Source organism: Meriones unguiculatus, chromosome 2 (genome assembly GCF_030254825.1).
Source record: "Meriones unguiculatus strain TT.TT164.6M chromosome 2, Bangor_MerUng_6.1, whole genome shotgun sequence".
In the NCBI taxonomy this organism is placed as follows: Eukaryota; Metazoa; Chordata; class Mammalia; order Rodentia; family Muridae; genus Meriones; species Meriones unguiculatus.
Window position 1 is genome coordinate 184,377,167 of NC_083350.1, and position 72,089 is coordinate 184,449,255.

Here is a 72,089-nt window from a genome sequence, read left to right on the forward strand (position 1 = left end):
TTTTGGCATATTGCTAACCTCCTTTTTCAATAATCTCTCTATATATTTTCTTCAACTAATATTGATTTTAATGGATGTCATTGGAAATAATTTTAAACATTCTGTAAAGATTTCAAGAAGAAACACAATAATGAGAAAGCAGTTAGACCAAAGATATGCTTCACTGCAAGTCTGTTTTACCAGAGTTTGGGAAACCTGTGATTTCCTTAGTTTGAAACCTCTGCAGATTTCCTTAGAGTTTTTTTTTTCAGACAGTTTCTTGAAGGGCAGTTGGTCAGTCAATCCCTTCTTAATTTCATCAATAGTCTTTTCTGCCTTTACCACAAAGATGTGTTTTCTGTCTTGATTATATTTCATCCTAAAGTCTAAGCCACATGTCTTTTTCCTTAACATTTATATTTTATTATATGCAATATTTATCATGTTTTATGTAGCATGTAGTATATATGTTGAAAATTAAAATCTGTAACAAAAGCTCTTTTGTAAGCAGAACGAATTTGAACCATCTAGTTTAATGTGGTGGATGCCACATTTAAATATTAGACTGGTTACCTTCATAGTTTCTGCTGGTATGCACGTCTATAGTCATCCAAGCCTCTGTCGTTGTATCTGGAAACCCAGGCACTGGAAACAGGGTCCTCTGAACAGTTTCCCTGCACTGGCTGTGCTGGCTGCAGCAAATGGCTGAATGGTGCTGTTTGCATATAAGAAATTTACCAGTAGCACACTGAGTAGTCGATAAGTACATTATACATACAACAGCCTTTGCCAACTACTGTATGATCTCTTAGTTCTAGTATCTGAGGTGCTATTATCCAGGTTTCCTTTTACAAATCAAGCTAATTCAGGGTGATTTGGACAAAAGTCCCTGCCAGCTATTGATTTTGATGAAAATTTTTGTCAGTAGACTAGTCTTTGCCACCAAGATGCCTGTTTCCTTTGTTAGAGAAATGCCAACTTGCTCTTGGGAGAGGAGTGGATTTTGCAAGGTCACTTTATAAATTTTTCTGAACAGAATGACCAAATCCATAGGGATAAATTACAGTTGTTACTCTCACATGTTGACAACCTCAATAATAATCTGTTGCGGTGACTCAGTAGCCTCGGGTCAATGTAGAATGATTAAAGAGTTTCCTAAGAAGTGTTGAGGAACTTAAAAGGTCAAAAATGTACACAGTAGATCATAGTCATAAGTGCTTCTTTGAAATAAGATATGCTGTCTCTGGAAGAATAGCAGTATTCTTTAAATCAATTCAAGACTTGCAAGGAGCCTCCTTCCATGCCCCATAATTATTTTTAAAACTTAGGTCACTAATTCTGAGGACACTTATAAGCACAGAAAACAATCATTACATGTGTGGAAAATGTGCATTCTTTTGCTGTTTAGAAAATGCTACTTATATTTAGAACTGCTTTTTCAGCAAAATTTAATGCTCTGGCTATAGGCATTTATTATATATTTGAATAAATAGATATTAATGTCAGTGTGTGGGTGTATGTTCTTTTTATTCCCAGTGGCGATGTTTTAAAGTTTTAAAATATATCGGTTGAAACTATAGAACAAAATTTACAACAATTTTAACTGGGTTAAAAACAGGTAGTTGAGAGCAATAATGATTTTCAGTTTCAAGAAAAGGAAATACTTAAATAATATGAGGTTGTGCTATTACTTAGATACAGAAACCAGTGTCCTGAAAGCTCAGCATTTATTTATATAGAGTTTGACAGAGAGACAGGGTTATTGCACACAGCTGAACAAGGTGGTGGGTTTGGTACAGAGCTTATTGCACTCGGCTGCATCTGGGAGACAGCTTTTCCTTACCTCAGTAGGAGCAGTCTCTGCAAGGCCGTAATCATGCAGGGGAGAAAGCTCTGTGGAGATTTTCTGCACATACAGCCAACACCATACATGGACCAAAAGGGAAGGGTTTGTCATTCACTTCTGATCCTCACTCCTGGGAAGGATTTTTTTTTCCACTTTCTCTATAGGTCTGAGGCTCTGTGGTCTGCAACACTGTGGTCTCATGTCAACAGCACACATTTACTCAGGACTGAACTCGCTCAGAGCTTCCTTCAGTCCCCACAGAGGGATGTTTTCACCCATCACATACACTGTCACATAAGGGAAGAATTCTGTTTAAGCCAATCAGGTTTTGTCCCCTTTATACTAATCCTCACAGTTTCTCTGTAAGGTCACAAAGGGAAGTACTACTCTCTGGACTGTTGGAAAATACTGCAAGGCTACCTAAAGTTCTCAAAGCTTGTGATTGCAAAAACAAAACAAGCAAACTACCATATACTGAAAGAATCGTGGTTGGAGATGTATGTTTATGGGCCAGGGTTGTGCTTAAATAGCAAGCAGTTGAGGTTATCATGTAGCTTCCTCAAAGTGTCCATGGAGTGTTCTCAATGGCTGATAACTGGGATTAAGGAAGTCTGATGAGAGTAGGGTATTGAAGTTAACCATATTTTGTTAGACACTACAATGGCTATGCTTGTTTGTTTATTAGTTATATTTCCTTAGAATAAATTTTTGTATCCTTTTATCCTATAGCAAAATCGATCATTGATCCTGAGGTGTGCTTAGTAGCATGCACCTTTACTCAAGAGCCATCTCACAGGCTCTTGATTTTTGTTAGTTTGTTTGTTTGTTATGTCGTTAAGTTATTTGGTAGTACTAGGGAATGAACATGGGTTGTCACACGTGCTAGGTAAAAAGTTCTACCACTTAGCTATAGTCCCAAGCCCAAATAATCTTTGACACTGGTCTTTGCTCATTGTTTTTGCCCTTGGTTTTCTTTTTTCTTTTCTTTTCATTGTTTAAAAATTTATTCACTTTGTATCCCCACTGTACTTTTCACACCGTCATCTCCCACTTTGCTTGAACTCATCGTGAGAACTACTGCTGCCTTTTATTGCCTTTATCCTACCACTGTGTTAACGTCATTTGTTAGACTAGTTCTTCCCCTGAACTGTTAAGTAGATCGACTATAGAGACTGTTCTGGATTATTGTCCTGTTCTATCCCAAACTATTTCAATTAATTCATGTTGTAGCTGCTAAATAAACATTTGATCATTTAGTAGTTAGGATTGTCATTTGATAATTGTACTCTGGGAATAAGCCTTGCTATGGTATTGAGAAAGGTATTCTGCTCTGTCTACATTCACAATTCTTGAGGTTGGCTGACCATTAGAGACCAAGACCAATATTGTAATTGTTAGCTTCTTAGATATAAGGGTTTTAAACGGTTCAGTGTGATCCCAGTGACACATCTTTATTGAGACCCTTAACAAAATAGCATATTTTCTTTGTTCAATTTAGAAGAGTTTTCTTTTAACCTTCTAGCCCCAAATCCCTCTCCTTGTGTGATGTTTTATTAGAGTCAAATGAGTAATAAGTGTTTAAAAGACTGGGCAGGAGATATACATATTGTCATCATGTGTGAGGTCACAGATGGTCCTGATTAAACACTAGCACTGTTAAAAAGCATTGTGACATACTTTAGGTTATTAACCAATTTTCTGATAGTTCCGTGTTTCTTTATTAGCTGACAGTCCTCACAAGTGACTTTTTGTTTCCATTTGTAACCTAGATGAGCTAAGAACAACTGTTTCTATGGAGTTTTATTTAGCTACAGAATTAGGTTGTTAGGATCTCAGTCCTTGGATGCCCTGGCTTACATTTGGGTCATGGTTAAAAACAACCTCCAGAGGGTAATGAATTTGAAATTTTATGCAAAAGTTTGAGTATTGCTTACATCAGGAATTCTCAGTTAAAGCTCAGTCACTGAAGTTTGTTACTGTGTTATTGGCATTTCTCAAGTTCAAATTAATGATTTTAAAAACCAATCCAGGTTTTTGAATTTCAGTTTCTATTGCATTCAAATATTACATGCATTTATATGTTTTCAATAAAATAAAGACAGCACAGGGAAACATATGGTTTCTCATTTTCAGTCTCATGGTCAGTGAAGAATAATGTCATAAAGGTCACCAGCCTATTAATTACGATTATAATAATATTCAACAACATGTAAATGTATTTTGGTGATTTTGCTATAAAAGGGTCTCATAAAATGATCTAAGCCAAGTTTGAATGCTGTGTGCTTGAAGGTTTACCTCCTTCAAAGAGATGTGTTCACCTCAAAGGGAAGATTGAAGCTGAGCAATCTCAGAGCATGCAAAGATGTAGTGTCTCACCTGTAGTGGTGAGACCCCATGGAAGAACATCTTTAGAGGTAACAAAGGTCAATACTCTATGAACAGTTTATTAACTGATAATTATGAATACTTCTAGTTAATTCAAAGTACAACTAAGGTTACGGCGACACACACAAACCTCATTAAATGTGACAATCAAAAGTTCCGGTTGGCATTTAGACTATGTGGTTGGGTAAAGGGGCATTTGAAAGAGAGGGTGGGATTGTCAGCTCACATATATAAAATTCACATGAAGCAAAGTTAGTTGACTTCAAATTGTCCACTCTGAGTGAAATTTTATATAAAATATGTAAGGTAAAATACATGCCCTGCAATGTTCTCATGTTTTAAAGCTAAAAGATAGGTACAAGGTAACATAATAGTCAGATCCTATTTTCCTTAAATGTTATTAGAATTATTGTGAAGAGTTTTGTCTCTACAAAACTCTGATCTAATTCAAACTGAGTGCACATACTTAGTCTCTGAATGTTAAATTACAAGCTCCTTTTAACATGCATAGTTGTTTTCTTTTCTTTTTGTAAAAATGAAAACTCATGAAGTATGTTTCAAAAAGTATTTATATGAAGAACATTTATTTCCTTATTAGCATTGTATCTGTGTATCTTTTAAATATGTGTTGTTTTGTTTTTTTAGGTTCTTCTGTTTTTTAAGCATGTTGCATCCTTCTGCCTTTTTCATTCTCAGTCTTATGATTATCCTAGTACTTCTGTGTGTAGAAGGCTTATCCAGTTGCTATATGAATTTGAATTGATAAAGTGATGATAATTTAGTAAGACAGATTAAAATTAGGTAGGAGTCAAATGATTTTGTTAGTAAAAAAGAAAAAGATAATTGGAAACAATTTGCTGTATCAGGTATCAGCAAAGAAATACAACTGAACTTGAGGAACAGCAGAAATGGGCGTGTGGTCCGACTCCACAGCAAAGGATGCTGCACAGTGAATGGTGTTGGGTTTTCTCTTCTTGTTTTTGTTTGGTTTGTTTTCCTTAACCTTTTAAATGTATATTCTGACTCTTACAGTCTGCTCAAGAGAAGGCATACATTTTCTCAGTTTAGCTACTATAAAAACAATATTTGATCAAGATTATAAAATCCTGAAGAACCAGCCCATTTTGAGTTATACTTTGAGGAAAGCTCAAAACTCACTCACCAGAAAAGCAGCAGGCTGTTTCTGACAGCACCACTTTCCAAGGATCTATAGTTATTCATTTCCGAGTGCGTGTTTTTACATTAATTTAGCTGGAAACAGCAATTTGTGACTCACCTGACATGCAGCAAAGAGACTGGCAAAATGAGCACTGAACCTTGGTCTTTCTCAGTATGTATTGTCCTGACTCATTTTCCAAAACAAGTACACACACCAGCAAGGTCTTCACACAATTGTGTTCCTAGCCTAGAGAAGCGGAAACATCATCAGAATCACCAGAATCATCTTATTCATTTTCACATTTTACAAACTCTCCATTTACCCCGTTGTCTGTTTTTAAGCCTCTAAAATATTTAACTTTCTGCCTTTAAATTTTTAACCTATCTTTTTCTTTCTTTCTTTCTTTCTTTCTTTCTTTCTTTCTTTCTTTCTTTCTTTCTTTCTTTCTTTCTTTTGCTTTTTTGTTTTTATTGGAGGCCAGGTTCTGCCATTCAACACCTAAACCCATAAACTTCTGCCTCAGCTCCTAAAGTTTGGGTTTAGAGGCATATTCTATCACTACATTTGGTCTCTCTCTAAAAAATTTAATGTGTATGTGATGTTTAATTATGGTTTTTGTTTGTTTGTTTTGTTTTTATAAACTTAATATAAGCCAAAATAATCTGGGAAGAGGGAATTTCAATAGGGAAAATGTCCCAATTAGATTGGCCTGTGAGCAAGTCTACAGGGACTGAGTCTTGATAATAAATAGATATATAAGGACTCAGTCCACTGTGGAAAGTGTCATCCATGGGAAGGTGGTGGTTGGGTAGATAAGAAAGCAAACTGAACCCCCAAGGTGGAGCAAGGCAGTGAGCAGTCATCATCTGAGGCTTCTACTTTAGTTCTCGCCTACAGGTTCCTGCTCTGAGTTCCTGCCCTGACTTACCTCACCCACCAACTGTGATATAAAACTTCAATCTTTCCCCCCAAATTGCTTTTGGCCCATGATGTTTTAGCCCAGCAAACAGAAAACATAACTATGACAGTATAAAATAGAAATTATCAAATGTCTTTTGGGAGAAGTGATCACAATACTATTTAAAGATAATAGTTACAAATATTTATTAGATATTCTAGAATTTTGTATGACTATTAATGGTAGGATATAAAATCATAATTGGTTATTTCAATAGGGATAATTTTTATAGTTTATGTGTCATACTAATATGTGTTGGAAGGAATAACACTTACTCTTATGAAAAAGAATCTGGAGTTTGCATTTTAAATACTGTAATACTTTTCTGTTTCGTTGAGCATAGTGAAGAAGCCAGGATGGAAGATGACAGATGATTCCCATTCTCCAACATGTGCCTCATGTAACTGAACCTTTGTATGCCAGTTTTGTCAATTTTATTTAGAATCTTTTCTTACTTCTTGAATTTTAAGAAATGTATATAAATAAGATTTAGGTTCATTTTTCTTCCTTTCCTTTTCTTTTTTCTTCTTTTGCTTTTCTCTTTTTTGTGCTAAGTATTGATCCCACAGTCTTGCGCATGATGAACACATAACATTTCTGTGAAGGTATATCTCTAGGTCTACTTTTCTTTTTGCCATCAAATTTTTTACATGCATAAATAATAGTCATGTGTATTTGACTATAGAAAGGGGACATCCAAATATGTATTATGAATACTATTTCAACCTCCGGTGTGTATGGAGAGATATGCTACAATTAGGAGATGATTCTGGTAAGCTCTTGGTATAACATTTTCAGAAAATCACAATTTCATAAGAGGAAAGATTAATGTAGGGCCTGTTTAATCTAGAAATTAATTTTAAATTATGAGTGTAGAAGAATTTTAATCCAGCATCATGGCTGTTCTGGTAAGGGATCACATCCAAAGAGCTTGGTCTCTGTGAAGCAGCTGAAATACAGACTCACCAGTAGTGCACACCTTTAATTCTTCTGTTTGGAATACACATTATTTTTTAAAATTTTTTAATTATACTTTATTCACATTGTATCCCCCTATATCTCCTTACCTCCTCCCCTCCCAATCCTTCCCTTCCTCCCTCTTTTCTATGCATGCTCCTCCCCAAGTCCACTGGTATGGAAGGCCTTCCTTTCCTTCCTTCTGATCCTGGTCAATTAGGTCTCATCAGGAGTGGCCGCATTGTCTCCCTCTGTGGCCTAGTAAGGTAGCTCCCTCCTTAGGGGGAGGTGATCAAAGAGAAGACCAATCAGTTCACATCAGAGACAGTCCCTGTTCCCCTTACTATGGAACCCACTTGGACACTGAACTGCCATGAGCTACATCTGTGTAGGGGTTCTAGCTTATCTCCATGCATGGTATTTGGTTGGAGTATGAGTCTCAGGAAAGACACCTGTGCTCAGATTTTTTGGTTCTGTTGCTCTCCTTGTGGAGTTCCTGTCCTCTCCAGATCTTACTATTTCCCACTTCTTTCATAAGATTCCCTACACTCTGCCCAAAGGTTGGCCATAAGTCTCAGCATCTGCTTTGATAGTTTGCAAGGCAGAACCTTTCAGGGGCCCTCTGTGGCAGGCTCCTGACTTATTCTGTTTTCTCTTTCTTCTGATATCAATGCTCATTGCCTTTCTGGATGGGAATTGAGCATTTTAGCCAGAGTCCTCCCTCTTGATGAGTGTTTTTAGGTGTACAGATTTTAGTAGGTTTATCCTATATTATATGTCTATATGAGTGAATATATACTGTGTGTATTTTTCTGCTTCTCGGATACATGAGACAACTTCCTGAACAGAATACCAACAGCACAGGCTCTAAGAGCAACAATCAATAAATGGGACCTCATGAAACTGAAAAGCTTCTGTAAAGCAAAGGACATTGTTGCCAGAACAAAAAGACTGGAAAAGGATCTTTACCAACCCTATATCTAACAGAGGGCTGATATCCAGTACATATAAGGAATTAAGAAGTTAAAAAGCAACAAATCAAGTAATCCCATTAAAAAATGGAGTTCGGGAGCTAAACAGAGAATTCTCAATAGAGGAATATCGAATGGCAGAGAAACACTTAAAGAAATGCTGAGTGTCATTAGTCATCAGGGAAATGCAAATCAAAATGACCCTGGGATTTCACCTTACACCCATCAGAATGGCTAAGATAAAAAACTCAAGTGACAACACATGCTGGAGAGGTTGTGGAGAAAGGGGAACCCTCCTCCATGCTGGTGGGAATGTGAACTTTTACAACCACTCTGGAAATCAATCTGGTGCTTTCTCAGACAACCAGGAATAGCGCTTCCTCAAGATCCAGCTATACCACTCCTAGGCATATATACAAAAGAGGCTCAAGTACACAATAAGGACATTTGCTCAACCATGTTTGTAGCAGCTTTATTTGTAATAGCCAGAACCTGAAAACAAGCCAGATGCCCCTCAACTGAAGAATGGATACAGAAATTGTGGTACATCTACACAATGGAATATTACTCTGCAATGAAAAATAAGGAAATCATGAAATTCACAGGTAAATGGTGGGAACTGGAAAAGGAATACACATACTTAATTGCTCTGGTTGGAATTCAAACATGATACAACTTTAATCTCTCTGTCTGAAATTTAGTACATACCATTAATCCCAAACAATGACTTTTAATTGAAGGATAGACAAAGTGATAAATCAGAGAAAGATTTGACAGAGATTGGACATGGCCAATATTCAGAAAAATAGATAGGAAAGAGCAGGAGAGAGAGTGAGTCAGGGAGTTTGTGGAGATAGTACAATAGAATTCAGGAGTACAGTACAATTTGGTGCAGTTCAGTTAAGTACAGCTGTGTGTGGATTTCAGAGGCAGGTTTTCATGTAGAGCAATTCAGTGAGAAGTAGAGAGAAGTCAGTTTAAATCAGTCATCTTAGAGAAAGGTTTGAGCCAGAAACAACTGAGATTAAACAGACAGCCAGAATTCAGAAAGAATGAGAAAAGGTGAGTTTATTCAGCAGTGAGTCTAGGAGGCTAAAAACATTCTAGGACAAGGTTAGCAGATGGAGGCTGGAAGCTGAAGCCTTCAAGGTCTGGGCTTACAGAAAACTTAGATTGTATGGGCCTTGAAGCTTCCCGGCCTAGACCCATCCAGGGAAATAAAAACACATTTACATACGGGTGTTCTTCAAATATTTTTTTTTTTGTGAAAAGTCTTGTTTTAAAATATATGTAGTCTTGAAAATGTTAATTATAGGAAAGAATAAAATCATGATATTTAAGTTCTTATTATTTCTAGGTCTATTTTCTAAGTCTTTACCTTTGGTGAAAATGTTTTTATATATGTGTTTATTTACTAAATATTCACTGTCATTTGACTTGGCATTTTAAAGCTTACAAGTACCACTAAATAAATAGATATATTGCAGAAACTATAATGAAATAGTTTTCAATTTTGACAGTGGATGTTTAAATCTAAAATAAGATGTACATAAACTAAATTTTTTATGTTTCTAAGCCATAATTATGTGGTTTCTTTTCACCAAGAAAGCCTGAGATATTTGCATATCAATATAGGTAATTCAAAGCAGTAAAAATAATTAAAAAAATTAAAAAGCTGATGCATTTATTCAGTGTCCACAGAAATAACAAAGAATTCAGTGTGCTGAGGTAAAGCATAAATAGTGATTTCCTTATGTACTTTATGCTCTGTGCTTAAATTCAATTGCTTTAGTTTATTCTGTTTGCTTCTTAGTTTCCCTTGATTAATGTCGACCAAAAATGCCGTGGTAGTACAGTATAGAAAAACTAGTCTATGTGGGCACTGTAACTGTCATTATGATTATTTTCTAAGTGCCATGAGCAGCAAAAGAACTCTTCAAGTCTGCCTTTACCATCACAGTATCTTTCTCTAGCCACAGTTCCACTTTCTATGGTTTCAGTTATTTTTGTTATGCTTTGAAAATATTAAACAGAAATTTTCATCAGTGAGTAATTCATGACTTTTTAACTGAATGTTGTTCTAGATGGCATTGTGAAAATTTTCAGTATTTTGCTTCATCCCATGTGGAGTATGAGTTTCCCGTTCATCCAGTTCATCCACACTTTGATGGAAGCTGGTCATTGACCACTCCTCACCTTTCTTGATCATCAGATCTACTTTTGTCCTATCGTGAATCTTGTTTTCAAGTATCCTTTCAAACTGGCTGTCACTATGTTGCAATGCCTGTTTATGAGCCCTCCTAATCTCATCATCTAATTTGTCTCATCAATACTACAAGAGTGAGTACCACACAGCTATTGTGAGGAAGAACATTGGCGTAACTCTTATCACAGCATATTTTAAGGGTTGTCTTTTTTTAATCACTTTCAGTATCTTGCTGTAGTTCATTCACAAGCTGAACTTTATCATAGAAAGGCACATACTGGAAAAAAATGACACTAGATAAAGAGCTGGAACTATTGATGGTCTTCACATCCTCTGAGACCTTAAAACACCTTTCTCATGGGGAAGGGAGTGACTCAAATTGAGTGGAAACTTCATCTCTGAAAAGTTATGATCAGTGTTTGAAAGGTCGTCATATCAGACAGCCTGGGCCCTGCTATGGGCCAGTGAGCTCATGCTCCGTCTAGCAGAAGCAGAGGCCAGCATAGAGCTCATTGTGGTTTTGATAATAAAGATATTTTTATGATTAATGGAAACTGAAGTGTCTTGCTTGTGGTAAATGCTTACTATCTTGTCATTCTTTTATGATTAGCCTTGCCAATAGTCCCCTTTTAGGGAGAATAGTTACTGCTTGGATTATCTGATGTTGGGCTTCTCATAAGTAGTTTGCTGGAGTTTACCTATTTATACTATTATTCCTCTAAATTCTTACATCTATAAATGCCTGAAGGAAATGACACTGGCCAACAGCATCAGGTAGAAGGCAGGAAGTCTTCTCAAACCTGTTCATAAATAAACAGCAGGAGAAGAAAACAGTTGCAGTCTTTTCTTGACTTCTTTTTCTTTTATTTATTTATTTATTTATTTATTTATTTATTTATTCATTCATTAATTCATTCATTCATTTTTACCTTCCAATCCCTTTGCAAATGGAAATTAGAGCTAGTTCTAGAAGTTCAAACTTTACAGCAAAAAGAAAGTCACAGTTGTTTTTGTGGAATTCTTCCTGTGGACAATGACTTTTGCTAAGTGATTGAAATTATGGCATCACTTGATATATATGTTTTTGATATTATTATTTTCAAAATTATTTCTTTTACCCTGAACACAATAAAGAAAATGATGTGATTTTGAGTGAGATGGTGGCTTTTCCTAAATCAATGTATAATCATTTGTAGGAAAAAAAATTAAGATAAATATCTGTTCCTCTGACATAGAGCAGCAATCTGATTTCACCATGATGAGATTCACTGGATCATTTGAGGGCACTTGTTCAGAGCACCAGGCTTCTTGTTGGTATTTCTAAGCTCTTGCAACTGGTTCCAAAAGAGGAAGCAGATATAAAAATTGTTCATTTCCCCTGTGTTCCATGTTTTGTCTCAGGTTTTTCTGACCTTGGCAATGGCTGATGGCCAGCTCGGGTTATTTATTATCACTCTAATAATTATCTCTGTGGATATGAATATGTTATTTTGTGCTAATTTTAAGTGAAAAACCGCCAGAATGTACTTTAGTAAATTTTTATAAATATTCATGCAGAAATCTTGCCTTTTCATAGATATGTGGATATACCAAAACTCTTGGTTCCTAACAAATCATTGGCTGTGGTCTTCAAGTAGGTCAAATTAGCGCATCACACATGCAGAACTTTCTATAATGATATGCAATGAATTTTCAAGTCAGTTTCTTGGCTCAGTCAAGATTTTGGATAAAGCAAAAGTAAATTTGATACTCTTAGAAGAGTCAGTTCTTAAAAGAAGACAGTTGGGAAGTGAATTGAATCCCTGTGAAATCCTGACACTGTTTATTTGTGTTACAGAAGCTCACTCATTAAAATTATGGAAGTGACACTGGGAATTCAGTGGATTTTGACATCTGGTATAGTGCAATGAGAAAATATTACAGAACAGAATGTCTGAACCATCATTCCCAAATGCGACTTTCATATTGTAAAAGTGACATATGAAAGATCAGAAAAGAAAATAATTAAATTTTCCTCATGAAAAAAGAAAACAAAGTATAATTTGTCATTTTTTTCCTCCAATGCATTTCTTAGAGTCAAACCTTGCATTCATTAGAGTGATTAGTATTTGCAGCTAATAAAATAAGGGCCCTGACTCTGAAGAAATTATACTCTCAACAGCTTATTTCTCTCATTGGAAAAATATAAAGTTTAAGATGAGATATTAACTTCAGATCTGATAATACTTCCCAAACTGATAATCCAGATGTACGGAATATTCTAAGGATGTGTGTTTTGGATATACAGGATTCCATTGTTGGCAGTGGCAACTTATGTAATGGCATCAGGCAATACAAAATTGGTTTCAAGGAGAGATACTTAAAGTTGATTGTGATGGCAATTATTCCTTCATCACTTTATAGATTTAAAACTCTTAAAATTTTGGTTAAATCTGTATCATTAAGAAATGAGAAGTTTCAAAGGCTTAGTGGTTGGCTCAGGAACAAAGTACTGGCTGTGCAAGCCTGAGGAACCGGGTTTCCAGCTTCAGTGTCACAAAATCAACTGGGTCTGGTGGCACATTACCCAGTGGCTGGTGAATGGAGGGAGACATGCAGACCTGGAGGATTCACTGGCCAACCAAAATGGCCAAAACTATGACCTGCAGGTTTAGTGAAATTCCCATCTCAGAGAATAAAGTATAGAACATAAAAGGGGACACCAAGTATAAAATTCTATCTTCTATACTTGCACACACAGGTAAACAGAACACACACACATTACAGACACACATACAACACAGACATGTATATACATGCAAAGAATATTAGAAATTTCTGATGTTTTAAAAATAGAGATTTAGTGCTTTCTAAGAAATTTGGCTTGGCCACTAGAGTTCACCTGCAGAATATGTGTAGAGTTTCTTTTAAATATGCATAGATATGACCTATGTAGAAGTACATGAGTTCAAAGTGGCATAAGCTATCTAATAGTCTATTGAAAATATTGTTTTTAAATTGTTTCCTAAATATAAAAATCTCTACATGTGTTTGCATGGACACATTTATACCCTTGCCCCTACTGTATTTCTCTCTCCCTCCCTCCCTCTCTCTTTCTCTCTTTCTCCTTTTTTCTTTGTCTCTCTCTCTCTCTCTCTCTCTCTCTTTCCTCCCTCTCTCTAACTTTCTATGCACATATGCACCTACAAGCACACAGAGACACACTGTCAAATACATGAAAGTATACATAACATACGAGCAAACATTGCTTTTGAGTAAAATTTCCAATAAAACTAAACAGATTTGTTGAATAACAAAGACCACTGAATATGACCATGACATTGTACCCTGTTCAGGCTTTACTTTTACACTATGAGGAACTAATTTAAGCTGAAAGAAACTAAAACAATAATATTAATAGGTCAGAGACCTCAGCAAACGTGAGCTGATTACAATAGAGAAAACATAAAGATATTCTCTTTGACAGCATTTTCGGGTCATAGAAAAGAGAATAAGATCACTAATGCCAATGGGTGAAAAAAGGCGACCCAGAGTGAGTCATAGAAGGCAGCTGGTACTTGAAAACACAATGCAGGTAAGAAGTGGGGAGAACACAACTAAAACTTTGTGCAACATTCTGCTGAAGTCTGTGGCCAAGTTCCTCACTGCAATCACAATGAGATTCTCAGATACAGCTAGAGGAAACACATTATAAGTAGGAAATTAAAGAAAGTTCTGCATTTTGTCAGAAGTTTACGCCTGATAAGCTATGGCTCTTGTCTAGAAGAGAATTTAGGAAAACAGGAACTAAAAGAGACTTTTTTTTTTCTTTTTATTTTATTTTTTATTTTTTTTTATCAGTTACATTTTATTAACTCTGTATCCCAGCCGTGTCCCGATCCCTCATTCCCTCCCAGTCCCTCCCTCCCTCCCTCATCTCCACTGTGCCCCTTTCCAAGTCCACTGATGGGGGGGACCTCCTCCCCATTCATTTGATCCTGTTTTATCAGGTATCTTCAGGAAAGTGGGTTTTAAAGCAAGGTTATACAAGACCTAAGCAAGTTAATTAGTCCTCTGTGGAGGGAGCTATCTTAACTCAGCATCTCTATGGCATGTTATCTGCAGTTTCGGTCTAATGTGGAAATACCACTATACACACAAAAAAGGTGAGAGCTATCAAATAACTGAATTAATCCCTGGAAGCTGATAAAAACTGACCAGACATGTGATAGCAATTGACAATTCTAGCCCCTCTAAATTGAATACCCAAGATGTCATTAAAGGATGAAACTAATTCTATATAAAAAATAAAAAACACTTTAGGGATCCATAAGTCATCTAGAAATTACAATTTGCTTCATAAATAGCTGTTTACTAAGAATTAATAAACTAGAATAAAGATTTATAGGAAAAATAAATGTCAGAACTAACATGGCAGAGAAAAGAAGATAGACAAGAAAATATGTGAAACAGAACTCATCTGTTAAAAATACAGATGGACTTTGAAAACTTTGAAAAAAATTAACTCTTCTTTAACCTACTTTTATATCTGCTTTATTTCTTGTCTCTTCTGGAGAACAGCTGTGTTAACTGTAAAATAATTGCAAATAACTGTAAAATAATTGTAGCTAACAGAGCAATGATATATGGCTGAAACAAGAAAGAAAATGGGAAGAAGAGATAGATGTAAAGAGATTCAGGAAAGTTATTTAAAATCAGATTAAAGCAAGTTTCAGATAGAAGAATTTTAGAACAGCCTGCTGGATCTATTCATTCTCTTTACCATGGTAGTTCTCTATCTGTATCCAAATATATTTGATTTGGAATTATTGCAAGTACATTATACGGCACTTGATATGGTTAATCCATGAAAATATCATTAATATAGAATTTAACAATTGTGCTTCAAAATGGTAATTAAAACTATACATTCTTATATCCTATATACCCACATTAGAAATATATCAGATTAGTGACCCACAATTAATTTGTTCTAGTATGAATACAACACTCTTCTAGTAAAATTCCCATCAATATGAATGCTTTTGTTCAGGTTTCTAACATTTAAGTGGGAATTTTGGTAAATAATATTATTTTACATATTATCAAAGAGTTATTGATGAATTGCATTTTGCATTTTTTTTATTCCACATGAAACCATATACTTGAGACAGACAGACATCCACAATCAAGAGCATGTTGTTTGCTTATTTAACTAGCATTTTCATCTCTTACGTTCTAGGATTAAAACCCAAGGGAATGGCACTGCCCACAGTAGGCTAGATCTTTTATATCAATAAGGCAATAGAGATAGTTCTCCACAGGTGGGCACACAGCCAATCTGATCTTGTCAATGCCCCAGTCAAGACTCCTTTCCCAGGTGATTCTAGATTGTATAAAGCTGAAAATTAAAATCATCTCAACTCTTATAATTATAAAATAAAAAAAATGAAAAATATAGTTGTATGACTTTTGTGGAGCTGCACAATACAACAAAATAACCATTAGCCGTAATAGCTTCTACTGTATACTAGAAATAAATATTTTTAAATTTTCTATCTGCTTGAAGCATGTCAGTATTACCTATAGGTTTTCTGTGCAATGGTCAATATATGATTTTCCCTATGCTAGTTATCATACTGTTAATTCATTTATTACATTATTTTCCATAACACATGACAGAAATATTTTTCTTACAATTTAAGTAATTTTACTGTAAATATTTTTTGAAGTCTCCATTTTATTAAAATCCAGGTTTACACCCTTTAATTCCCTCTGCTGGCTCAAACTTTCCACAGGTGTGACATGAATGGCCCTGCAAGCTACTAATGCGGTGCTTTTGAAATAACTTGTCGGGTAACAACACTGCCACCTTCTCCTTGGTTATATTTACATTTTTACTATCTACTCTTTTACTAAAACATAACTATTGCAAACTTCCAATTATTTCTATTTCATGTAACAGCTTTTGTCCTTTACCTGATAATTTAATTCGTGAATATTTAATGTAAATACCAATTTTCTTGATCTTTCCTGATGCCGGCTCACTGTTTGCTACCTCTCATTTTCTCTATAATTTTTGCATTGTTTTTTTTTTTTTTGTGCTTGTCCTTCTCTATTCATTAGAATATTTTCTTATCATTAGATTTTTAATCTTTCTCTTGAATGGCTTTATAATTTTACAAAGATAAAAATATTCACTAGTCTTCCTTAACATTCACAAATGTTTTTAGTAAATGTTATTTTATACTTTTACTCAATATGGAAGAGATATAGAGTGGACCATATTAATTCAGGTTGTGGCATTTTTATTTAATATTTTAACCATGAAGTTTTATGATTTTTTATTAACATTTATATTTGCTTATATTATTTCTTCTTTCATGATTATTTTTGTAACATTTCCCCTGATTTCTGTTTACACTTTCAATGGCTTTTCTTATGGCTGATAAAATTATCTTGTTATCTTTTTTACGGTTCTTCAGAGTGTGATTCTGTTTTTGCTTTCTGGAACTCACCTTTGATGTGGTATTAGCCTGAGAAATGTTTTATGACAATAGAATTATAATTCTTTTAGACAATTGGAAATTTCATCATCTGAAAGCCCATGTCAAATCCTGTGATTTTCAAAAAGTTAATGTTTAAATCACTTCTGAGTGCTTTAGCTTTTTTCAATTATATTTTTTGCTTTGTTTTGTTTTGTTGTTGATTTGTTAACCTCCAGTATATTTATTTAGTATATCTTCAGAGTAAAGATTTTTATTTCTTTTTCCTCTCGGGATTATGGAGCTTGTTAGTTCTTGTAGCTTGGCAAACTGCATTAGATTATTTTATTGTGTGATTATAGCTTCAGTTTTTCTGCCATAGCCTCTCTCTTCTGGGAGAAATTCTCACATACATAGCTTCTTGTTATCTTTTGTGTTTTATTTATCTTGTTCCCTTATATAAATTTTCACAGCATCTTCTGACTCATGTATTATTTGTTAAGCTCACTAAGTTTGTAAATTATCAAAAGTATATATAATATTTTGTATGTTTCCATTCTGATGTTCTATTCAATTATTTTTAACTGAAAGATACAATATATCTTTTATTTCCTTGCTAAGAGAGAATTGTGAATATAATTTTTACCCATGAGTCTTCAGTTATTCATGATCATTCTGTTGTCTGGAGGTAGGATAGTTAGGTGCTGCTACCCATTATGGCTCTGGTTGTCCTTCATGTCAGCTGTATAACCACATGCCTAGACGATTGCTGATTTGGTTTTAGACCTTTGGTTTAAAGCTAGTTATTTAAAAATGAAAACATCCGAGGCCTAGCCCGATGTTATCTTCCTCTTAAGTGAAGGTTTACTTTGGTTTACTCTCTCAAGGAATAGTTACTCTCTTTCCTGTAGTAGGCATCAACTCATCCACCTCATGTTTTGAGATAGATTCCACTCTGAGCCTGAACTCAATGTTTTAGCTAAGCAAGCTCACCGCTCCGAGGACACACAGACTTGCCTCTCCATACCCAGAGACTGAACTCATTCTTGATTTCATACCTTAATCACTCCAGGTTCCAGAGAAAAACATTAGTACTCATATCAAAATAATGAATTTTGGATGTTAAGACATAAATCAATTACAACTGATAACATGCAGGAGCTAAATTAAGTGATATTTGAAGAGTAAACTTTCTTACTGTTTCTTTTTCATTTGGTTCATTTCACTAAACTTTGACGGTCTTTTTTGTTTAGTAAATATTTAGTTAAATTAGACAAAATAAGTAACAACTCAATCATTATTTCAAACAACTAGTAATAAATTAAAATATTATATTATAAAAATCTCACATTGAAATAAAAATACTCCTGAAGGGACATGAAATAATCACAATTAAAGGTGGCTTTAATGAAACCTTAAGAGATTAAAATCACATCTTGTCATATGAAATGTGAAAAACGGGAAAATTTTCATGCTGAGGATTTTTCTTTAGTATTTTTATTACACACTGAGTATTTTGAAGTTGCTGTATGTCTTCCTTCTCAACACAATGAGTATGCTGGTTGTCTTGTGATAGACTGTCTCTTCAGTATCTGCGCTAAGGAAATCAGCATTCTTTGTTAGAGCTCAAGGCCCACTTTGCTATAATAGTTAAATGAACAAACAAGAACAGGAACATTACCGGAATGATAATCAGGGAAATGTATTCACCCATTTCTCTTTCATTGTGCACTTACAGAAAGTCCTGAAGCTGCATGTTGTTTTGGATAAGTTAGCTTATGAGCCTGGGGACCAGCAAAGTCTTCTACAATCCAATCTGACCCACTTACCTTGGAAACTGAGCGCGAATATGTGTACATTCCTCATCTGTCTTCCTGTCTTCACTGCCAGCACGTAAGAGCAGCCTTTGGTAAGTAAGGACGTAGGAATGGTGATAGGAACTGCTTTGCCCAGACTGTGGACAATCAAAAGGAAACAAACGAAAGCATATTAAAATTAACCAAAATCAACCTAACAACATTGGCAAGTCTATACAATTTTAATTAGATAATTTTTAGTTCAAAATGTTTTATCAGGTTAAGTCCTAAACCATTGCTGTAATTATATAGTGATTTAATAATGTGTCTAAATTTTAAGGCAACTGATTTTTATATTTTATTCTTAAGCTGAAAATGAAGTATATGTTTATGTTAGAGAACTTTCACGTGCAGCTTTGGCTTCTGGTTGACAGGCAGGTTGGCATGTGTGGTGTTTAGGGACAAAGGACTGTAATGCACTTTAACTAAGTGGCTTTGAGTTCTAGAAGGTTTTGAATTTCATAAGGTGTCCAAGCTTACTTCGGACATCTGCACATTCCCTTTTGCTCAGGCCTCGGCTGAAGCCCAGGTCTGTAGTGCTTTGAGTTTCACAATTAGGTATTTCTTCTCTTTTGTCTTGTGGAAGCTAGATTTTTTTTTTTTTAATCTTGAAAAACACTTGAAATACTTGAAAGCATTCTCCAAATATTACTTGTAGCTGTTATATATTTTTTAAACAACTACATACAAGTTAAGTTAAATGATTTAATTTTCTCCATATTTGCTTATAACTGGAAACAAGTAAAATAAGGATGATTCTTAGACCAGAAGATAGACTCTATATACAGGAAATAGAAGTACTTTTTGGTGAAGTTAAGTTGTTGTTGTAAATGGAATCTCTCTTCTTCTCAACTTTTGTGCATTTAGGGGAAGAAAAACACACAGAAAATTTTAAACTTTTTTTTTTTATATTTAAGGTACTCCTAAATATTCTTAAATAAATTTTTCTGGGAAACTTTATTTTATTATCATTTTCACTTTTGACCCAGATTCTTACAATAGATATATATTGGATGCTTTTTATTCATTACCTCTGTAAAATCCTCTCCTAATCTTAGAACTAATTGTTCTGAGGGAATTTATTTTATTGAAAGCTCACAGAAGTATTTTTTATTAACATAATTATTAGCAAGCCCTTTTTTAAATCAGTGCTACCCACTTTACTCCCACAAATTATAATGATTTTTCAAGTTCATGAGTTGAGCATTAGTGAAACTCTCTGATAGTTGGTTAGCAGACTGGGTAATGACAGTAAATAGAAGACTAGGGTTCAAAGACACTGGGAATAAAATAATTCAAGTGCCAACATTTAAAAGTTTTAAAATCTTTTAAGAGGAAAAAAAATCACACTGTTATAAAGAAAGAACATTGTCTGATATGCTTCTAAACCTTGCTCAAAGGGATTGACCTTTGTGAGTAAGGAAAGCCTTCATGATAGGAACTATTTTAATTGCTTCATTTGCATTATCCTCTTTAATCCTTATTAACAGTCTTATAAAGTGGGGAAGTTCCTACCTTTATCTTATGGAACAAATGAAGATGTGAGATATAAGGTGAGGAACTTTCCCTAGGTAACCTTCTTCCCTGTAGTGGATGAGAATTAGGTCAGCCTGACTCCAGAGTTGAGAATGTTTCACATTCATTCTGCCTTAAGTAGACCGCGAAGGTTAACTCCTACCATTTTTCCTTGGCAACCCATCAGCGACAGAAATTTAGTTTGTTGTTATTTGTGTTACAGATATATATCAAAGGGAAATTTAGTTTGTTGTTATTTGTGTTACAGATATATATCAAAGGGAAATAGTGATTCTAGACACTGAATTGGAATCTGTAATTAGGTTTTTATGCTTCCAACTGTGACACATTACAATTAGAAGGGCAAGATTTATTGAACTTTGGGGTAGCTGAAGACGATGGTGGTAGTGGCTGAAATCCGGCTCACCTAATAGTTGCTCCAAAATACAAGCCAGATTAAAAAAGAAAAGCAAGTAAAGAAGTGCACTAGAAACTTCAAAACAATTATGATAAGGAAGGAACTTAGGAAGGAAGATAGGAAGGAAAGAAGGAAGGAAGGAAGGAAGGAAGGAAGGAAGGAAGGAAGGAAGGAAGGAAGAGAAGAGACAAGAGTGTACTGAATCCTATTCAAATACCTTTCACATCTGGACCTTGTCATGTACCTTCTCAGAGAATGAGCACAGGAAACATGTAGGGCAGCAGAAGCCAGCTGATGTGACAGAGCTTAAATACCACAGAAGAGAGAAGAGCTTAATCTTGCTTAACAAATGGTAGCCCTAATCAACATATTAAAATCCTCTTTCGGTTTGATAACCATTTAATCAATTACTCAAATTATTATAAAACTTGACTTAAAATAAATGTGAAAGTGATGTATTAGTTATTTTCCTACTATCACTGACATGTGCATCTTAAGGAAGGCTCATTTGGTCCATAGTTCAAGGGTACAATCCAGCATGGTGTTAAAGGCATGACAGCAGGAACTTGGTTGGTCCTATTAGAAACATAGTCAGAAAGCAAATAATGGGTGCTAGGACCCAGCCTGCTTTCTCCAGCGTGTTCCCATAGAATGATGCCACCTACAGGCATGAGTCTGCCCATGTAAATTAACATGATCTAGATATTCTCTCATGGGATTACTCGGATGTTGCTTAGCTACCCCAGGTAATCCCACACAGGGATTGCTAGAGCCTTGTCTTCCAGGTAACTTCGGTTCTTGCCTGCTTCAAAATCAGTTTTAACCACCACAAAAACCAAACAAACAAACAAACAAAAATCAAGTCGTGTCCAAAACAAAAAAACACTCACTGAAAAAAAAAAAAAACAAAAACACTTTTTACAAAGTTATGAGAGAACTTTGGAACACATTATACAAATAAATTTAAATGACATATAAGGAAAAATAAAATACATTGCCTTCTTCTGTGGCCTGGCAAGGCTGCTCCCCTCTCAGGAGGAGGTAATCAAAGAGCCAGCCATTGAGTTCATGTGAGAGACAGTCCCTGTTCCTCTTATTAGGACCCACCTGGAGACTGAGCTGCCATGGGCTACATCTGTGCAGGGATTCCTGATGAGACCTGATAGGCTGGGGTCAGATGGAAGGAGAGGAGCACACCCCCTATCAGTGAACTGGGGAAGGGGCATGAGAAAAGAAGAGGGAGGAAGAGTGGGATTGGAAGGGGACTAAGGGGGAGGCTACAGCTGGGATACAAAATTAATAAATTGTAATTAATAAAAAATAAATTATCTTTAAAAATGCGATTTATCATTTACACAGTAATACTTGCTCCAGGCCAGAACCATCAGAGATTCAGCTTTGTGGTTTAAATGGAAAGGAAACAGGATCTTATAAGGCCTCAGATAATTCCCAAGAACTATATTGTAAGTGCAAAGATGCAGTGTAATGTCACAGCACAGGACCAAAGCACTTCCCAGAAGATGAACATTTACACTAAAATGAAAGTCAGTAAATGTCATTGGTATGATGTTCTTGTCACAGAAACATTTTGTTTATAAACTGTAAGTGAAAGGAAGAATTCTAGAGAGAAAATACATGCAGATGTATAGACAAATAAAATTTTGTAATTCAAAATTCAGTTTTGCTTGGCGAACTGATATTCAATCTACGGAGAAAAGGGTGAAAATATTTAATAAAATGCAGCTTAAAAGAACCTTTTATTAAAAACAGATTTTTTTTTCTCATATGAAATATCTTGATTACAGTTTCCCTTCCCTCTACTCCTCCCAAATCCTTCCCACCTTCTCTTCCATCCAGATCCACTCCCCTTCTGTCTCTCCTTAGAAAAAAAGAGGCAACATGGGGGCGGATCCAAGATGGTGACTAGCACGCACAGTTTCTGAGCTGGAGAAGAGCTGAACACCTGAGTAGGTGAGTGGAAGGACTTCTGAAGCCAGGGAAATGACGGAGAGGCTTTCTAAATGACAGGGAACATCGCACAAGGTGAGAACTTTGGTCTCAGGTCACCTGTGGTGGACTTGTTTGGGGAAGGAGAGAAATGATCCTTTGATCTCCCAGCACTCCCCTTTCTCGGACCTCCCTCCTCCTCAGCACAGCTGGCTCACCGTGATTCTCAGCTCAGTGCTCATGGCCTAGGATCTGCAGCAGCTTAGAAGGAGCTCCTAGCCTCTTAGTAGCCAGCTGTACCGGTCTTGGAGTCCCAGACCCGCGGCACCATCCTTCCAGGGTCCCAAGTCTGCTGGCCACCATACTGGCTCCACAGGGTCTCTTAGCCACTGACTGAACAGCTCTCCCAAATCCCAGCCTCCAGCTGCAGCTGGACTTCCTAACCTGGTGGCTGCAACAGCCCTGAGCTGGCGGAGCATGTCAGTCCTCCTGCAGATCAAGCAGGGCCAAACCTGAGATCAGAGAGCCCAGATACCCCAATCCCTGTTGATTTGAGAGTGAGTGAGCTCTTGAGTGTCTACAGAGCCCCAGATCCAGGGTCCTTCTAAAATAGATGCCAGGCATTGGACCCCTCCCTCTCACATACCCACTGTGGGAAACAGGATCACTTGGGACATTAAAGCCCTGCTCTGTGGGTCCTGAACTGCAGCACCATCCTCCTAGGGTCCTGGGTCTGCTAGCATCCATGCTGGCTCTGCAGGGTCTCAGCCACTGACTGAATGGACTGACCAAACCCTCAGAGACAGATAATTTGCTATATACCCACCAAAGCCCAGCAAACCCAACCCACCATACAAGCTAGGTACACCAGGCGCTGGGCCTCCCAGGCCTGAAGAACACAGTGGAGGGCACCCAAGACTTCCCAGAAAGCATCTGGACTTGCATCCCAGTCTCCAGCTGCAGCTGGACTTTCTAACCTGGCGGCTGCAGCAGCACTGAGCTGGCAGAGCACAACAGTCCTCCTGCAGACCAAGAAGGGCCAAACCAGAAAGCAGAGAGCACAGATACCCCACTCCTTGATGATGTGACCTGCTTAAGAGTGAGTATGCTCTTGAGTGTCTGCAGACCCCAGATCCAGTGTCCTTTTAAAATAGAAGCCAGACATCAGACCCCTCTCACCCACATACCTACTGTGGGAAACAGAGGGTCACTTGAGACATTGAAGCCCCTGCTCTGCATGTTCAACTGAGGAGTTAAGGCAGTTAATGCCAGAAATAGTGTAATGACCATCACCAACGCCTGCTAAATTTACAGTGCATGCACAAATAACCATCTAGAAGCCTGCAAGGCAGAGCTCCTCCCACACACTCAAGAATTCCACATTCTCTATCACTCTGTCCCTAGAGACACACTTAACACACACACACACACACACACACACACACACACACACACACACACAGACACACACACGTGCATAAGTGTGCAAGCTGGCATTTGCCCTTCTGTGCCCTCGTACTTTCCTCCCACAGGTACAGCTAGTACACCAATGTACACGCTGAGGCCACAGGACCTCTCTCAGCTTCCTGAAGAACTCTCCAGATGCCAGAGAGACAGTACCAGTCTGAACTGCAGAATCCAGGAACAAACAGGAAAGGTTTCAAATAAGCCAATGGCCAGGGGAGGCGAAAGAACACATCCAACATAAATCAGGAAATGATGACTCACCAGAAACCCCCAAAATTGATGGATACTCCAATTCATCAGAAGAACAGGAAAATGACTTTAAGGTTATGTTTACCCAATTATTTGAGGCTCATAAAAAGGAAACAAACAGCTCTCTCAGAACAATAACCATGCAAATTCAGTCAGTTAAAGAGGAAATGAACAAATCTTTCAAAGATTTTGGCCAGTCAATTGGAGGCAAAGAAAGAGGAAATGGACAAAATTCTTAAAGAAACACAGGCAAATATGGCCAAACAAATAGAGACACAAGTAGAGATACAATTAGTGGTATATAGAGAGAAAATGAACAAAAAAACATAGAGACCATCATTGAGAGACAGAAATCCACATTCAAACAGATGAAGGAAATGGTGCAAGGCATGAAAACAGAATTAGAAGCAATAAAGAAAACACAAACTGAGAAAACCCTGGAGCTGGAGACCTTGGAGAAAAGATCAGGAAACACAAAGGAAAGCATCACCAACAGAATACAAGAGATGGAAGAGATAATCTCTGGAGCTGAAGATACACTCCCAGAAATTGTTTCTTCTCTCAAAGAAAAAGTAAGATCAAAAAAGTCCCAAACACAAAATATCCAAGAAATCAAGGACGCCATGAAAAGACAATATCTAAGAGTAATAGGAATTGATGAAAAAGAAGAATTCAGGCTCCAAGGCCCAGAAAATATTTTCAAGAAAATCATAGAAGAAAATTTTCCCAACTTAAAGAAAGAGATGTCCACAAATAAACAAGAGCCCTGCAGAACACCAAATAGACTAGACTAGAAAAGAAACACATCACGTCAGTCACATCATAGTCAAAACACTAAATCTACAGAACAAAGAAAAGATATTAAAAGCAGCAAGGGAAAAAGGCCAAGTAACATATGAAGGTAGACCTATCAGAATCACACTGGACTTCTCATCAGAAAATATGAAAGCCAGAAGGTCCTGGACAGGTGTCATGCAGACTCTAAAAGACCACAGATGACAACTGAGACTACTATACCCAGCAAAGCTTTCAATCAGCATAGATGGAGAAAACAAAACATTCCATGACAAAACTAAACTTATGCAATATCTACACAGCAAACCAGCCCTACAGAAGATACTAGAAGGAAAACTCCAATCTAATGAAAAGAAGTTCACCAAAGAAAACATAGCATACAGATAATATCCCAAGACAAATTAAAAGAAAACAAAGAATGGAACAAAGTAAGACGACCAACTCCAATATAAAAGGAATTAACATTCACTGTCATTATTATCTATCAACATCAGTGCACTCAACTCTCCAATAAAAAGACACAGACTAACACAATGGGTGCGGAAACAAGATCCAACATTCTGCTGCATCCAAGAAACACACTTCTGCAACAAAGACAAATATCACCTCAGAGTAAAGGGATAGAAAAATGTTTTTCAAGCAAACAGACCCAGAAAACAAGGTGGGGTAGCTATCCTGATATCTAATAAAATAGACTTTCTACCAAAATTAATCAAAAAAGATGCGGAGGGGCACTACATTCTCATCAAAGGAAAAATCCACCAAGAGAACAACACAATTCTGAACATCTATGCCCCAAATACAAGAGCGCCTACATTCATAAAAGAGACATTATTAAAACTCAAATCACACATCGATCCCAACACCTTAATAGTGGGAGACTTCAACACACCACTTTCACTAAGGGACAGATCATATAGACAGAAGCCTAATAAAGGAATAAAGGCATTTACAGGGGTTCTAAATCAAATGGTCCTAATAGATTTCTACAGAACTTTCCACCCAAACTCAAAAGAGTATGACTTCTTTTCAGCACCTCCTGGAACCTTCTCCAAAATAGACCATATAGTTGGTCACAAAGCAAGCCTCAACAGATACAAGAGGATTGAAATAATCCCCTGTATTCTATCTGACCACTATGGACTAAAGCTGCACCTCAACAACAATGGAATTAGAAAAAAACCTACAAACACATGGAACTGAATAACTTGCTGCTCAATGACAGCTGGGTTAAAGAAGAAATAAAGAAAGAAATTAAAGACTTCCTAGAATTCAATGAAAATGAAGGTACAACTTACCCTAATTTATGGGACACAATGAAAGCAGTGCTTAGAGGAAAATTCATAGCACTAAGAGCCTTCAAGAAGAAATTCGTGACATCTCATACAAACAACTTAATAGCACAACTGAAAGCACTAGAAAAAAAAAAAAGAAGCAAATACACCCAAGAGGAGCAGATGGCAAGAAATAATCAAAGTCAGGGCTGAAATCAATAAATTAGAATCAAATAAAACTATTCAAAGAATCAATGAAACCAAGAGTTGGTTCTTTGAGAAAATCAACAAGATAGACAAACCTTTAGCCAAACTAACTAAAAGGCAGAGAGAAACTATCCCAATCAGCAAAATCAGAAATGAATAGGGGGACATAACTACAGACACTGAGGAAAACCAAACAATCATTGTGTCTTAGTACAAAAGTCTATATGCCACAAAATTCGAAAATCTAAAAGAAATTGACAATTTTCTAGATAGAGTCCATCTAACAAAATTAAGTCAAGATCAGTTAGAAAGATTGAATAGTCTTATATCTCCCAAGGAAATAGAAGCAGTCATCAACAGTCTCCCTTCCAAAAAAAAGTCCTGGGCCAGATGGATTCAGTGCAGAATTCTACCAGACCTTCAAAGAAGTGCTAACTCCAATCCTTTCCAAACTATTCCACAAAATAGAATCAGAAGGAACATTACCGAACTGATTCTATGAAGCCACAATCACCTTGATACCTAAACCACACAAAGACCCAACAAAAAAAGGGAACTTCAGACCTATCTCTCTTATGAACATTGTTGCAAAAATACTCAATAAAATGTTTGCAAACCAAATTCAAGCACACATCAGAGATATCATCCACCATGACCAAGTAGGCTTCATCCCAGGCATGCAAGGGTGGTTCAACATATGGAAATCCATCAATGTAATCCACCACATAAACAAACTGAAGGAGAAAAACCACATGATCATCTCCTTAGATGCCAAAAAAGCATTTGACAAATTCCAACACCCATTCATGTTTAAAGTCTTGGAGAGATCAAGGATACAAGGCACATAACTAAACATAGTAAAGGCAATATACAGCAAACCTATAGCCAACATCAAACTCAATGGAGAGAAACTTAAATCAATCCCACTGAAATCAGTTACAAGACAAGGCTGTCCACTCTCTCCATATCTATTCAACATAGTTCTGGAATGATCTTCACCAACCCTATATCTGACAGAGGCCTGATATCCAGCATATATAAAGAACTAAAATAGTTAAAAAGCAATAAATCAAGTAATCCGATTAAAAAACGGGGTACGGAGCTAAACAGAGAATTCTCTGTAGGGGAATATAGAATGGCAGAGAAACACTTAAAGAGATGCTCAACATCCTTAGCCATCAGGGAGATGCAAATCAAAATGACCCTGAGATTTCACCTTACATCCATCAGAATGGCTAAGATGAGTAACTCAAGTGACAACACATGCTGGAGAGGTTGTGGAGAAAGGGGAACCCTCCTCCATTGCTGGTGGGAATGTAAACTGGTACAACCACTTTGGAAGTCAATCTGGCGCTTTCTCAGACAATTAGGAATAGTGCTTCCTCAAGACCCAGCTATCACTGCTAGGCCTATAGCCACAATTTGCTCAACTACACAACAAGGACATTTGCTCAACCATGTTGTAGCAGCTTTATTTGTAATAGCCAGAACCTGGAAACAACCCAGATGTTCCTCAACAGAGAAATGGATACAGAAGTTGTGGTATTTTTAAACAATGGAATACTACTAAGCAATTAAAAATGAGGGAATCATGAATTTTGCTGGCAAATGGTGGGATCTAGAAAAGATCATTCTGAGTGAAGTATCCCAGAAGGAGAAAGACACACATAGTATATACTCACTCATATAGTCCTATAAGATATGATAAACATAATGAAATCTATATACCTAAAGAAAATAAACAAGAAAGAGGATCCAGAGTAAGATGATCAATCTTCACTTAGAAAGACAAATGGGAGGTGCATTGGACATAAGAGAAAACAAGTAACAGAACAGGAGCCTACTGCAGAGGGCCCCTGAAAGACTCTACCTAAAAGTGTATCAAAGTAAATACTAAGACTCATAACCAAACCTTTGGCAGAGTGCAGGGAACCATATGGAAGAGGGGGGATTTAGTATGACGTGGAAAGGATAGGAGCTCCACAAGGACCAAATATATCTGGGCACAGGGGTCTTTTCTGAGACTGACACTCCACCAAGGACCATGTATGGATATAACCTAGAACCTTTGCTAGGATGAAGCCCGTGGTAGCTCAGTAACCAATTGTTTTCCTATAGTAAGGGGAACAGGGACTATTTCTGACAGGAACTCAATGGCAGGCTCTTTGACCTCCCCACCCACCAAGGGAGGAGCAGTCCTGCTAGGCCATAGAGGAGGACTTTGCAGCCAGTCCTGAAGATACCTGATAAAACAGGGTCAGATGAAAGGGGAGGAGGTCCTCCCCAATCAGTGTACTTAGAATGGGGCAGGGAAGAGATGAGGGAAGGAGGGTGGGGATTGGGAGGGAATGAGGGGGCGGGATACATCTGGGATATAGAGTTAACAAAATGTAACTAATAAAGGAAGGAAGGAAGGAAGGAAGGAAGGAAAGAAAGAAAGAAAGAAAGAAAGAAAGAAAGAAAGAAAGAAAGAAAGAAAGAAATGGTTATAGTGTAGGGGAAGAAGGCAAAAGCAGTTTTGATGTGAAGGTGGTGTCCTTAAATTCATACCCAGAGCCTATTAGCAGTCTTTTAGGTATCTGTGAGAAATTTCTCTTAAAATAATAATTAAAATAAGGTCATAGAACTCACCTGATTATCATTGTATCATCTATACTATCCTATTAACTCTTTCCATTTTGTCTGCATTAATCATCCAGAAATTCTTAATTTTTAAAATGGATAAATCAGGTTCATCTGTTAATAAAGCCTAACATATATGTTTAAAAAAAAAAGAAGAGAGGCCTCTAAGAGACAACAATCACACAAGATAAAATAAAATATTATAAGATACAACAAAACCCACCTTATCTGAGTTGGACAACATAAACCAGCAAATGAAAAACAACCCAAGAGAAGGCACAAGACGAGAGTAATGTGTTCGTACATTCGGAGTCCCATAAATACACTGAACTGGAAGCTGTACTGTATGCTTTGAGGATGTGGTACAGACCTGTGGTGGCTAGCTCAGTCTCCGTGTTTGTATAAAGTTTGCTCAGTTGTTTTAGAGATCCCTGTCCTCCTGGTATACTCCATTCCCTCTGGATCTTACACACTTGGCACTTCCTCTACTATAGGTTTTCCTAGCTCTGAGGGATTTGATAGAGACCTCTCATTTAGAGCTCTGTGTTTCATGCTCCCTCTCACTCTCCTGGTTGTGAGTCTCTGTATTTGTTCTCATCTGCTGTAGGAGGAAGCTTCTCTGATACTTCTCTGATGGCTGAATAAGGCACTGATCTATGAGTGTAACATCATTATGAGGTTTTTTTTATATACTTTAAATCAGGCATTTATTATTTTTAAGTTGATTACTTTTTATTTATTTATTTATTTATATTATTAGTTACATTTTATTAACTCTATATCCCAGCTGTATCCCGCTCCCTCATTCCTTCCCAATTCCACCCTCCCTCCCTCATCTCCTCCCTGCCCCTTTCCAAGTCCACTGATTAGGGAGGACCTCCTCCCCTTCCATCTGACCCTGGTTTATCAGGTATCATATTATTGTTATTTTTTTTCAGACCAGTAAGTGGTATTTGGTTTTACCATAGGTGTCTAGGCTATCCAGTCTCTGAATCTTGGCCAACCAGGCAATGTTAGGTATGAATTCCATCTGGTAGTGTAGGCCTTAAGTCAAATTGGGCAATGGTTGGTTGTTCCCACAAGCTTTGTCCCACCTTTGCCCTAGCATATTTTTCAGGTAGAATAGACTATAGATCAAAGGTTTTGTGGCTGGTGGGCATTTACATTTCTCTTTTAGTGGCCTGCAGAGAACTTTCCCGTTCCAAAGACTCTAGGTCTACATAGGCTTCAGCTTGATGTCTTCATGTTCAATGAGTTTTGTGGGTGTTACCTTCTGCAGTGGAGCCTTGCTGTCAGTTTGCAGAGAGACATTTTTTATTTTTATTTTTAGGGAACAGCCTGGATTGTTTAGGGATTTCTATGGAACCCCTTTGGCCAACAACTCAATTGGATGTAACCCAGTAGTAGCAGAGGCTTCATTTGCTGACAAGAGATGGCCAAGTGGGACTGTGTATCAGCATTCGGAGACTTTATTAGGTTTGACTTCATATATGTTAGGAAGATTCCACTGAACAAGTTTTTCTTATCACCTCTCAAACCACCCTCAAGTCTAGCTGTCTTTGTCATGCCCTTCCTCGACTTCATTTCCCCTCCCCCTCACTACCTAATCCTCTTATTTTCATCTCCCTCTGTACCTAATCGACCCATAAAATCTATTCTAGTTCTAGGGGGAAAGTTTCCCCCTAGTCCCTTCCTCTATACCTAACCTCTCTGGGTCTTGGGACTGTGGCTTGAGTATCCTTTATTAATGTCTAATGTCTACATATAAGTGAGTAATGCCACATTTATTTTTCTTGGTCTGTGTTATCTCTTGAATCAGGTAACAGAGCAAGAAAAAATAAATATGGTATTATTTCATAATGTCATTTTGTTAAAAATATTTGAGTAGTATACACTGTGTGAATTACTGCATTTTCTTTCTCCATTCATTTGTTGGGGACATCTAAATTGTTTCCAATTTCTGGCTATTATGAGCAGAGCAGCAATGAACATGTTTGAGGAAAAGTCTTTGTGGCAGGATGAAGCATCTTTCAGGTATTTGCCTGAGTGTTACATCTGGGTTTTAAAGATCAATTTCCATTAGGGGCCGAATGTTTGGGCTGGTGACTTGACTAACAACAGCTTAGATGATCTGTTATTGTATAGGTATTTTATGCTTTTATTGAATAATTTGTTTGTTTAACATTTAAATATGTCAGTGCATAGTGGTTTTGCCATGAAGTTCAAAGTCTTTAGTTCTTCCCGAAATACTAAATTTTGGGGTAGTGTTTTATTACTCTTGTTTTGCTGATTTGCTCATATAAATTCTGGAGAAATAATGAGTGATTGGGGAGTATAATAAAATGTTTTAGTATCTTTCATATAATGGAAACAACATAAATATAAAAAGGACTATTAATCCTTAATGTGAATTTCAAAAAACAGCATAGAGTACCAAACTCCACAGACAAATTATGCTACTAATTTGTGTAGTAAAAACATCTGAAAATGTGTCTTTTGAAGTAATAATAAAGGTTTGTCTGTAGGTGAGAAATTGTGGCAGGCCAAATTTCAGTGGTTAATTATGCTAGGAAACAGCAGCCCTTCTTTTCCACATACTGACAGGCCACATGCAGGTAGCCAGCCTCATCTCCCACTGTTTCCCTTAAGACTTAAAGGATTTTAAAGCTGTAAAATACAGTGTGTTATTATAGTTGATGTAATTCAAGTCCACATACATAAAATTCACTCATGGGATTTACAAGGACATCACTTGATAAAATTTTGATATTTAATCAAAATTCTTATTGACTTTTTGGGAACCAAGATCTTACAGTAAAAATGCAAGGAACATGAGACAAACTGAGAATATAAAGTTTATCTATGAGGTGAAGCTTTTAAAAATGACAGAATTTAAATCAATATTTATTGTAGAATGGAAAGACAGCCTCCATTTGTGCATCTTTAATCAGTAAAACCACCATGGCAGTCTGTAATACATTAAACATCTTGAGAATGCTCAACACATGAACGTGAGCTAAACATCATCCACTTGCATATTTAAAAGGCAGCGATGTATTATGCTATATAATGTTAATTGTCAACCCAATGGTTTTAGAGAGCTTCTGACATCAGGCAATACATAGCTCTGATGAGGGACCACTGGAGAGGGACCACTTTGTGAAACCAATGCTGCAATAGTGATCCAAGCATGCTGGACATGCCAGAACTATGTGATGTCAGCTGAGAAAAGCTGCATGCATGGAGTGGAGCTAGCTCAAGTTGGAGGAACAAAGCTACCCAAGCTCCTTGGAGCTCATGATTTCATCAAGAGCTCAGGAAGAGGAACATAGAGCTGTAAGATTCTGATTTCCACGTTGGGTTTTTATATTTCTTTGGTTCAGTCTTTTTCTTGCTACGTCTCTACTCTTCCATTTAGGTGTGGGAATGTTTACCCCATGTCATTGTATGCTAGAAGTATGAAGCATGTTTGGGGGATTGTGTAGAAACCCACTGTTAAGAGATTATCTTAGTCTCAAGGCAGACTCTCCACTTCAACCTTTAAATAATGCTGGAACTATTAAAGACCGTACTGAGCATCACAGTAATTTCTGAAGTTAGCCAGGATGCATTCTGGTGTATGAAATGGCAATGAATCTACAGATACAAGGAATAGAAATTAGGGCTTAAAAATGATGACTAGAGGGTATTTAAGCTGTGGGCTGGCTTTCCCCGGGGTCCGAGGATTGTTCAATGTTCCTGAATAAACTGCATTGAAAAAAAAAATGATGACTAGATGCCTTGTTAACAAGAGTGGGATTGCTAATGGTTCATATTGTCAACCTGACAAAACAGAACCATACAGGAAACAAGTGTTTAGGCATCTCTGACAGTGAGTTTCTAGGTTAGATTGACTATAGCAGAAAGGTTTGCTCTGACTGTGGGTGGCATTGTTCAGTGGCTTGGGGTCCTAGAGAGAATAGAAAGGAGAAATTGAGCTAAGCAACACCATTCATTGCTTTGATTGCCAGCCAAAGGCACAATGTAAGCAGTTGCCTCCTGGTTCTCTGCAGAGTGTTCATTTTAACAGAGTCTGCACCCAAATTGTAACCCTTTCTTCCTAACTTGCTTTGTTAGATATTTTGTTGCAGCAGTGAGAAAAACATCTCAGTTACTATGTCAAATACTCAAGTCTAGCACAGGACTGATGCTGAGCTACCAGCACATAGAGATAACAGCCATGTTTTTCTTAGCAAAAACAGGAAAATTTCAACTCCAAACTCTAAGGAAATTATCATTACAACCAAGTATCTTAAAAAAACTGGTATAATTTCATCCCCAAAAGAATATCAAAGCTTTGACTATGTTAAATTGTAAATATGAATTTAAAAGTTGTTAACATGCAAGGTATTTACTTTAAATTGGTTTGAAGGATAATTTTTTAATTATGAAGAAAATTTAGCAATGTTTCAAAACATCTAAATATGATAAGGAAACCGGAAAAAAATTATTTTCATTTTATTATTATAAAATTAGTGTGTGTACATATGTGTGTTGCACTTAGGTGGACATGTGTGGCAAGGCATCATATGTTCTCAAAAGACAATGCTGTGGAGTTGGTTCTCTCTTTCTACCTTTCCATAGGTACAAGAGACAAAATGGCCCTGAGTTCTAATGTATGATGTCACTCATCTGAGTGAGTGTATCCCCAGTATTGCTTTTTTCTTGGCCCAATTGTTGTGCACACATTCTGTTATTAATATGTCTCAGGGTAGACAACCAGTTAGTGATATGTTATTGATACTGTACTTGAGATAAATAGGCATACAGTTACTTCCAAGAGCTGATGAGCTGCCAGCTGCTTACCAGGTAGCCCAAAACCATTTTCATTAGCTCACTATAACTACCATACATTTATCCTGTGTTGTTTAATAAAAGAAGGACATTTACTGGAGACTATTGGGAACCTTGTCATGTACACTGTGGTCTGCCAACCAGCACTACTGGAAACATTTTGGAAAGGCACATCAAGGTGCTCTCTGGATCCTGCCTTGTAACAATATTTGCTCTCATGCACTGACATGTGAAAAAGTGTCTGTCTGTGAGCTGAGAAGGGAAAGGAAATGGTGGACCAAGGAAGGAAAGTTATAGAGGCTCACGCTTTGTGCAGATCTTGTCGCACATTGTTAAGTTCATCCTGATTTTCTCTTTGAAATTTGTATCATGTTTAAAAGACATCACTCTTCTCAGAACTAAAGTTGTGATTGTGTGTAAATTTGTATATAAGGAGTCTTTTCTAGTCCAGTCATGATGGTTACCAAGTTCTCAATGAGAAAAGCTTGTTCCTTTGTTGAATAGTCCAGTATCCCTTATTCACATTCATACTTTTTATATCTAGAAGAGGAGGAGGAAGAGGAGGAGGAGGAATAATCATTCTTTGGCTTCCAAAAGAATAAAGCTTACTCCCATGTGATAATCTTATATTTTGCCTCAAGTGGCTGAATTCATTTTATTCTACAAGTTAGAAATTATGTATTTGATTCATTTGCCAATTAAATTATTATTCAAAGTTCTCTCTTTTGTTAAGATCTTATAGAAATTCAAAAAGGAAAAAAAAATCAAAAGATAAAAACATGGAGAACTCATGAAACACAAGGATTTGAGACTGAGAGGAGGGAAATTTGTTTAAATAACCTAAGTAACAAGTATGTAAGAGCTAAGAAGCTGGGTTGTTTTTAAACTATAGACATCCTAAAATTTAGATATTAATAGATCATTTACACCATCTCTTTTGATTCTCTTTGAACAAATCTCATGATTTCTCTGGCAAAATTCTGGAACTTGAACCAACAACGAACTGGAGCAGAGTAGGATCCCTCTGTGGAGAACAGGAATTCTAGGCCAGCATAGATTATAATGTAGGTCACTAGAAGTTCTCACACCAGAGCAAGTGATAAATAAAGCCAGAGAGAAAGAGTCAAGGCCTCAGAATTCAAAATAATGTCTCTTTCTTTGCTGTGAGTCTTTCTCCATCTATTTTCCCTTTAGGGTGTCAGGTATCCATGCCATCCACCTATGTCTATTTATAGCCCTCTTTTGTTCAACCTACATTCTCTACACACCCCTCACTTTCCCTGCTTCTTCCTACAGCCCTCCCATCTCTTCTCATCTAACTCACAGTGTGTGCCAGCCTCATGCTGCTCTCTGTCCTCCATTCCCTTCTCGTAACGTATTCACTTATAGTAAGAAATATACTTTACAACACCAACAGGGATATGAAAACCCGTGAATGCGCACACACACACACACACACACACACACACATCATTTGAAATACTATGCGGACAATAGTGCCTGCCACAAGGACTAACCTACTCTTGCTTTCTAACTGTGAAAGCTCTATGCAAGGCTAAGTAGAAGGGATAATAGGAAAAGATCACAGCCAATAAAGGTAGAGATCTCAATGTCGGTTGATGGGGAATTACACCTACCTTCTGAGGAAACATAATAAGGCCGGGAAGGTATTAAACAACATTAAATAAGTCGGGTTCTCCAGACATTGTCATATCCCCACATAAAGTGTTACTGAAACTGCAAATGGAATGAAACCTTATTTTCCCTCTTCTCCACGAGATGCTTAAAATAGCAACTTTATTTAAGACAGTGTCTCATTATGTAGATCAGGCTGTCCTCTTACTCACAGAGATTTACCTGTCCCTGCTTCTTAAGTGCTAGGATTAAAGGCATGTGCCATCATGTTTAAATTAAAATAGGTTACTAAAATTATTTTATTTTTAAGTGTGTGTGTGTGAGTGTGTGTGTGTGTGTGTGTGTGTGTGTGCGCGCGCACGCGTGGAAGTGCATATGTGCGAATACTGGCAGTGGCCAGAAGAGAGACTCAGATTTCCAAATCTGGAGAGGTAGGTTGTAAGTGTAAGTTGTCTGAGCGCTCAGAAGAGCTTGACCTCATTGGCACAGGAGACAACTTCCTGAACAGAACACCAAAAGCACAGGCTCTAAGATCAACAACCAATAAGTGGGACCTCATGAAACTGAAAATTTTCTGTAAAGCAAAGGACGGAATAAAATGAGAGCCTATAGACTGGGAAAGGATCTTCACCAACCCTACATCTGACAGAGGGCTAATACCCAGGATATATAAAGAACTCAAGAAATTAAACACCAACAAAGCAAATACTCCAATTAAAACATGGGGTGTGAGTGCTCAGAACTACACTGAATCTTCTGGAAGAACAGTACATGTTCCTAACTGCTGAGTTATCTCTCCAGACACTGCAATAGATTTTTGCTACCTGATGATATATATGAGTTCTATTGTACATTTAGTTTGTATTTGATGATTCAAAGGATCCTCCCATTTTTACAATCTTTGATTCTAAAAGTATTACCAAATAAATCAAAATATTATTGAGTTCTCTTAAAATAACACTTCAGGAACTTAATGTGACAGTTAAGTGTTACTTTGTTGTTTTCTAAGTATTTGAATATATGTGTTTTTTATGAATTTTGGTTCTTAATTTTTTTTATTCAAGACTGTGAAATACATTAAACTATAGATAACATTTATAATTTTTAAAGACAATCTTTTCTTCCATTTTCATTACGACCAAAGTATGATTTCTTTTTTGTTAACAAAACAAAACTTCAATAATTAATTTCTTCTTTCTTGAGGAGCTATGCAGTGGAAAATGACATAAAAATATAGTGTATCATGAGTTATATACACAAAGGAACTGTGAAAACAATGACAGAAAGTGTTAACAGGAGGTGGCATTTATCCCTGGTCTTTCCAAATGGGTGCAGATTTGAGGTCTAAGGATTTCAGAATGTGTTGTTAATTCCACCAAGTGAGAATAAGACCACTATCACAATTTTTAAGCCAAATTAAAAACAGACTTCATTGAATATTGGCGAGGATGATTGACATTGGCCAGATCCATATCCGGAATTTCCAGAGAGGAGCCACAAGTTGCATTACTTAGGTCCTTAAAGGCAAACACCACAAGGTTAAGCACTTTCCTTCTTTGTCCAAATTGGAGGTGGGGTGGGGCAAGCAATCATCTTGATGTACCTTCTGCCTGTCTACCTCCTGCCTATATATGATCGGTGGAGCACATCCTGAGTAGCTGGGGCAACTAACCTTGTTTACACAAGTGGGAGGTCTGTTATCTTACATGAAGAACAGTCCCCAGCATCCCAGGAAGTTAGCTGGCCTTGGACATGTGGGACTTGTAGCTTAGAGGCATTTTTGTTTTATAGATCTCTTAAGTACAGTAATTAGAATTTAAAACATAACTTTATACCTCACAGTCTCAGCAAGACAAAATGTACTGCCAAATATATAAAGCTTAAAATGATACTATCTTTGTAAGGAAAAGATACTTTGTAGTAATGTTTTTATGCACATTCATGAAAGATGTGTTGGGATTTTATTTGAGAATATTACTGAAAATAGAAGACATAATGTCAATTAGTAGGGACTGTTTTACACAGAAAATTAAAAGCTCTATTGAGGAGAGAGAGATGAAGTATGTTTGTTTTATATACCCCAAAGAAAATTCACAAATAAACTGTATTATGTAATATCGGCCTTACAGAAATGAACATTTACAGCATTCCATCTGACAGCTTCTGAATTTGCACAATCATTTTCCAGGATAGACCATGTTACCTACAAAGAAATTAGGAAGGGCAGAGAAATCAAGGAAGGGAGGAAGGAAGAAAGTACACACTACAAAACATTCCAAAGAACTATTCAAACTCGGAATTAGAAGATAGGCACACATTTCCTTGATTATGTGGGCATAGCAAGCCACCCTAGGTGCAAGCAGAATTGCCTTGTGCTTTATGCCAACAGAGCAAGGGCAAATGTAACATACCAGGTCAACACTACCGAAGATAACAAGCTGCCACGGATAAATTATGTATGTGACCTATTATACGAAAAAGAGAAATGGGATGAGGTTGGCCACAAAGACTGTAATTAAGTGAGCATGCAATAAAAAGAACAAGGAAGTAAAAGCACTTGGATTCCTTCAAACCCTCAAGCTATTAATGGCAACCTATAGAATGAATTCATTCTTCCCTTAAGAATGACCAGTAGATATACCACAGGCAAACCAAGGAGACCAACACCAGAAGGCCTGCTAACACTCCCATGCCTGCCCATTCCTTCTGATGATTCATGGCTGCAGCAATCCATGTTGATAATCCTGTGGCTAGTCCTGCGTCCACTCCGGTAGAATTTACTGTGACAATGGCCACTCTCAGCTGCTCCATCGTTGTATCGAATTCTCCAGTCCAATTACCTAAAATATAGCTCGACAATTGTTTAGACAGATTTGCAGCACAGGAAAAATTCTCATGTTGTATGCTAGTGACACAAAGTCCAGCATACTTTCATTGACAGCCAGGTTGAGCGATTTGCCATAGGGTATCAATTTGCTCCTGCAAGAGGTCAATCCTCTGATTGAACACCATCAAGCTTCCTTTTAGTTGAGCATTAATTCCTTTATGTACAACTAAGGCATGAGCTACATTGGCTAAATGATTATTCAGGGTCTGAGAAGTCTGCCCAGTATGACTCATGGCTAATGCCCTGGTGGAGTCTCACAACAGTGTGATGCAGCCATGATCATTCAGGCCTTTACAGCCATTGAAGCAGGACATTCTCCCCAAGCATGGTTGGATACCATAAAAAGCTAAAATGATACGCTCAGGATGCGAGGCTAAGCACTGCACTCAGGGTCAGCCGCTTTGGACCCAGAGAAGAGCATGTCTGATTGCATGCGGGTTGATGCCCCAGGTCCCGTCTCTGAGAAAAAGGTATCGGACGGGTCTGATGCTCTTTGGGTGGATGACACCTAAATGAACATCGGTACAAAGTCCCAATTTATTTCTAATATCAGAGATCAGACCTCTACTCTTGCCTGATGCGTCTAAAACAAAAAGGGGGAACTGTAGAGAGCTGCGGAATGCTATGCCTTAAAGATGGAGCTGGTTTCCGCCTTCCACCTTCCCGATGGTGAGTGCTCTCTGTCATGAACAATTCCACATTTGGCTAAGGCTGAGGATCTGGCTTGCTTCCATGTATGTGGACCTATCTGCATTGCCCCCGTGGCACGCCTGGGTTGGCTACCCAGAGGCTATTTAAGCTGTGGGCTGGCTTTCCCCGGGGTCCGAGGATTATTCAATGTTCCTGAATAAACTGCATTGAAAAAAAAAAAAAAAAAAAGAATGACCAGTAGAAGCCTGGAAGCCTGGAATGGTAGTGCATGACTTTAATCTCAGCATTTGGGAGGCAGAGGCAGGTGGATATCTCTAAGTTCAAGGCCAGCCTGGTGTATAAAGTGAGTCCAGGACAACCAGAGCTACTACACAGAGAGACCCTGTCATGAAAACCAAGAGAGAGAGACAGAGACAGAGACAGAGACAGAGAGACAGAGACAGGGACAGAGACAGAGACAGAGTTTGAATCCTATGTCTAAGATGAGATTCCCTCTACTTTCTTGTTTTTACCAGCAGGGCATGGGGCATCACAGACCTCCATCTCTCTCTCTCTCTCTCTCTCTCTCTCTCTCTCACACACACACACACACACACACACACACATACACACACACACACACATTAGCTCTGCCATTTGTGCCATCTGCCCAGAGTTCATAGGACAAATTTTTTAAAGCCCTTAATGTTTCTTTTCACCTAAGACTCCAAAAGTCCTCAGCATCAGTGGACTAGGAGAAGGGGCATAGGGGGAGAAAAGGGAGGGAGGGTGGGATTGGGAGGAGATGAGGGAGGGGGCCACAGCCAGGATACAAATTGAATAAATTGTAATAAATGATAATAATAAAAAATTTAAAAATATGTAAAAATGAACTAAAAGCCTTCAACATGTAACTGACAATTTGTTTTCAAATAAATTTCTTTTAAAAAAATTTCTATATTGTCATTTTCAGAGGCAGTTTTTGTTTCTTATGTCCCAAGCCTGCAGATCCCTGAGTCCTCTTTCCTGGTTGTCTCTACAATTGGATGTAGCATGACTGGGACACAAGCTAGTTATTTCGAAGACCACAAAAGTGTTTGCCCAGAAGAAATATTGCAAGTTCTGTGGATGGCCATTCTTTTGTTGGTTAGTATTCTATGAGCAAAACCATGTCCATGATTTGAAAGAAGAGAAGGGGTTTGGTCAATACACAAACAACCACCCAGAGAACAGAAAGGGAAGAATAATATGAAAAGTCAAAGTACAAGGATGAGACGCTTTATCTCCAGTAATGTCCTGCTGAGTTTGATCTAGGTTTGCCTGATATAAATTTCAGCACACAGCTCTGACCTTTCCTCATCAGTAAATTTGTGTTGTTATTGCTCTTAAATTACTGTGCATGCCCATGCTTTTTAAAGGTTTAGATGACCTTTTTAGGGTGGTAATATGTTCTTATTGACTGGCTATCATTCTAATTTTATGTTAAAATCACTTTCCAACATGTAGGGCTTATCTAGCTGCTCCTTGGAATGTTTAACCTTTATGCTGTCATTATTCTGGTCATTATAAATTTTGCCCTACAACAATTACCTGCTAGTACAATATTATTTTCACATCTTGTATTAAGATGAATTAAGGCATATTTAAAATAAATACATACCATTGAAATCTTTATATACTGAGTAATGTGATTCTGTACAACCATTGAATAAACAGAAAGACTAGCTCAGGAAAAGAAAACAGGAAAACAAAGTAAAAAATATTAAAGTATAAAACCCTTCTACTGTGTGTGTGTGTGTGTGTGTACAAAGTTGTGAGCATTTCACAGAAAATGTTCCAACACACACACACACACACACACACACACACACACACACACACAGTGATAGCTCCATTTTATTAGCATGTTGTAGCCGCCTAACTGTAAAGGTGTCTGTTATTACTTCATAGCTCCTGTTCTTTCATGCATTGCAATTCAGGAAGAAGCTAGTACTGAAATTCATTTGAAAGAAAGGTGAAAATTAAACGGGAGGAAAAGAAATGAGAGAGATGGTGCTGAGTTCAGGGAGGGACAGACGCATCTCCAGCCTGGGAAATGTGAGCGTGTCACCCAGAGTGTTGGGCGTTTCTCTCTACTTGAGCATCAAACATTTGAAGGGAAGCAGGGTAATATATCTTGAGAAAGTAATTTGTGCCCACATCATAAATATGCAGAGATGAAATCTGTACGTTTCTCCAGAGGTAACTGGAAGTGCTTTTAAGAGTTTGATTACATAAAAAGGAGTCCGTGAAAAAGGATTTAACAGAGAGGAGGGAATGGAAGTCTTTGGATTCTGAAGACTCAGAATGAATATGTGATGCTGGAACACGTGAAATGTAGCCATGATGGTAATGAGCACACGTTTTCAAGGCAGGGACATTTCTGAACAAAGAAAGGGAATGCTATTATACTTGGGTCAGAGGCCATAGGAAATAAAAGCCAAGGATCAGAAAAATCAAGTTTGATTCCAGATTAATACAAATAATGAAGAGGAAAGTATAGTGAGAAGATTCAAAAACTTTAAAAAACATGGGAGCAAAAAGTCTTGGAAAAATGAGTGATTATAGTTACAAATGAAAAGTTATAAAGTATCATCCAAGATCATGATAATAAAATTTTTTTACCAAAAGTAAACTGAATAAATTAAAATATATTCCCTCAGTAGTAAATTATGGCATAAAATATAGGTTTATGCTTAAAAAATTTGCAAATGGAAATATATAGAAAGAAATTGCCTAAAATTGAAAAAAATGGCAAAATAAAGTGAGATCTAATATATTGAGGTATAGATATTTTTAAACACACACATACTCACACACACACACATATGAAAATTATACCGTAGAGGATAAACCCCAGAAGAAAAAAAAGCGTTCGGGTCAAACACATCTTAAATTATCCTAGACTTGTATCATGTCCCCAGAAACAGGGTTTAACCCTCAACCCCAGAGAGGCAACCAAGGGCTGCGTCTATAGCTTATATTGTTTGGAGATTCACTTGGGCTACCCTGACCAGCTATTCAAAGGGAAGTTTCTTAAGCCTGATCCTGGAGTTTTTCTCATGTATGATTCTTGCAGGAAGGATTGTCACTTTGAGTGGTTTAATTTCCATTAATACACAACACACACACACACACACACACACCTATATATACACATGCACATATACATTACATATCATTTTAGGTAAATATATAGTGAAATGATTCATTGAGATTTTACAAAACAACCTCGCTGCCAAGAGAGGGAGGGAATTAAATAAACCTACTCAGATACAATACCTGTGAATCACAACAATGACCAGCAGAGCAAAAAAATGCAGAAAGGTACAATAAATGACACTCATGTGTTGGTGAACCAATAGTTGTGTAAACAGACTTAAGTTTCACTTAGCAATAGGAAAATTATGACTGCTGCTGAAAACCTAGACAGCTTCCTTGGGCTGGTGAGATCAGGACTTTAGGAAAGAATCTATTCACAGAGACTGTGGCAGCCTGCATTGGACCTCACATGTTTAAGATAGACAAGGCCCCAGCACTGAGAGAAAGAAGTGGGCACGGAACCAAGTCCTAACCAATAAGCTATTGCAGTTGATACCTGCTGACAAAGGGTATCAAAGGGAAGGTCAGTTACCCACAATGGAGTGTCACTGGGTGTATCAGTCACACTGCTGAGTAGGCTCCATACCCAGGAGCAGTTGGCCAACACAAAATGAACTCCATGAATGTATTCTCTGTTTGTTTTGATTTTTATTTCTTGTTTCAACTTCTATTTTTTTTCCTTTGGGTGGAGAACAGAAAATTGTGGGGGGGGGGTAGAGAACATGTAGGAGGAGTTGAGAGAGAGGAAACATTATCTAACTGTATAAAAAATAAATTAACAGAAAGGAAAGAATTTACTACTGCCACTTTGAACAGCATAATTTTTAATTATACTCTAAATTTTCTCCTAATACCACAAGGAAGTGTAGCTACTCCCTCTCATCAAATAAGACCGTCAAAAAGACACAACTGAACACAGCACAAGATGGTAGAGAGTCAGACCTAATTAATAAACTGTATCTTTATTCCTGCACCTGTAGGTCAGAAAACACTGAGGAAGAGTAAACAGACAGACTGGAAGTGACAGAATAAGTGATGTGAGGAAACAGAAATGGCTGTACAAACAAGTCCAGAACAGTGACAATATAACTGGACATGTTAGGGTGGAAAGAGGAAATATTGTGGGTCTTTACACCCAGGAAACTAACCAAGGCAAATAATGACCACTGGGAGAAAAATCATCCTCTCCCAAGGAAGAGCTCCCTCATTGGTTGTCCAATGCAGACTGGTCAGAGCTCAAATCACAATCACACAGACATCCCAAACAAACTGAGATGAGTGTATCTATGTATTGGTGCATACACATTCATACATATATACATGTAACCATAATATTCAAAGAAAAGGGTGTCATCAACATGAGAGTTGGGCAACTGAGGGGAGGAAATGGAGAGAGAGTGATTGGTAGAGGCTGGAGGGAGGATGGGGAGTGATATAAGTATTTCAATTAAAAACATACAAAAGAAAAAAAATGTGAGAATCACTGCTAAAAATCACCGGATATGACAGAAGGTGGGGTTGCATGTCCATAATCCCAACATTCAGGAGGCAAAGGCGGGTGGATCTCTGAAAGTTCTAGGCCAGCCTGGTCTACAGGAAAAAATAAAAATTCAGGACAGCCAGTGCTACACAGAGAGACCCTGTCTGGAAAAACAAAACAAAGCTAAACAAACAAAACAAACAAACCCAAAACCAGAACAAAAACCAAAAAAAAAAAAAAAAGAAAAGAAAAAAGAAAAAAATCAGCAGATACATCTTAACAGTCAAGTGTCCATTTGTTATCTTTTTTAAATAACATTTTATCAGCACAAAAGGACAAGGACAAACACCTACCCAACATGGATTTTAATCAATACTGTTGATGATTGAAAAATACATAGGAGAGTTGAAGAACAACCATAATTCCAATGAAATTAACACACTGAACAAAGAAAAGAAATCTAAAGAGCTTTTTAAAGATAGCATTACCTTTTTACCTCCACCCCATTTGTTTTTTTTTTTTTTTTCAATGCAGTTTATTCAGGAACATTGAACAATCCTCGGACCCCGGGGAAAGCCAGCCCACAGCTTAAATAGCCTCTGGGTAGCCAACCCAGGCGTGCCACGGGGGCAATGCAGATAGGTCCACATACATGGAAGCAAGCCAGATCCTCGGCCTTAGCCAAATGTGGAGTTGTTCGTGACAGAGAGCACTCACCATCGGGAAGGTGGAAGGCGGAAACCAGCTCCATCTTTAGGGCATAGCATTCCGCAGCTCTCTACAGTTCCCCCTTTTTGTTTTAGACGCATCAGGCAAGAGTAGAGGTCTGATCTCTGATATTAGAAATAAATTGGGACTTTGTACAGATGTTCATTTAGGTGTCATCCACCCAAAGAGCATCAGACCCGTCCAATACCTTTTTCTCAGAGGCGGGACCTGGGGCATCAACCCGCATGCAATCAGACATGCTCTTCTCTGGGTCCAAAGCGGCTGACCCTGAGTGCAGTGCTTAGCGTCGCATCCTGAGCGTATCGTTTTAGCTTTCTATGGTATCCAACCATGCTTGGGGAGAATGTCCTGCTTCAATGGCTGTAAAGGCCTGAATGATCATGGCTGCATCACACTGTTGTGAGACTCTAATCTTGCATATATACCACAGGCAAACCAAGGAGACCAACACCAGAAGGCCTGCTAACACTCCCATGCCCACCCATTCCTTCAGATGATTCATGGCTGCAGCAATCCATGTTGATAATCCTGTGGCTAGTCCTGCGTCCACTCCGGTAGAATTTACTGTGACAATGGCCACTCTCAGCTGCTCCATCGTTGTATCGAATTCTCCAGTCCAATTACCTAAAATATAGCTCAACAATTGTTTAGACAGATTTGCAGCGCAGGAAAAATTCTCATGTTGTATGCTAGTGACACAAAGTCCAGCATACTTTCATTGACAGCCAGGTTGAGCGATTTGCCATAGGGTATCAATTTGCTCCTGCAAGAGGTCAATCCTCTGATTGAACACCATCAAGCTTCCTTTTAGTTGAGCATTAATTCCTTTATGTACAACTAAGGCATGAGCTACATTGGCTAAATGGTTATTCAGGGTCTGAGCAGTCTGCCCAGTATGACTCATGGCTAATGCCCTGGTGGTAGCTCCAACAGCCGTCAATGAGATGGTAGTAACAATGGTGGCTGTAGTTCCAAGATCCCTTTTCTGTCTGAAGAGAGTCATAGCGTGAGGGGCATCAATGGGCATAGGCACCCAGTGAGGCATGCGAGTAACCAGGGCATACCTAACTTTACTAGCATTCCAGCATTGGGCAAAAAAGCAAGTATCATTACCACAATTACTTGGCTCTATCTGGCTAATAATGAATAAAAATGGGGGATATAGACAAACAGGTGTGGGCTTATAGGAAATATTATGAGAAGCCTTAACCCCTCGTTGGAACATCCTGCGTCAGTTCTAGAACTAGTGGTGGTGGTGTCTGAGGTCTGAGTAGGTTCAGGAGACCATTGCCCCCAGGGGCGAGACGTCCTCCACCCCATTTGTATGAACAAGAGGCAGAGATTAAAACACAAAGCCTGGTTTTGGGATTGCTCAATTTAATCTTAGTCCTAACTTTAATTAGCTGCATATAATGAGCATACCAGTTACTTGAAAAATTTTGTCCTAATTTAGAACATGTGACAGACTTATTGTAAAATGTGTAAATACCAATAATTTAATTAAGACATTAAAATTTAAAATTTCCAGCTAATTTTTAATATAACAAGGATATTACATACGTGAAGTTAAAGTAAACAAAAGCCAAGCAAAAATTTGTATGCAAATTTGATCACTAAAGGTGTGGTCTTCACCTAAGGGAGAATTCATTTGTATTGATATATGTAGTTCATTTTTATTGTCATTGTTTAACTTACTCTTTATGTTTCTAGGTCTCCTAGCCAGCCCGTGGAGGAAAAGGATCCTGCCAGTCCTGATGGAACCTGATAGGCTAGGGTCAGACAGTAGGAGAGGAGGACCTCCCCTATCAGTGGACTGGGGAAGAAGGATAGGGGAGGAAGAGGGCCTGAGGATAGGACTGGGAAGAGACAATGGAGGGGGTTACAACTGGAAACAAAGTGAATAAATTGTAAAAATTAAATAAAAAAATAAAATAAATAAAAATTATGTTTCTGTGGGGTCATGTAGATTGTCAGATTAGACTGTTGGCTACTCACAGCATCTACTACATATGGTCACTGTGTTAACGAGCATAGAACAGTTTACCCATTATGAAATTCGCATGCTTGGTAGACATTTGAGTGGCTTCCAGTTTTGACATTACACACATCCGAGCATTTATCATGAAGGCTTCTGTCTTCCGCACACTGGCAAGTATCTCTTTGGGTTTATAGCCTACTACTGATTTATAAGATATAAAACTCCCTTGTCTTTACTAGGCAATACCAATAAATTCTCTATAATATTTCCATAAATCTACAAAGAAAGAGCAAGCATTTCTTTGAGTCATGTTTTTCTCCTTGCCAGACCTTGAAAACTCAGCAACCACAATTCTAACTGGTACTCAAATATCATTTTAATTTCCAGTTCCCTAGTTTATATGAAGTTTGTGAACTTTCCTTAGCAGCGGCTTGCCAGTTCAATTAATTTTCCTATTCCCTTTTTGTATTTGTTCTTTGATGTGTATAACACACAAATTAACAAATATCTACATAATCACTTTTTCAAAGCATGAAATATTTATCCATCAATGTTTTATACATCCATTTTTATATTTAATCATCAATGCTAAAACAATTTGACTTTTTGAAAACTTATATTTTCAATTTTCTTCCTGGATGATAGAAATGTAACTGAAATTGCTGAGTGTTTTGGTCCAAACTTTCACTAAACAATTTAATCATTCATAATCAGTTCATTCAGATTTTTAACTATAAAATGTGAAAATGACAGTTTTAGTTTTACTTATTTCTCAACATTCTAATATTTAATAAGCACACACCTACAATTAGGCCCAACGTGCTGCACACACTATGACTTTTTTTACCTTCCTAGGACTGTCAGCCAATCCTCCACCTGAGGATTTGCTTCTGTGTTTCTGATTGAGTTTTACCTATAGTACTTAGGTATATTTTTCACATCCTAGACAGGCAAGCGAAGTGTCTGGTTGGGACTTTTGTACTTTTTCTTATTCATATGTATACAGTATCATTATTTATCATTATTTACCCTCTAACGTTTGTTTTCAAGCCCAGTGGTAGAACTACTTTCTTTTGTGGGAGATTTTTAAGCTTCTGATTCCAAATGAACCATGCTCTCCAATTGAACAATGTTCTCCTTTTTTTCCAGATATTTTTATTTACTTAATTTTGATGATGCTCAATGCATGATCATGCACTGAGCATCATCTCGTCACCACTTTTGACTGTGTGGCAGCTCTGTAATATACACTTCACGTTCCTCAGCAACTTTATTTTACCCTCACTTATTTTGTTGCGATGAACCCTGCCAGACATGAAATCATTTCAAGTTGTATTTGAGTGTGACTGATGTGTTCTTCATTATTGCATTTGTATACTTTAATTAGTTAATTATTACAGTTTTATAATTTAATTTTCTTCTCCTTTACTTTCCTATCACTTATTCACTAGTATTTAGTACTCCCTCTCATATGAAACATCCTCATTTCCTTTACTTTCTTTTCCTTTTCATTTATTCTTCTCCCATACATTAATTCCTGGCCTCAGCTTCCCCTCCCTGCACTTTTCCCAATCCCTCACTTCCCCTATTGCTCCGATCCACTTTCCTTTTAGAAAAGAGTCAGCTTCCCAATGATATCAACCAAATACAGCATAACAAGACTAGACTAGGCACAAGACAATAAGACTAGACACAGACTCTAATATCAAGGCTAGGCAGCGCAAAACAGTAAGAGGCAGTTCCAAGAGCAGGCCAAAGAGTGAGAGACGCCCTCCCACTGTTAGGAGGCCTACAAAAATGCCAAGCTACACAACCATAGCCTATATGCAGAGGACAGTGCAGACCCATTCAGGCCCCAAGACTCCCGCCTCAGTCTTTGTGAGCCCCGATGAGCCCTGCTTAGTAGACTGTGTTGGGTGTGTTCTTCTGGTGTATTTGGCACCTCTGGATACTATAATCCTTCCCCTCTCATTTTCTTTAGGGTTCCCTGCTAGCTACACATAATATTTGGCAGTGTGTCTCTGCATCTGCTGCCATCAGCTACCAGAGGAAGCCTCTCTGAAGTTGACTGGGGTAGGCACCAATCTATGAGCACAGTGGAATCATTTCATCACCTTTATTTTGCCATCTGTGTTTGGATCTACCCCAGGTTTCTGTGCTGTCTAGTCTCTGGTTGCTGGCCATCCAGGCAGTGTTGGGCATGGGCTCCCTCTCATGTGGTAAGCCTTATGTTAGATCCATCATTGGTGGACCCCTTCCACAAATTCATAGCCACTGTTGTTTTAGCACATCTTGCAAGCAGGAAGGGTTGTGTGCACAAGGTTTTGTGGTTGGATTAGTGTCCCAGTTCCACCACTGGGAGCCCTGCCTGGTTAAAAAACATAGCCAATTTTAGCTTCTTTTACCTCCATTACTCCATGAACACTGGGTTTCCACATTATCCCCCCATTGCTGCCCCCTAATTCCCCGGCCCAATTCAAGTCTTCTCTCACCTTACTCTCTCTTCCCATCACTCCTTCCCTCACATGATTCTCCTGCTCTCACGTCCACCTGGCTCCAGTTTACCACAAAATCATGTCCACCTGGCTCCAGTGTACCACAAAATCCATTCTATTTCTCCTTCCTAGGGAGGGTCATGCTTCCCCCCCCGCCCCGAAACTCTCCTTGTTGTTTAGCCTCTCTGGCTCTGTGGATTGTAGCATTAATAAATTATCCTTTGATTAACAGCTGATATCCACTTATAAGTGGTTACATACGATGGTTGTTTTCCTATATTTGGGTTACCTCGCTCAGGATGTTTTATTTTTTTCTGATTCCATCTATTTGCCTGGAAATTTTATGAGGTCATGTTTTCTAACAGCTCAGTAATACTTCATAATCTAACTGTACCACATTTTCTATACCAATTCTTCAGGTAAAGGACATCTAGGTTGTATCCAGTTTCTGACAATTATGAGTAAAGCTGCTATGAACATAGCTGAGAAAGCATCATTGTTGTAAGATTGAACATCTTTTGGGTACATGTCCAGTTATAGCTGGGTCTTGAGGTAGAACTAGTCCCAGTTATCTGAGAATCTGCCATATTGACTTCTAAAGTGACTGTGCAAGTTTTCACTCCCACCAACAACGAAGGAGTGTTCCCTTGGAGCACATTCTCGCCAGCATGAACTGTCATTCTGACAGCTGTAAGATGGAATCTCAGAGTTGTTTTCATTTTCATTTCCCTGATGGCTGTAAGCATGCTGACCATTTCTGTGTTTCTAGCCATTTGACTTTCCTCTATTTAGAATTCTTTACTTAGATTTGTAGCCCACTTTTAAACTGGATTTTTTTTTTTTTTTTTTGGTTTTTTGATGTCTAAGTTTTTGAGTTCTTTATATATATTGGATATTAGCTCTCAATCAGATGTGGAGTTGGTTAAAATCTTTTCCCATTCTGTGGAATGCCCCTTTGTCCTATTGATGGTGTCTTTGCCTTACAGAAGCTTTTCAGTTTCATGAGGTCCCATTTATTAATTGCCTTTGCTATCAGTGCTCTGTTTAGGAAGATCTCTCCTATGCTGATATGTTTAAGGATATTCCATCTTCCTTTCTATTCGGTTCAGTGTATCTGGTTTATGTTGAGGTCTTTGATCCAGTTGGACTTGAGTTTTGTGCAGGATGATAAATATAGATCTATTTACATTTTTCTACATATCTATATTCATTTTGACCAACACTAGTTTTTGAAAATGCTTTATTTTTTTTTCCATTGTGTATTTCTCAATTCTTTATAAAAAAATCAGCTGTTCATAGGTATGTTAATTTATGTCTGGGTATTTTGACTCTGTTGATCAGTGCATCTGTGTTTATGCCAAAATCATGCAGGATTTTTAAAAAATCTCTTATTTATTTTATTCTTTTTTGTTGTTTTGTTTTCAATACATCTGCACCATAGTTTCTCCTCCTTCCACTCCTTTCAGTATACCCCCATCTTCTCCTTTCTGCCAAATCCACTCCTCCTTCCATTGGCCTGCAGAAAAGAGCAGGCCTCCCAGGGTTATCAATGGAACATGGCAAAACAGTGGTTTTTATTATTATTATAGCTCTGTAGTATAGCTTGAACTAAGGAAGGTGATACTTCTATTAGTTCTTTTATTGTTCAGGTTTGTTTTCGCTATTGTGGATTTTGTGTAATTCCCTGTGAAGTTGATTACTATCATTCTTTAAAGGTCTGTGAAGAATTGTGTTGGATTTTGATGGGAATTGCATTGGATATGTAAATTGGTTTTGGTAGGATGGCCATTTTATTATGTGAATTCTCCCAAATCTTGAACATGGGTGATCTGTCCATCTTCTAATATCTTCTTCAATTTCTTCATTCAGAGACTTGACATTTTAACTACACAGGTCTTACACTTGCTTGGTTAGGATTACCCCAAAATATTTTCTATTATTTGAAACTACCGTAAAAGATACTATTTCTCACATATCCTTTTTATTATTTATTATTTTAATTTTATTTATTTTACATCTTGACTTCAGTTTCTTCCCTTCCTTTTCTTCCATTTCTCCTATCCCATCTCTCCTCTCACCTTCCCATCCACTCCTCTTCTGTCTCTTCAAAAACAAACAAGCAAACAAACAAACAAAAACAAAAGGGCCACAGATACCAACAGATACCAACCAGCCATGGAATATCAAGTCGCAGAAGGACTAGGCCCGTCCTCTTCTAATCAGGCAAGACAAGTAGGAGTCTCTGAGTAAGGAGAAAGGGTTCCAAAAGCAAGTGTCACAGTCAGAGACAGTTCCTGCTCCCACTGTAATGAACACCACAAAAGACCAAGCTACACAACTGTACCACATGTGAGGAGGGCCTATGTCGGGCCCAACCAGGCTCCCTGGTTAGTGGTCCCGTCTCTATGAGCCCCTGTTAGCCTAGGAGAGTTGACTCTGAGTTTTCTTGTAATGCCATTGACCCCTCTTTCTCCTACAATCCTTCCTCCACCTCTTTAGTGGGATTCCCCAAGCGCAATCTAATGTTTAGCTGTGTGTCTCTGCATGTTTTCATCACTTGCTGAGTGTCTCTGATGACAACTGAGCTAGATGCTAACCTATGAGTATAGCAGAATGTCACAAGGAATCGTTTCATTGACTTTTTTTATTTATGTTTCATTTTATTGCAGGTCTCAGGGCTATCCAGCCTCTGGGTCCTTGCCCTCTGAGCAATGTAAGTGGTGGGTTGCTTCTCATGGCATGGGTCTCAAGCTGGACCAGTCATGGGTTGGCCACTCCCACAATTTCTGCACCACTTTCATCCCAGAACTTCTTATTGTAGGTTGAAGGGTTTGTATATTGGTGTTCCAGTCCCTCCACTGAAGTCTTGCCTGGTTACAGGAGATTGCCTGTTCAGTCTCCATATCCCCCATTGTTAGGGTTCTTATCTGGGTTTACCATCATCAATTCCTAGGACTTTGCATTACCCTGGTTTCTCCATTGTCCCAGAGATAACCCTTTCCAATTTCTGATTCCAACTCACTTCCAGTACTTTCCCCCTGCATTCTTTCCACACCTGATCCCTCCTGTTTCCATCCCCACCCTTCACCTTCAGCCAGTTCCCTCTAGCCATAAAGTTCCCATCCAGCCATAAAGGCTATCCTATTTTTTCTTTCTCAGTAAGATTCAGGGATTTTCCTCCTTGAGGCCTTCTTGTTGCTTAGCTTCTTTGGTATGTGGATTTCAGCATGTCTAGGGTTACTCCAAGATATATTATATTACTTGAGGCTATTGTAAAAGGTGTTGTTTCCTACATTTCCTTTATTGATTCCTTGCCTCATATCCCACATGTGTGCTCTTGAATCGGCTTGTTTAATGAAGAAATTATTTTGATTACAATTATAAGTTCAGTAAGAAAACTTTCCCTATTTCATTTTAGATTAAACAGTATGTAGAGACGTTTTGACTCATTGCTTAATTATCCTGATTGTAATGTTTCTATTACATATCATCTGAAAGAGATTAGTCTTAAAATTGGAGATGTAATATCTTGTGTCATCTTTGTGTAGATCAAAGTATAAATTTCTTTTGATATTTATAAAATCAAACAGCTCATTTATAAGTATGCTACGTAGTCTCCAAATAGTTGAAGATTAAAACAAGCCATGTTTGTTAGTAATATTTAACTTAATTTCAAGTTTAAAAAAACCCATCTCTAAATGTCTCAGACCCTTATGCCTTGTTTTATGACAAAGAATATTCTCTGTCCCTTTGAATGTGTTGCATGCCATTACATTTTTCCAAATACTTCTATCAGTTGCTGCTGGTGAGAATCTTGAGTTTTCAAATTATAACTGTGCCTTCACCTTTTCTTTGAATTCCTTAATGTTAGCCTCAGTTCTTTTGAAACTCATAAATTGCTTGCATCTTCAGGGTCATTGTTTCCTTAAAAATTGACTTTTCCAGAAGTTATCTATTACTACATAACAAATTATTCTCTAATTTAACATTTACACAAAAAAAAATTTATGTCATATATGAATAAATAAAAAACATGAGATCCATTTACCTTGGTTTCTATGACTCAAGGTTCTTCATTATTTCGTATTAAAACCTTAACACACAAGTGATCATAGTATCCTTGGAAGACTTGATTGGCCATGGATCCATTTTCAAACAAACCTACATGATATCCCACAGCATTTGGCCTCTCAACAAATCAGCCTGTCTACAACAATGACTCAGGAAAAAAACAACTTTCCTCCTGAGTGGTGAGCAAGTCAAGTCAAACAGAAATAGCTTTTTAAAAAGCTCTAATTACAAGACACATCACTGACTTGGTAAGTTTTATGGCATAACTCATCCCATACTCAGGGGAAGTAATTACAAAAAGTGTGAAAAACAGGTGGTAAGAATGAATAGCAGCCACAGTAGGGACTGCAGACTCAATTGATCTTTGACTTGATCCTAGCATTGATGATGCCATTAGGGAAGAAAGCAGGCAGTGGACACCTGCTCATCACAGAATGCCTCCTTTCTCATTAAAATTTAAATTTATCTTGGCTTTCTCTTTTCTCCAGATTTTTGATATATATGTAGAAAACATACTGTTTGCAATGTGTCTGTTTTAAGTTTGAAAAGAAAATGATAATCAGACATAGCCTGCTGCTTCCCATACCTAATAATACAGCTTAGCTAGTACACACTTTATTTCCATTCAAAATGTTTGTATATATTTATGGCCTCTTTTATTCAATGGTATTTTTAGTTCATATGTCTTTCTCATCTTGGAGGGAGGAGGGGCAGTTTCTAATATGTGGACTGAATGCAGTGCTTGGCTCAGGCAAAGCAGAGTCTAAAATTATGCTACTTTCCAGCTCTCATTTCCACCCATTCCTAAAAAAATATATTTGAAAAATTCTGCTGATGGTATCTTCTAAGAGTGTTGGGTAAAAATTCTACTGACGGTGCCTTCTAAGAGTGTTGTGTAAAATATATATGCATAAATTCACATATGTACAGTGTTTCACTGTGCAAAATAAAAGCAAATCCTTAACAATTGAATAAAAATTGAAAGCAGAAATCTACAAGTACATAGAAATGATAGTGCCTTTTCCTTAAAATAGTGGTCACAACTTATATTTTAATAAATTTCTCAATTCCGTTCATCATAATAAGAGAAATCATACTAATAAAATGTGTGACAAGTGGACTAAGAGGGGAACTTTTGGCACAAACACAAGCATATATATTCAGCAATATAAAATTCAGAATGTTCCCCATGCCAGTTCCCATTCTCATTTTCCACAGAACAAAACACTTTGGTTTTGTCATATAGATTCAACCTTATACCTTCTCTCTGCCTGTCCTACTGTAGGTTATGGCCACTCTCTTTTTTTTTAATTTTTTTTTATGGCCACTCTCTTGTGCCTACTGTGCTAATATCAGTGGTAACATTTTCTGAATATTCCAATACATCTTGTGTGTCAGGGCTTTTTTTTTTCTGCTTCTTCATTTCATTATTTCTCATGGACAGTTCATACTATGTATGCGCTTCCTGAACATTTATCACAATCTCTCTATGTTGTACCTTTTCTGGTTGAAAATCTAATAGGTGAACATGGAATTTCCATAATTCCCTTACCTCTCATGTAAGCGTAGCAAAAGTAAAAGAAATGAGTTAATAATGTTATCAGGCAGGAAGACTAAGTAAAGGAGAATATAAAATAGTGCTTTTGTTATGGAATGAGGGAAGTGTTCTGGTGCAGAGAGCCTTTTTGCTGCAGCAGCCTGACATTTCTGTAGTAAATGAGCACTGTGATTATAAAAATAAACAAGTCCTTTTTGATGAGAACTGCTGCAGTACATTATGGACAATCTGGTCCTACACTGTAGGATCAGTAAACCTTTTGCCAATAGACTAAAATTTTGTGATCAGTAGGCTCCATGATTAAATAACATTTAATGGTCTATTGAAAAATCACATTTTTTCTAAACAATCTAGAAAGATTCTTCGCACAAGAACCTCCATCAGCAGGCTAATGTTTTACAATATGATTCAGGTGATAACTCACCTCATTCAATATTTTAACAAATTACTTGATTATCTTTTGTGTAGCTTCCCAGAAGAAAGCCATGACACTGTAACATTGCTTTAATTATTATCACTATACTTACTAGATTGTAGTGAATGACATCTTTTAAAATATTTCTCCAGTGGGTGCTAAATTCTTTAAAAGTACAGTTACATCCCATGTTTCAACCAAAGAAATAATATAAAATGGGGATCCAAGATGGCAATCAGCACTCACCATTTCTGAAAGGCAGAGGGTTTGAAATTGCAAAATTGGTGAGTGGAGGGGCAATTGAAATTGGAAAATCGACATTGTGGCTCCCTGAAGGAGGGGGAACACCACAGGAGCAGAGATCTTTTGATTCAGGTCAGACAGGGACTTCTCTGTGAACAGAGAGGGTCCCTTTCCTTCTTCGGGCCTCCTATCCTCTCTGAGGAGCCAAGCCACAGCGCCAGTGGCACAGAACTTGCTGCCTGAGAACTGAGACAGCAGAGGCAGGAACACTAGCACCGCAGCCTCAGCAGCCAGCATCACTGCTTCCGAGCCTGAGATCCACGATTTAATCCTGCCTGGGTCCCACACCTGCGAGCGCCGGCCTTACCAACGTCACAGAGCCTAACTATAGGAGCCACTCAGTCCCTCAGTGGCTGTGCTGCCACCAAAGTCCAGCGGACCTGCCAAACTTCCCAGGGGTACCAAACGCCGAGCCACAGTAGTGGCTACACAAGACCTCCCAGCAGGCACCTAGACACCCCTGTACTGCAGCCGAAACTGGATTCCCGGGTAGAGTGGCTGCGACACCACTGAGCTTTCTGAACGCACATTTGGCTCAGTAGGTCCAAACCTGCCAGTAGAGAAGAGGAGGAACCCCTGTGCATTTCGAATTGACCTGCAAGAGAATGAGTGCGCCCCCAAGTACCTGCAGAGCCCCAGATTCAGGGTGCTTAAACTAGCAGCCAGACATCAGAAATCTCCCACCCACACATCCACTGTAGGAAACAGAGAGCTTATTGGGACAAGGAAGCCCTGGCTCTGTGGAGCTCCCAGCAGAGTTTAGGCAAATAACTCCTGGAGTTCAGTTAGAGACAATTACTAGTAGCCTGTAGGCCACTGACTTACTCAGAAAATTTCCACACACTATCATCACCACCCCATGTGATAACCTCAGCTCCCGTGACCTCCTTGATGACCGCAAGGTGCCCTCCCTCACACTAAAGGCCTCTATGTTCTCTAGCACCCTGTCCCTCAAGGCAAGCTCCCATGCTCACCCATGCATACATCCTTGTCTGCATTTGTCCTCTGCACCATTGGATTTTCCTCCCACAGGTAAAACTGAAGCACCAATGGACACGCTGAAACCATTGGACCTATCTCATCTCCCTGAAGAATTCTCCAGATGCCAGAGAAAGACAGTACCAATCTGAACTGCAGAACCCAAGAACAAACAGTTAAGGTTACGGTTAAGCAAATGGCCAGAGGAAGGCGAAAGAACACACCCAACAAAAATCAGGAAATCATGGCTTCAACAGTAACTCCCCAAATCAATGGATACTCCACTTCATCAGAAACACAGGAAAATGACCTGAAAGCTATGCTTGTCTAGTTATTAGAATCACATAAAGAAACAATGAACAAATCTCTCAGAGAAATAGCCAAGCAAATCCAGACAGTTAAAAAGGTAATGAACAAATCTCTCAAAGAATTGACCTCCTAGGTGGAGGCAAAGAAAGAGGAACTGAACAAAGTTCTCAAGGAAACACAGGCAAATATAGCCAAACAAATAGAGGAACAAGTAGAGGGAAAATTAGTGGCATATAGAGAAGAAACGAACAAAAACAAAGAGGCTGTCATTATACAGAGACAGGAATCCACATTCAAACAGATGAAGGAAATGGTGCAAGACATAAAAATAGAATTAGAATCAATAAAGAAAACACAAACTGAGAAAACTCTGGAGTTGGAGAACTTAGAGAAAAGATCAGGAACCACAAAAGTAAGCATCACTAAGAGAATACAGGAGATGGATGATAGAATCTCTGGTGCTGAAGATACGCTTGCAGAAATTGATACTTCTCTTAAAGAAAAAGTAAAATTGGAAAAGTCCCAAACACAAAACATCCAAGAAATCAAAGATACCATGAAAGGGCGAAAATCTAAGAATAATAGGAATTGATGAAAAAAAAGATTCCAGTCTCCAAGGTCCAGAAAATATCTTCAAGAAAATCATAGAAGAAAATTTCCCCAACTTTAAGAAAGAGATGTCCATAAATATACAAGAGGCCTACAGAACACCAAACAAGACTAGACCAGAAAAGAAAATCCTCATATCACATCATTGTTGAAACACTAAATTGGTTAGAAGAAAAAGTGGGGAATACCCTTGAACTCATTGGCACAGGAGACAAGTTCCTGAACAGAACATCAAACAGCACAGGCTCTAAGAGCAACAATTGATAAATTGGACCTCATGAAACCGAAAACTTCTGTAAAGCAAAAGACATAGTCATCAGAACAAAATGATAGCCTACAGACTGGGAAAGGTTCTTCACCAACCTTATATCTGAGAGATGGCTGATATCCAGAATATAAAAAGAACTAAAGAAATTAAAAAGCAATAAATCAAGCAATCCAATTAAAAAATGGGGTATGGAGCTAAACAGAATTCTCAGTAGAGGAATACAGAATAGCAGAGAAATACTTAAAGAGATGCTCAACATCCTTAGCCATCGGGGAGATGCAAATAAAACGATCCTGAGATTTCACCTTACACTCATCAAAATGGCAAAGGTTAAAAACCTAAGTGACAACACATGCTGGAGAGGTTGTGGAAAATTGGGAACCCTTCTCCATTGCTGGTGGGAATGTAAACTTGTACAACAACTTTGGAAATCAATCTGGTGCTTTCTCAGACAATTAGGAATAGTGCTTCCTCAAGACCCAGCTATACAACTCATAGGCATATATCCAAAAGAAACTCAAGTACACAACAAAGACATTTGCTCAACCATGTTTTAATAGCTTTATTCATAATATCCACAACCTGGAAACAACCCAGATGCCCCTCAACTGAGGAATAGATACAGAAATTGTGGTACTTTTACACAATGGAATACTACTCGGATATTAAAAACAAGGAAATCATGAATTTTGCAGGCAAATGGTGGGATCTAGAAAAGATCATCCTGAGTGAGGTATCCCAGAAGCAGAAAGACACATATGGTATATACTCACTTATACAGACCTATAAGATAGGATAAACACACTAAAATCTGTACACTTAAAGAAGATAAACAAGAAAGAGGACCTGAAGTAAGATGATCAATCCTCACTTAGAAAGACAGATGGGATGGACAGGGGAGTTAGGAGAAAAGAAGCCTACCACAGAGGGCCTCTGAAAGACTCTTTCTAGCGGTGTATCAAAGCAGATGCAGAGACTCATAACCAAACCTTTGGCAGAGTGCAGGGAATCATATGATAAAGAGGGGAGTTAATATGGCTGGGAGAGGAAGGAACTCCATAAGGACAAAATATATCAGGGCAGGGGGGCCCTCTATGAGACTGTTTCTCCAAACAAGGACCATGTACGGATATAACCTAGAATCCCTGCTGGAATGTAGCCAATGGTAGCTCAGTAACCAAGTGGGTTTTCCTAGTAAGGGGAAGAGGATCTATTGCTGACATGAACTTAACAACTGGCTCCTTTACCTCTCCCCCACCTCCTGAGGGAGGAACAGTTTTGTTAGGCCTCAGAGGAGGGCATGGCAGCCAGTCCTGAAGATACTTGATAAGATAGGTCAGATGGAAGGGGAGGGGGACTTCCGCTAGCAGTGGACTTGGGAAGGAGCAGGGAGATGAGGGAGGAAGGGAGGGTGGGATTGGGAGGGAATGAGGGAGGGGGCTATGGCTGGGATACAAAGTAAATAACCTGTGATTAATTTTTAAAAATAAACATTAATAATAATAAAAAAGAATGAATATGCCAGCAAAAAAATACTATAAAATAAGCATATTCAGAATTTATCTAATCATGATACAAGGTATTGGTTATATACTGAATCTAACCATGGTATAAGGTCTTGCTATACTGACATAATTCTCATAATTCCTCTTATTCAAATGTAATTTATTTATTTATAATCAATCACCAACACCCCCATTTTCTCTCCTCAGAAAATGAATTTTTTTGCTTCAACAACATTGTGTTACTTTCTTTTCAATGGGGACATAAACAAATATCTGTTACTTCCAGATCAGACACTAACAGCAAACCAAGGAAACAATTCTGTCCAATTGTAGCTTGGTGAACTAATGAAGCTAGCATGGTAGAAGACTCATGAGGACTGTAGCCATAGAACTCTTTGCCTGACCTGAAGACAGCTCCATAGATATGGATCCACTTATGCCCAAACATTTTGGTGCTTCTGTGACCTCAGGAAGCATCCTGTGCTTTTCTGATGCTTGAATCTTGAAGCCTTCCTTAGTTTCTTAACTCTGAAGTACCTCCTTCCTCTTCTCTTCCTGAGGGAATGTTTCAATCCAGCAGAAACACTAATAATTATACACAAATATACTCAAACTTGTAAATAAAATCATGTTCGACTACATATATCCACAGTGAATACTCATCATTTAAGTCATTGTAGGGACAGAAAATTGGCACCTCTAAGTTGATGCTGATGCACACCTGAAATCACAGCACTCGGGAGGAGGAAGCTGAACAATTGCTAATCCCTGGACAGCATGGTTACACAGCAAGCTTCAGGCCAGAGGGGATTCTAGACGGAGCTCATAAGTCCAAAGGAAATAAGGGAGGAAAAATACTTATCTAAATTTTTATAACACACATAGATATTTAGATGAATTGATTGAATTAATCATGCTGAAAGCTCGATGCTGTAAGTTTCATTATTTCCATTTGACATATGGAAAATGAGAATTGAGAAATTCAACAATGATGTTGTAAGAGCTGAAAAGATAATTTTTTTTTCAATGCAGTTTATTCAGGAACATTGAACAATCCTCGGACCCCGGGGAAAGCCAGCCCACAGCTTAAATAGCCTCTGGGTAGCCAACCCAGGTGTGCCACGGGGACAATGCAGATAGGTCCACATACATGGAAGCAAGCCAGATCCTCGGCCTTAGCCAAATGTGGAGTTGTTCGTGACAGAGAGCACTCACCATCGGGAAGGTGGAAGGCGGAAACCAGCTCCATCTTTAAGGCATAGCATTCCGCAGCTCTCTACAGTTCCCCCTTTTTGTTTTAGACGCATCAGGCAAGAGTAGAGGTCTGATCTCTGATATTAGAAATAAATTGGGACTCTGTACAGATGTTCATTTAGGTGTCATCCACCCAAAGAGCATCAGACCCGTCCGATACCTTTTTCTCAGAGGCGGGACCTGGGGCATCAACCTGCATGCAATCAGACATGCTCTTCTCTGGGTCCAAAGCGGCTGACCCTGAGTGCAGTGCTTAGCCTCGCATCCTGAGCGTATCATTTTAGCTTTTTATGGTATCCAACCATGCTTGGGGAGAATGTCCTGCTTCAATGGCTGTAAAGGCCTGAATGATCATGGCTGCATCACACTGTTGTGAGACTCTAATCTTGCATATATATCACAGGCAAACCAAGGAGACCAACACCAGAAGGCCTGCTAACACTCCCATGCCTGCCCATTCCTTCAGATGATTCATGGCTGCAGCAATCCATGTTGATAATCCTGTGGCTAGTCCTGCGTCCACTATGGTAGAATTTACTGTGACAATGGCCACTCTCTGCTGCTCCATCGTAGTATCGAATTCTCCAGTCCAATTACCTAAAATATAGCTCGACAATTGTTTAGACAGATTTGCAGCACAGGAAAAATTCTCATGTTGTATGCTAGTGACATAAAGTCCAGCATACTTTCATTGACAGCCAGGTTGAGTGATTTGCCATAGGGTATCAATTTGCTCCTGCAAGAGGTCAATCCTCTGATTGAACACCATCAAGCTTCCTTTTAGTTGAGCATTAATTCCTTTATGGACAACTAAGGCATGAGCTACATTGGCTAAATGATTATTCAGGGTCTGAGCAGTCTGCCCAGTATGACTCATGGCTAATGCCCTGGTGGTAGCTCCAACAGCCGTCAATGAGATGGTAGTAACAATGGTGGCTGTAGTTCCAAGATCCCTTGAAAAGATAATTTTAAAATAAGGCTAACTCAAATTTTCCATATTATTAATCACCGCCTTGTATAGACAGATCTGGAGTTCCTAAGGCAGATTCACAAAAATTGCCATTGAGGAAGAGGATCTGAAACATTTGATTCCCGTCTACTCATTACCCTTGTCTCAGTAGGACTTTTTTGTGCTTATTTAATAGGTGTTATTTTAGCACATTTACTGTGTGTTTATTTAGCAGTGGGATTGAACAAAAGTCTTGTCATCTTTGCCTTGATGTTGGACTTGTTTACCTTTGCAAGTGCCTGTTTACCATTGCTAATGCTCAAATTTAGGGAAATTTGGGTAAATCTTGTTAGTAAGAATTCTTTACATTGATACCTAATCTTCACCTCTCTCCCTTTCTTTCTGTTTTACCGTCCTGGTTTGTCTTCATCGGAATCTTTCACAGTACTTTAGCCAGATTTGAACAGCACCTGATGATGTTCCTTGTCAGTAATTTTCCATCCACGGATCCCCACCCTGCTCCCTGGCTGTGGATCCACACTTAACTATACCTTCTATGCTCAAGACCTGTACCATTCTACACTAAAGGCTGTTTCATATATTTCTGAATAAATTCTGTTTTTAACTGCTTTAACTACACGTCTTGATTTTCTTCATTAATGTTACCCAAGATTTTGTAGGAGAAAAGCACCATAAAATTCTCAATCTAGAATTATCAGTTTTAGGTGCAGTATTTGTTAACAATTAGTATTCACATAAGTATTTGAGATTTCTATGTTAGCTGTTTGAAAGTTCTGTAAATTTTCAGTAAATAAACTTGGGTTTTGAATAACAAGCATAAGCAATTGATGCTCAAAGAAAAAGATGCTTTCTTAAATCCATCCCATGTAGAAGGGGTTGTACTACAGTCCTCTGAAGGACACCAACAAAGCAGCCAGCTGGGAGGAAAGTGTCATTTTCAAATCAAGCTTAGCCACTGAGTTTATTGGCATTATAGATATTAAGTTCTGAATATCTGCTTTTAAAATTAGTATTTATTAATAATTTCCTTAAGAAATACCATTTATAAGTGATTGCAATTTCTACAGCTTTGCACATTTAATATGTGGTAAACACATTAAGATTTATATAAGCCATTAGGACTCATACTATTACATTACTAAATTATTGTGTTTGGTATTTCACTTTAACATAAAAACAGTGTGCTTAGAATTTTATAAATTATTATGAACCTCCAAAGCTGAGGACTCTTAATTCAACATAATGCATTATTTATGTTTATATCTGCTTTGCCATAGTTTTATGTAAGCATAAAAATTTAACATGAGACCCATTGTCTATATATGGCTATTTGGCACTGTGTACATTCCTGGTGGTTCAAAATCTGGAATGGAAAATTTGTGATGGGTGAGTTGCCCAGGCACCTCAACTCTATGACTTAATTGTCTGAACTTTATATGAGAATAACAAAATGACATGGTCCAACAGGCCGAGGACATGTTAAGATGGAAGGCAGTCATTTAGAAGAGCAAAAAGTACAGGCATACTGAAACCCATGCCAAGGAAGAAATAACCCTTCACCATTTCCTCTGCCAAGGAGTAATCTCTTTCTGTTATTAGGCTCATTTCTGTCTCCTTTAGCTTAAATACTTCATTGTTTTCTAAACTAGCATAGAGACGAGTCAGCAGAGTAGATTTCGTTGGCTGATATGCTATTCAGTATGCTATTGAGTGGAACTTAGTTTGCAAAACATAAATCAAGGTCAATGTTTTCATTGAAAATCCAATTTTGAAAATAAACTGGAAATGCATAATGTCTTTAGATAGCCCGCAGCTCCCATCTGAGGAGATTCTCACAGACTGAGAAACCCTTACTTGAGGAATTAAAATAGTTGTTTTCTGTACTGTACTGTCATAAGACACAGTTAGTCCTGGAACTGAGTAAAATTATATTCGGGATAATCTAGCTTTGAGAGAGTAGCGTAGCAAATATTATACAGACCACAATATGCATTTAACTTCATTTAATACATGGGACATTATCTATTTATATGTTTTTAAGGTATAAAATATTAATCTTAAGAATAATTATATACATTTTACCTATCTCACCATAAAAAGCACACAGACACATTTCCTGCAGAATTCATGAAACCTGGAACTAAGTATATTCTGCTTTGTCTTACAGAAGATTCTTGATCTTTCCTTGTGTTTCTCTACATGAATTTTCACTGTAAATAGAAACTTGATATAATGGTTACATAGAAGGTTCTAGAATAAGTTATAATGGCATTTCATATTTGACCTTATATATACCTAACTGGTATAGAAGGTATAGACCTTGATAGAAAACATAATCATCCATGATTAAATTTCTTTGTTAAATGAAATAAATAAAACTTTCTATCAAGTTATTATAATTAAGAGCATTCACTGAATTGATGGAATTCACACAAGTAAAGTACTCATATTAATAAAGGCTAAAATTTCCTTGCAAGTAGGAAAGAACCAGATAGATTTAATTTGCTAGACAAATAGCCAAGGTCATATCAAGGTTAGTTGATAATGATACTATCCTACTTATAACTATTTGTTCCATCATTCTTTGTTATGCTTTCTGTTATTATTGCAACAATGTGTACACCAAAGAGCACTATTTCTATTCTTTTCACAGAGAAAAAAAATAGCAGGAAAACCAGTGACTAAATTTAAAGAAAGATTAGGAAAAGAAAAAAGTACTTTTTAGGGGACTAAAGCTTATTCCTCATCACAGGAACAGATCAAATATGAATGTGTATCCTACAAGAGGACATCTAAGTGATAAATATTTAGTTTTTCAGCTTCTGTAGGAGGAAAAATAAGAGGCAACAGCTACAGGCGCCTTTAAAGAGGCAACAACTATTACTAGTACCTGTCTTCTCTCAAGTCTCCATGTGTAACAAGTTATTAGATCAGAGGATTGAGTTTTGATTGTGCTATTTAGCTTGGTATGTCTTAATGCCAAGAAAATTTTCTAGAAAAAAAAGACAGTATATCTTGTCAAACATCTTATCAAAACTGAATTTCTTCAAGAAGGTGTTGACACAGTGGTTGGATATATATAAGCTACATGAGCTGTAGTTAGCATTGGTTGGATTGAAAGGACCCTGTCTTAAGCCGGGGTTCATGTTATTTCTTTAATACCACACATACAGTTGAGTGTGACTTCAACTTGATAATTTAAAAATTGTCAGAAAATAAGTGAAATCTATTATGTCATTCTTGTCATAGCACAATTGACATTTGATAAAGAGGCACATGAAAAATTATTGATATAATTATTTCTCTCATACAACCATTGAATACATTTCTGGTATCATAGCACTTATATGTGATAAAGAATATTATTACAAGTTTATCAGAGGTATAAAATTAGCTCTTAGAAAGGATGATTATATATTTAATTGCTACAAAATATGTTATGTTAATTAGATGACTATCTGAAACCTTGTCTTTTCAGGAATGATTTATATTCCTACAAAATATAATTGCCCACTAGTAGTATTGGAGAACTGTTATCATGCATCTAAAAATCTAGTCTAAAGTAGAGAGGAGATTCCCAATTTTATTTTATCAGTTTTTATAGTTGTCTGGAAATAAACATCCATTCTTATATTGTATACACCTAATTTTCTTACATAGTTAACAGGACACAAACATTTCATTAAATATTACTTAGATTATTGTGTCAGATTTGACATATACATACATGCACACACTTATACATTTATTTCTCACTGCTCTATGAACAGACAAGATTATCAAGATGTCATCCAATCAAAGACCTCAACATAAAACCAGACACATTAAATCGGATGCATAAATTGTGGTACATCTATACAATGGAATATTACTCAGCAATGAAAAATAAGGAAATCATGAAATTTGCAGGTAAATGGTGGGACCTGGAAAGGATCATCCTGAGTGAGTTGTCCCAGAAGCAAAAAGACACACACGGTATATACTCACTCATATAGACATACAACATAAGACAAACCCACTAAAATCTGTGCATCTAAAGAAACTAAGCAAGAGAGAGGACCCTAACTAAAACGCTCAATCCCCATCCTGAAAGGCAAAGAGGATGGACATCAGAAGAAGAAGAAAACAGGAAACAACCTAGGAACCTGCTACAGAGGGCCTCTGAAAGCTAGAAGAAGAAAACAGGAAACAAACTAGGAACCTACCACAAAGGGCCTCTGAAAGCCTCTGCCCTACAGACTATCAAAGCAGATGCTGAGCCTGATTGCCAATTGTTAGGCAGAGTGAATGGAATTTTATGTAAGAAGTAGGAAATAGTGAGAGCTGGAGAGGACAGGGTCTCCATAAGGAGAGCAACAGAACAAGAAAATTTGAACGCAGGGAATTTCCCAAAGTCTCATACTCCAACCAAGGACCATTCATGGAGATAACCTAGAACCCCTGCACAGATGTAGCCCATGCCAGTTCAGTGTCCTAGTTGGTTACATAGTAATGTGAAGAGGGACTGCCCCTGACATAATCTGATTGGCCTCCTCTTTGATCACCTCCCCCTGAGGGGGGAGCAGCCTTACCAGGCCACAGTAGAGGACAATGCAGCCACTTTAGATGAGAACTGATAGACTAAGATCAGAAAGGAGAGGAGGACCTCCCCTATCAGTGGACTTGGGGAGGGGCATGCATGCAGAAAGGGGAGGGAGGGTGGGATTGGGAGGGGAGGATGGAGGGGCTTCTGGGGGGGATACAAAATTAATAAAGTGTAATTAATAAAAAATTTAAAAAAATAAATCGGTTAGAAGAAAAGGTAGGGAAAACCCTCGAACTCATTGGTACAGCAGACAAATTCCTGAACACAACACCAACAGTACAGGCTCTAAGAGCAACAATCAATAAATAGGACCTCATGAAACTGAAAAGCTTCTGTAAAGCAAAAGACACTGTTGTCAGAACAAGAGGACAACCTACAGAACGGTAAAGGATCTTCACCAACTCTATATCTGACAGATGGCTGATATCCAACATACATAAAGAACTAAAGAAGTTAAAAAGCAATAAATCAAGAAATCCAATTAAAAAAGTAGGGTACGGAGCTAAACAGAGAATTCTCTTTATAGGAATATACAATGGGAGAGAAACACTTAAAGAGATGCTCAACATCCGTAGCCATCAAGGAGATGCAAATCAAAACTACCCTGAGATTTCACCTTTCACCCATCAGAATAGCTAAGATGAATAACTCAAGTGACAGCACATGCTGAAGAGATTGTGGAGAAAGGGGAACCCTCCTCCATTGCTGGTGGGAATGTAAACTGGTACAACCACTTTGGAAGTCAATTTGGTGCTTTCTCAGACAATTAGGAATAGTGCTTCTTCAAGACCCAGCTTTACCACTGCTAGGTATATACCCAAAATTTGCTCAAATACACAACAAGGACATTTGCTCAACCATGTTTGTAGCAGCTTTATTTGTAATATACAGAAGCTGGAAACAACCCAGATGTCCATCAACGGAAGAATGGATACAGAAATTGTGGTACATCTACACAATGGAGTATTGCTCTGCAATGAAAAATAAGGAAATCGTGAAATTTGCAGGTAAATGGTGGGACCTGGAAAGGATCATCCTGAGTGAGCTGTCCCAGAAGCAGAAAGACATACACGGCATATACTCACTCATATAGACATATAACATAGGATAAACCTACTAAAATCTGTACATCCAAAGAAACTAATCAAGAGAGAGGACCCTGACTAAAACGCTCAATCCCCATCCTGAAAGGCAAATAGGACAGACATCAGAAGAAGGAGAAAACAGGAAACAATCTAGGAACCTGCCACAGAGGGCCTCTGAAAGGCTCTGCCCTGCAGACTATCAAAGCAGACGCTGAGACTTATGGCCAACTCTTGGGCAGAATGAATGGAATCTTATGTAAGAAGTGGGAAATAGTAAGATTTAGAGAGGACAGCAACTCCATAAGGAGAGCAATAGAACCAGAAAATTTGAACACAGGGGTCTTCCCAGAGACCCATACTCCAACCAAGTACCATTCATGGAGGTATCCTAGAACCCTCGCACAGATGTAGCCCTTGGCAGTTTAGTGTCCAAGTGGGTTCCATAGTAATGGGAAGAGGGACTGCCTCTGACATAATCTGATTGGCCTGCTCTTTGATCACCTCCCCCTGAGGGGGGAACAGCCTTACCAGGCCACAGAAGATGACAATGCAGCCACCCCTGATGAGATCTGATAGACTAAGATCAGAAGGAAGGAGAGGAGGACCTTTTCTATCAATGGACTTGTGGAGGGACATGTATGAAGAAGGGGGAGGGAGGGTGGGACAGGGAGAGGATGATGGAGGGGCTTATGTGGAGATACAAAGTGAATAAAGTGTAATTAATAAAATCAAATTATGTTAAAAAAAGAAATGACTTCCTGAAATAAAAGTTAGAATAAAAAAAAAAAGATGTCATCCAAGTCATCTACTAAGTGAGAGGTTCTGATTGATTACCATAGGACCCAGCTTTAGTAAAGGCTTGCTCACAAGTCATGAAGCAGAGAGTCCTATATTCTGTAGCTTGTTCTTTAAATTTAAGTGCCTGAGTCAATGTCAGTCCTGATGGCAAGATTAGAGGAGAAGCCTGCATCTTATACATATTCACCACCCACATCCACTGCTAACTCTGATGGACACTTTGAGAAGGACACGTACTGTGCTCATGCTTCATCGTACCTAGCTAAGGTGTTACCACTTAACTCTTGTTAAGTGCTTTTGTTTGGATGAAAAGGGGTTTTTATTCCAGAGCCAGGAACTCTGAGATCTTTCTGTGAGGCTAGTAGCAGCCTCAGTGCTTACAGGATTCAAAGAGGCTGCTGAAACATAAAGGAACCAAACAAGTGGGGAATGAAACAGGATCAAAGACCTAAGACTGAAGCCTCAAACGCTGGGGCCAATAGAAGCAAACATAGGCAGCGCCAGACATGATACAGCTGCAGGAAAGGAATTTCTGAATAGGACTCCATTTTTCCAATAATTAAGGCCAATAATTGACTGGGGACTTCTTGAAACCAAAATGCTTTTGCACAAACAAAGAAACAGTCTACCCAGTTAAGAGGAAGCCCACAGAATGGGAGACAATTTTGGCCAGCTATACATCTGACAGATGTTTAATATCCAGAATATACAAATAATTTTTTCAAGTTAGTCAGAAAAACAAATAACCTATTTGAGAAATGCACTGGAGATTTAAATAAGTAGTTCTCAAAAGAAGAAAAATAATAGCTAAGAAATACCTCAAAAATGTTCATTTTCTTCAAAATTTTAGGAAATACAAACTAAGACAACTGAGATTTTATCTCACCAGGGTGTCATGGCAAAAAGGAATGGAACAACTGACAAAAAATGTTGGAGTGGTGTGGAAATAAGTGATTGTAAATGTGATTACAACATGGTGTAGATACTATGGAAATCAGTGTGCTAATTATAAAAAAGCTAAAAATAAATCTAGTGTATGACTCAGCTGTACCATTCCTTGCATATGCCCAAAGGACTCAACATCTTACTCCATAAGATGTTGACATGTTTAGCCATGTCCATAGCTGCTCTATTTTTCACAATAGATAGAAAATGAAACCAACCTAAATATCCCACAACTGACAAATGGATATTGAGAATGGAATGTATACACACTTATGCAATATTATTCATCTATAAAGAACATTGAAATCGTGAACTTTGAAGGTAAGTGGAAAAACAAGACCCTTCACAATAGCCACAACTAATGTAAAACATCTTGATATAACTCTAACCAAGCAAATGACAGATCTGCATGACAAGACCTTCAAGTATCTGAAGAAAGAAACTGAAGATGCTACCAGAAGATGGAAAGATATCCCATGTTCATGAATAGGTAGGATTAACATAGTAAAAATGGTCATGTGACCAAAAGCAATCTACAGATTCAATGGAATTTCCATAAAAATTCCAACATGATTCTTTGCAGACTTGGAAAGAGCAATATCAACTCCATGAAAGAAAAAAGAAGAGGGAGCAGGATACAGGTGGGATACAGAGTTAATAAAATGTAACTGATAAGAAAAAAATAAAATTAAAAATAAATAAATAAACATTTAAAAAAAGAAAGAAAAAAGAAAAGAAAAGAAAGAAATAGCATAGCTATGCCAATTCTGTACAATAAAAGAACATCTAGAGGCATCATCATCTCTGATTTGAAGCTGTACGACAGAATAATAGTAATAAAAACTGCATGGTATGGCATAAAAAAACAGACAGGTAGATAAATGAAATCAAACCAAAGACCCAGAAATAAACCCACACAGCTATATACAATTGATTTCTGACAAAGAAGACAAAACCATACAATGGAAAAAAAAGACAGCATCTTCAACAAATGGTACTGGTCTAACTGGTTGTCATCATGTAAAAGAATTCAAATAGATCCATATCTATCACCCTGCACAAAACTAAAGCCCAAGTGGATCAAAGACCCCAACATAAAACCAGATACACTAAGTCTAATAGAAAATAAAGTGGGGAACAGCCTGGAACTCATTGGCACAGGAGACCACTTCCTGAACCAAACACCAACAGCTCAGGCTCTAAGATAAAGAGTTAGTAAGTGGGACCGCCTGAAACTCAAAAGCTTCAATATGCAAAGTACAATGACAAAAGGATATAATGACAGCGTACAGAATGAGAAAAGGTCAACCCTACATCCGAAAAAAGGCTAATAACCAAAATATATGAAGAACTCAAGAAATTAAACACCAATCAATCAACCAAGTAAAAATGGGGCACATCAGAGGGAGAGGCCTTGCGAGCCTGTGGGGGAGGGGCGGGAATGGACCGTGGTTCACTGGAAGAGCACAGGTGCTCTTAACTGCTGAGCCATCCCTGCAGCAGCCTCATGGAAGGGGAGGAGGACCTCCCTTATCAGTGGACTTAGAGAGGGGCAGGGAGGAGATGAGGGAGTGAGGGTGGGATCAGGAGTGAGGACTGAGGAAGGCTAGAAGAGAAAAAGGCAATCAGTGGGTGGGGGCATAAGTAGTAGCTGAGATTTATACCAGCATGGGACATGGATCCTGAAGAGGCCATCTCCTATATCCAGGCAGATTTCCAGTGGAGGGAGGGGGACACCAACCCACCCACAAAATCTTTGACTTGAAATTTGCCCTGCCTAAGGTAATGCAGGGATAAAGATGGAGCAGAGATTGAAGGAATGGCCAAGCAAGGACTTGCCCAAATTGAGATCCACCCTATGGAAGAGAGCAAAACCTTGACACAATTAATGATATTCTGCTATACTTGCAAACAGAAGCCTAGCATAACTCTCCTCTGAGTGCCCTCATCCCACAGCTGACAGAAAAAGATGCAGAGAGCTATTTACACAGCTGGGGTTTAGGCTTTATTATGATGTGATTTTTAACTATGCCTCTACGCCCTGGTACTTCCCTCTTGGAATAAGAAATTATGTGACCCCTTTCTCCTCTGCCCAATTTACAGGACCCCAAAGTAATGAAATTTGAACTTATAAACTGTTATAAGCTTTAGAGACTGTGGGAATTTTAAAATTGTGTTCTATTTTATATTATGAAGTTAATACAAGATGTTGAGGGAAAACAAGAAAGAAAAATTATGGTTGTAAGAGTGATATGTCTGTGTGTCAAGTTGACAAGGAATAGATTTTATGGATTAGATTTTTACTGTCAAGTAGACACACCGGGAAAGAAGAAACTTGTGTTGAAGATTTTTCATAATCATAATGGCCGTGGTATTGTCAGGGAGAGGTTGTCTTGATAGATGATAAATGTGGCAGGACCCAGAACACTCTGGAAAGAACTGTTCCTGAGCAGGTTGCTTTTGGTTGTATATAAAAAAAAAAAAAAAATAGACTTGAGCACAAGTCACAAAGTGAAGCAGTAATTAATATTACTCTGATTTCTGCTTTAGCTCTTGCTTGACCTCTGGTCCCAAATTCCCTCAAAAATGAGCTACTTAGAGTTTGAATAATCCCTTTTATATCCTAAGTTTTACTTGTTTGTTTGTTTGTTTGTTTTGTTCTGTTTTGGTCACAGTGTTTATTACAGTAACTGAAAGCAAGCTAGGGTAGAAGATGAGGTAGTCTGAATAAAAAGGTCCCCAACAGGCTAAGTTTAAATACTTGATCCTCAGTTTGTGGTGCTGTTGGGGTAGGTTTAGGGGGCATGGCCTGTGGAGGAAGTATGTCACATCCTTGGACATTACAAAGCCATGCACTATTCCCAGTTGTCTCTTTCTGTTTTATATTTGTGGTTTGAAATGTAAGTGTTCAGTTTCCAGGTCTATCTTGGCTCTGTCATTATAGACCTTAACCCTTTTCATGAGCCCAAAGAGTTTTTTTTTTTTTTCATTAGTTACCTTGATTGTGGTGTTTTATCACTGCAGTACTAAAGTAGCTAGCATAGGGGGTGATTTTTATTCATTTTTAAACTTTCTGATTTGGTTCATGTGATGCTTAAGCACAGCACAACAATTTGTTCACATTGTTTAGGGCCTCTTTCCCATTCCATTGGCAGAGTTCAACAGTTGTGCCAGAAAATAGTACCGCTATCCACTGAGCCATCTCACTGAACCACTAGGAGGCATTACTTTCTTAGTTTTTCTCTTTTTCACTGGAATTTGTCTCTCTTACATAAAATAAAATAAAAAAAACCTGTATGTATTCATAGTATGCTATGTGATGTCTGCTGTACACCTCATATAATATTTGAATG

At 37.9% G+C, this 72,089-nt stretch overlaps 1 long non-coding RNA gene across 1 annotated transcript; it reads left to right on the forward strand.

Annotated features, from left to right (window-relative positions):
- The first annotated feature begins 18,690 nt into the window (after positions 1 to 18,690).
- On the forward strand, positions 18,691 to 46,432 carry LOC132652231 (uncharacterized). The gene is made up of 3 exons (XR_009589711.1): positions 18,691 to 18,834; positions 40,262 to 40,406; positions 46,321 to 46,432. It is a non-coding gene; the product is annotated as an uncharacterized LOC132652231 (long non-coding RNA).
- The last annotated feature ends 25,657 nt before the right edge of the window (positions 46,433 to 72,089 follow it).